Below are 72089 nucleotides of genomic sequence, written 5' to 3' on the forward strand. Positions count from 1 at the left end.
CACATATTCCAAAGCCAGTTTGTTTTCCAGTGACTTCTGTTTATTATATAAAATACTGCAAAGTCTAGCAGAAAGTGAATAGTAGTGGGTAAAATGCTTAATAATGTCTTTTAAAATTGATTTCCCATCTCTTTAGATTGTATGAACTATTTAAAGGCATATTACCCAAACTTCCCATACAGTGAAATTTAGTAGTACACCCCCTCTCCATGTTCATTAGCAAGTTTATTACAAGGCAAATTGAATTCATGTACTGAAAACTTCCCAATGTTATCTTTAATCTTAACATTTTATGACAATTTGACAAAAGGTTAATTGTGCTTAGTGAATGGAAAGAGTTTACAAATTAGTAAACATTAGTCCTTAGACCCACAGATAAGTAGTCTTTCACCCTTCATCAAGGAAACTTCTCATTGCAACAGATGGTGACTGCTATAGAAAACCACAACCAATCAAATGCAGAGTTTTAAAGCCCAGTCCCAATGAATACAACTACAAAACACTCCTGCACCTAAGGATCAGGGGACATTGCAGAAGGAGTAGAAAGACTGTAAGAGCCAGAGGACCAGGAAGTTTACTGGGAGACTATGTCTCCTAGTAATGTCAAAAGCTACAACCCATAAACTCTCATCAACATGACTGACCAAACTTAAGTTGAACAAGGATGACATTATTGAACATGTCAAATTGGACAGGGAAAAGCCCTACAGAAAGAACCAAAAGCAATGGAAGAAATCTGGGACAGCTGTCCTTCCCCAGGGAAGAGCACATCAATTGGTTGTTCAGGTCCACTTGGTCAGCCCTGAAAACATACATATAAGTTACATTATATGGATCAAACAAGTTATATTTAGGAATATATATGTATATAGTACATATTCATGCAATAACAAATAGTGGAAAAAGAGGTCATGGATTTAATGGAGACTGGAGATCTGCATATGGGAGGGTTTGGAGGGAGGAAAGGGAAGGGTAAATGTAATTGCATTATAATCTAAAATAAATGGTCCAGAAAAAACCCATATCAAAAGTTCAAGAGGGAAGAGAATTGTCTCCTACTTATGTCTAATGAGCTGCTTATTGTATCTGTATTTTTGTTAGAGTGCCTTTTGTCTTTATCTCTCTGTGTGTCTCCATACTGTGCTGTCACCCTCCTTCCTTGTGACCTCATAATTGATATATAATATGTCTGTTGAGTTCTGTTTCATCAATAGGGCCATCTTCTCAAAATGGGTTCTCCTTACTTTTCATCTTTACCCAGTTGTTCCAAAATACCTCCTTAATTTGGGTCAAGTCAAGCCATTTTCTTTTTAGTCTCTTATCAAAAGACAAGGGGGACTACTTGGGCTCTGTTAATTTTCTCATCTATTTAAATTGTTAATATTACCAGAAGCTCAACTTGGGTTTCGTAGTAATATATCAAACAGCTCTCTCTCTCTCTCTCTCTCTCTCTCTCTCTCTCTCTCTCTCTCTCTCTCTCTCTCTCAATCTGTGTCTGTCTGTCTGTCTTTCTCTGTGCATGTGTGTGTCCATGATGATGAGACCTGCTGGGTGTTTTATGTGCATATTCTTATGTTCTATACTATATTATTTAGGACATATCAGCTTATTTAGTACATGATCATAAAATGTCATTGAATTTATTGCATAGAAGTAATTTCTAGGGACCTGTTCAATCTGATACTTCATTACCAAAGCTACTAGGTTTCTGGAATTTAAGCTGGCTCCTGTTCTTTCCTAAATCTGATAAACTTGCTAGATCATGTTTTATTTCTTAACTTCATGTTATAGGTATTTGAAAGTAATTTGGCATTATATCTTAAGTAGAGTAGATTTAGATAAAAAGAGAAGATGCAAATTTAAATCAATTTGTACTTACAATAAAAGGAAATACTCTTTTATTACTACTGTTATTTAAAAATTTCTTTTTGAAACTCCAAATAAGCTTATTAAATTAAAAACTAAAAATATGGGAGGGGCTGAAAAGTGAGTAAAGCCACCTGCTTGTCAGGCCTGATGACCTGATGTTGATCTCTAGGACCCATGTGGTAGAAGAAATCAGGTTTCCACAATTTGTCCTCTGACCTCCATATGCTGACCAACATGTGCATGCCTTCATATGTACATATACACACAATAAATGTACTGAAATAGCAGAAACTCTATCACATTTCCAATTCTGCCATCTGGAAACCACCCTTTGCTTGACATTTATGAACAGATCCTGTTCTATGCATTTAATTTTGAAAAAGATTATCCTGCCTCTACATAAGCTCAGTATTAAATAAAGTACAAATAAGAGAGGGAGATCAGATATTGACAGGGACCAAGGGGTTCTTCTTGATCCAAAAGAAGGGCCATATCTAATAGGACTGACTGTGAGCTACCTATCTCAGACATACATGATACACGCCATGGATTGGATTTGAGCCCATCTACATTAACAACATTACTGACCATAATACCAATGCGGCTTTAGATTTCAAATATTTTAAGACTCACGTCTGACCATACATATGAATTCATCCCTAGGTTTGGTAGATATTTTAGTCTGTGCCCCTCTTTTATCAGAACCCCTCTCCCAATTCTATTGTTTATACAACATCAAGGCCTGGTTTTGGCCTGAAAGAGCAGCCTATCTCTGGAGGAGCCTAAGACCCAGAGGTAGTTAGGCTTTTCTGCCCCTTCTCTCCACAGGCTAGTGTTGCTTTCCAGTCACACCCTCCTTGCTCCCACATTCCTTCTTAAACAGTAAAGCACTCATGATATGGGCGTTTCCCTACCATTGGTTTGGCAGGTTGCAGAAGGAAGGCAAAAGCCTGGCTGTTCCTGCTGGTGGCATCGGCAAAGGTATGTGCTTTACTGGAATTCAGAACTCACTTCTCCATAGAAACCGTATTATACTGTTAGGTAGATTCCATAGCTCACTTAGAAGTCCAGATATGGATTTGGGTTAAATGGACTTTTATCAGTTTTGGGCAATCATTAAGCAAAAAGGAAAATTGTTCTGTGTTACAGATAGTTGTCTATTTGATCTTCACACACCAGGAACCTCAGAGACACAGGCTTAAACTGTCTGCTATGGATACCGTTGAGGTGCTACATTTAACTGTACTCCCACTTCTAGCCCCAAACTCATCAGCTGTGAGGGAATCCAAGAAAACCTCAGAGTGAGCACTTCAAAGGAGTATGACAGACCCGAAGGGAACTCTGTGGAAGGCCTTTGGTGGGGTAGAATGTTCAGGATAGGCAGTGATGGAAGTTGCTAGGAGGTCTTTTGGCTCAACTCCTAAATATTGTAGTGTCTCATGTTCAGTGCATTCCAAAGGACTTGTACCAGTTACTGGTGCTCTGAAGAAGGGTTGTAATAAACAGCAAGTGGTTGTATGCTTAGAGTTCACTAGGGAACAGAGGCCAGGAGTAGGGCTGTCTTGTAACTGTTGATAAAGCACATTGGAAGAGAGAGAGAGACAGAGAGAGAGAGGGAGAGGGAGGGAGGGAGGGAGGAAAGGAGGGAGGGAAGGAGACAGAGGGAGAGGGAGAGAGACAAAGAGGGGAAAGGGAGGGGGGAGGGAGAAACTTATTTTTATCTTTATGTGGCATATTAGTCACTTTTTTGTTGTAATAAAACACCATGACTAAGGTAACTTATAGAAGAAAGTTTTTTTTTGGTGGGGGGGAGTTATGGTTCCAGAGAGTTAGGATCTATAATGGTGGTATAATGTGGCAGAAGGTAGCAGAGGAACACTCCTCCACTGCTGGTGGGAATGCCGACTCATACAGCCTCTTTGGAAATCAGTATGGAGATTCCTCAGGAAAATGGGAATTAATCTACCACTAGACCCAGCAATTCCACTCTTAGGCATTTATCCAAATGAGGCAGGTTCATACAACAAGGGCATCTGCTCCACTATGTTCATAGCAGCATTGTTTGTAATAGCCAGAACCTGGAAGCAACCTAGATGCCCCTCAACTGAAGAGTGGATAGAGAAAATGTGGTACATTTACACAATGGAGTATTACTCAGCAGAAAAAAACAATGGAATCTTGAAATTCGCAGGGAAATGGATAGCACTGGAAGAAACCATCCTGAGTGAGGTAACCCAGTCGCAAAAAGACAAACATGGTATGTACTCACTCATATATGGATTTTAAATATGGATCAGGATAGTGCCAGTCTGCACTTCCACAGATAGAGAGTCTGGGAAACAGGAAAGAACCTAAAAGATATGCATATATGCATAGTACCCAAGAGAAGAGGATGGAGACAAGATCCTCTGAATGGATGGGGAACAGGGCGAGGGGGGGTAGTGGGACCTGGGGAGAATAGAGGGGGTAAAGAGGAAGGGAGTTGGTCATGGGGGAACAGGAAGTTGAGGGGGTGGGGGTAAAATAGGGGGAAGAGGGAATCATAGGATTGAAGACAGATCAGGCACCAGAGTGACCTCGAGTGATCTAAAGGTATAACATCAATTGGCAAGCTAAGCAATAGTGGAAGGACCACCTCGAATGCCCATTCCTGATAATGAACTTGATGTCTATAACTATCCGGGAGCCTTCATCCTGGGACTGATGGAAGCAGAGGCAAACACACAACTAAGCACTGAACTGAACCCAAGGAACCCAGTGACAGAGAGAGAGGAATGATGAGCAAATTGGCAAAGAATGGGCTGGCAAAACCAGCAGAGACAGCTGATCTGAACAGGGGAGTGCTCTTGGACCCCAGACCGACAGTGGGGAGGCCAGAATGGGACTGATCTGGACCCCCCCAAATGTGAGTGTCAGTGAGAAGGCCTGGGCAACCTATGGGGCTCTGAGCTGTGGATCAGTGTCTATCCCTGGTATACAATCTGTCTTCATGTGCCTATAGCACAAAGAGAGATGCTTGCTCAGCCTGGACTCTTAGGGGAGTGCCTTGACCCTACCAAGAGTAAAATGATAGACTCTAGACATCCCCTATGTGGAAGGATTTGGCAATAGGGTGGGAGGGAGGGTGGAAGGGGAGTGCGGGAGGAGGGGAGGGAGAGGGAACTGGGATTGACATGTAAAACAAGCTATTTAAAATTAAAATAAAAAATGATTAAAAAAAACAAAACAAAAAAAAAGAAGGTAGCAGACATGGTGCCTCACATCATGAGCATGAACATGAAGCACACATGCATGCAAGCACTCACGCATGCGTGCACACAGACAGACAGACAGACACTGTGAATGGTGCTAGGCTTTCTAACTTCAAAGATCACTACCAGTTATGTGCATCCTTCAAGGGTGCAACACCTCCTCAAACAGCACCTCAAGCAGCACCCCATTCCAACCACCACTTGAGGGTTCTTTCAGGGCAATTGTTCAGCTAGAACAAAAAGTGTTTCTCAGTTATTGCTGAGGTCATACCAACCTGATGAGTTCTCCACATCAGGGAGAGTGGAGCCTTATGAAATGACATCTAGATTATATGTCTCTGATGACGACTGAAAGCAGCACTAATGTATGGATATACATATGAGTACTTAGAAGGCAATTTGGCCACAGGTCTGTTTAGCAAAACAGTAGTAGTAGGTTCTCCATGTTAGATGGAGTACTCTGCCAGTATATGTTAAATCCAACTTAATTCCAAGTTAGGAACTAAGGACAAAGTTATTGGCAAACTTGTAAGCATGTTTGAAATTATTTGGGCATGTGGTAAATTTGCTCTTTTGACTATAAAAAGTATATATATATCAACCATATCTGCTAAAATTTATTTACTTTTAAAATTATGTTTCCTTCCCTTTTACCCCCTTTTGATCATATTTAGTATATGAATTAGTCAGCTTTCAATTTCTGGGACAAAATACTCAAATAATCAACTTAAAAAGAGGAAATGCTTGATTTAGTTTTGAGGTTTCAGTCCATGGTGCTTGACTCCATTGCTTTGGGCCTCTGGTAACACAGTATATGATTGCAGAGCATATAACAGAATGAGGGGTGGGGTCAAGGATCCCAGCTATCAGGAAGGGAGCTGGCCCTGAAAACATGCTCAAAAGAGTATAGGGTTTAGAGAGGAACCTGTGACTGTTGTTTTGCCAAATGTACATATTATCAAACTGCCTTCTAATTATTTATGCCTCTACCCATAGATTAGTTAGTGCTGCACCCAACCTTGGTCAGATAAGCTTCCTGTTGCAGTGCGCATCAGCCATTCCAGAGATTCATACTCAGTCAGAGTGCTGAGAACAAGTGACTGTCGAGTGTTGGTATAGTACTGCAAGGTTCAGTGAGCATCCAGAGAAGGAGGGAGCAATAGCTCAGGAGCTGGGGAGGAGTACTGTGAAATGTCTTGATATGACCTGCCTATTGAACTGCTGAACTTTTAGCAGCTATGATTGCCTACACAGGATCAAGCCAGTCAACATTCCAGTGTTGATGGAGAAGGGACTTACAAAGCTCCATCCCTATCTAAGGAGCTATTGGCAACAGATGGCTAATGGAGGGGAGGGGGTGTCACTTTTCCTCAGGGGTGTGGGTACTGGTAGGTTACCCACATTCTGGTGCATATCTCTACATGATTACATATGAGAACAACACTAATTGGACACAGTGGTTTATGAAAAGGAAAAAGAAGAGGCTATGAAGATGTGAGGGGGCTATGTTGGGAGGTCCTAGGGAAATGGGAGGGATGTTTGGGAGGTGGATATGATCATAATACACTATATACATGCATGGAATTGTCAAAGAATAAAGTATCCTAAAAAGATAAAAATGTTGGCTACAGGTTGAGACAATAATGCTGTTACCAAATCAGGTAAAATACATTTCTAGGGGCACTTTCACCTCTTTTTAAAACATGAGCATGAGGAAACCTGGAACTCCATGTCAGGCCCATACTATGGATCAGTATGTCTTCAGAGTTGGGTATGAGTGGGAAAAAGGCACTTTTCTCACCGTGTCTTTCCCCACAGTGCTCGCTGCTCTCTAGATACCCATAAATGCGTAGCACACAAGGGAATGGATGGTAGCAGCATTCAGTCCAACAGAGCAGGAGCAGCTTCACTTAGAGAACCATATGTCTTGTTGGTGCATTTGTTATCTTTATTTTTTCTTCAGCAGTGGGGATCAACCCAGGGCCTTATGCTTGCTAGGCAATGTACTATCACTGAGCCACATGCTTGGACCAATCTGTCTTTAGAGTAAAAACTCAGGGACAATAACAATAAAGAAGTGAGGTTAATAAGGTTCCAATGCATTTTCATCTCCTGGAAGTTAAAACATTTAAGCTTGGTAGACCTGGTAATGATACCTAAACAATGGCACAGACTATATTCTGTGATTAGATTAGGGATGTACTGGCCACAAAAGAGTAGATCGATCTTTAGTTGGTAAGAAGCAAAATTTTGGGTGTTTTTGAGAGATGAAGACTGATAGTGTCATCATGTAAAAATATACTATGCTGCTACCTGCTAACAATGTTTATTCCCCATGATGTCTATTTTCCTCTTCGTGACTCAACCCTCCTTTCTCCAGCAAGGTTGTTTTTGCCATTTGCACTTCCATTTGCGGTGAGAAATAGACCTTTTCCCCTTACCCCTGACAGAATCATTTTGTACAGCTCAGGCTGGCTCATGATCGCCACTTCAGTCTCCCTAGAGCTGATATTAACTGCTGTGCTACCATGCATGATCTAATTATTTTATTTTTGTTGAAAGTCTGGTATGTTAATAGGAGAGCTGCAATTTCAGGTCACCCTTCTCCTCCTGCTCAGCCTCAAGCACCCCATCAATGTGTCAAATGCCATCCTTCCCTATATGTCCCTTGTTGTCTGCTGAGTTCCTTTCTCCACAGGAAGGAGACACTAGACACACACAGACGTAGACTAACAGTGATTTCACATCTTTAGAGATAAAGTCTTTCTAATGCTCACCCTGCCTGTCTCACTAGTAACTCTGTGAGGTCTGAGTCATTGGAATGATTGTGGGGACTTCCCTAGAACTCCCAGACTGTCCACTCTGCCCTTCTGCATTTTTCACAGATGGAAAACCAGCCAAATCCAGGAGCTTACTTTCATTCATCCTGTCTTTCTGCTATCTTTAGTGCAGTGACCTACTTATGTTAAGGGAAATACAAACCCCCCAAGGAAATGTTCTGGCAGCTGTTTCCCAGGTAGAAATAGGTTGGGTACGTGCTAGAGAGGAACCTGTGAACTCTAAGAATTGTTTTGGCTGCAGTGGAAGTGGGGACAGAATCATTAAGAAAAAGTGGTAGACTTCAGTGTTCTTGGGGGAGGTGATGATGTGGGGAGGCTGGGTCAGAAACAGCTTCTCAAGGGCATTCCACGTGGAGTTTCCATCTTCTGTTTAGTTCCTACTATCAGTTTCCGATTCAGCAGCTCCATGCCCGAGGGCATAGATATGAAGAGTACCAAGGCCCAGTCAGAAGATATTAAAGCCAAAGCATTATCAGAAACCACTGCTGTTAACCAGCACCATAGTAAATTGGTGATATTCTGGTGCATAAATGGCAGCAGAGTTTGCAAAAATCACTTAATCACAAAAGATGACAGGTGGAAATAGCTTCCAACCAGGTGCTGAAACACCTTCATTTTGTCTTCAGTTTGTTGGGATTTGGCTGGTCTACCTTAAAACTTTTCTTCACCTCAGTGACTGGCTTTATCTAGCTGATGGCTAAGATGCCTTAGCCATTTATATATTGGTTAATAATTGTTATTACTTAGTTTGTTCATCATCAAGGGGTCAGTTGACTTGTCTTTCTTCCCTTTCCCTTTTTACTGGAGATATTGGTAGGTGGGGGCATAAAAGAGCTCAAAAAAGAGCTCAAATATCTGAATAGATCCCCAGACAGCAAATGTGCCTTTGATCATGGGCTGCCAATTTATACTGTAGAGTCCCTTTGGCTAGCCCTAACATGAGTCACAGGCCTCTGAGCCTAGGGATCTCATGCTGTGAGTCAATCCTTCTCCTATCTTCTTGTACAATGTGGAGGTTCATTTGTCTCCTTGACTAACAACTCAGAAACTCTTGACTGGGTCTGGAAATGCACTCTGCTGTCTTAATCCCACCCTAACAGTTATATTTCTTAGAATAACCATCAAAACTAGTAACATTTGTAGACCAGTATATAAACTTAAACATATGCTGCTAAAAATTTTTAGCATTCAGAGATCCTAAAATCCATCTAAACCAATACTACTAGCACTTTGGAGATGAAGAAGACAAAATGGGTTGCCCAAGGTTACAGATCAATCACAGCAGTGCAAAGTTGGTAGAACACCCGATTCTCAGGTTTCCACACTTCCCTGTACTCTGTTGCTTGTATAAAGCATCAATACTAAACTATCAAAATTTAAAGGACACAAAAGGTTTACAGTGAAAAATTATTCTATCCATAATCATCTCCAACCACTTAAATGTCTTCCTTTTTTTTTTCAACTTAGAATTAATTGTAGCTTAAGGTGTGAGATAGGGATCCAACATCTAGTGCTTTTGAAAGCCCAAGTGGTGTCTTTCCTTTGTGTATGCTTCTCTCTTGGTATTTTCGTGTTTATTTGTGCTTATTGTTTCTCCTCTGGGAAATTGAGAGTCAGCAGACACATTAAAAATACGTTTCGTTCTTTGTTAAAAATGGGTTTGTATTAAATGTGAACTAATTTGTGAAATGTTAACAGTGTTATGAAGTCCATTATAGAGCTTCAAGGCATTCCCTCTGTCTTGAAAGTTGGGACAAGAGCTTATAATTTCTGCTTTTTGATGTGGCTTTGTGAGAGTTCCCTTGCCCAAACATAAAATGCCATACCTTAAATTCCAGTTGTGCTGGTCTCTTTGCTGCTTATTCAACTCAATGACATGTTCTGTCAGAACACCCATATTTCATTCCCTCACCTCCTCCCTCTACTCTCCCAGTCTCACCTTCCTACCTTCTCCTTGAGCCTACTCTAACCACTCATATTAGCATCGCTCATGAAGCTGTATAGTGTGGCATCTGCCTGTCATTCCAGCATATGGGAGGCTGAAGCAGGGGGCTTGTTTTTAATTCAAGATCAGCTTGGGCTACATAACTAGTTCCAGGCCAGCCTAGGCTGCATAGCAAGACTCTGTCTCAAAAGAAAAACCCAAGCAAATCTCCAAATAAAAATAAACTCAATACCTCACAATTAGCTTTCTCATTTTCCTTCTCTTTAATCTTTCACACTACTTCCTATATTCTCACATAATAAGTTACTTAATTGTGATGCTTGTTATATATTGTCTGTCATCATTGCTAAAGTGCAAATAGGAGAACAGGGATTTCTGTTTTATTTGCTGCCTTTTCCCAGGTGCCTAGAATTCCCTGTGGCATATAACAATGTCCAACAAATAGATATTGTACTGAAAAAAGTCAAGAATTGACTGTCTTTTTAGCACCTATGTAAGTAGTTATATATGAGAATCATTTTCTCTTTTCATTCTAGTCATGGTGAGGTATTTATTAAATTTCCTACAGGGAAAATGCCACTAGGTCTGTGTTTTCCATAAGTTACAAAACTAAATTCATTACTTTTATTATTGTTTGAGAATTTAATATATTTTGATCATATTCACCTCTCTCTCTCAACTCCCCAACTCCTTTCAGATCCATCTCTCTTTCTTTGCTTGTTCATCCCACTTCATGTACCCTTCCATTAAAAAAAAAACTCCATGAGGTACAGTTTTTGCTGCCCATATGGTCCTGGATGTGTGTCTTTCCACTGGAGTGTGGTTGACCTACCAGGAGCCATTGTTATCAGTTAAGAAACATTTGTTATCACTGGAACATTAACTTCAAAAAGTAATTGACAACTCTCCCTGCCTCCACTTAAAAAATGCTCTGGAATAGTTCAAATAGTATTGACTTTTTTTTGGAAGTATAGTAGCTTATGAATTCTTGGGATTATTGCATCTGGGTCTTTAAATTTTATATTTTCATATGCATAGTATTATGAATATAACACATAAGAAAAAACTTTCTACATCATATATTCTTTTAAAGCAAATGTCAGTGAGTTTAAGTCAACATTTATGCTATTTTTCCATGATGTGCCAAAATACTTGAAAAAATCAACTTAAAAGTGGAAACATTTATTTTGCCTCATGGTTTCAGAGGTACATTTGTGGTCAGTTGGCTCCATTGCTTTCAGGCTGTGGGGAGTCAGGAATATCATGGCAAAGGCTATGGAGGAGGAAGGCTACTCACTTTATGGTGGCAAAGAAGGAGAGACGGGCAAGAAGGAGAGAAGGAAGGGAGGGAAGGAAAGAGAGGAGGAGAGAAGCTGGAGACATACTCAGTCTCTAAGGGAACATCCTCAATGAACTATTGTTGTGGAATATTATTTTAACATATGTTACATTTGTTTATGCTGTAGAACATTTGTTTAATGATGCAAAGATGTGTTGCATTCTTTTATGTTGCATTTGTTTAACTCTGAAGCTGTGCTACTATGCTTATCTACAACACCTGATTGATCTAATAAAGAGCTAAATAGTGAGACAGGAGAAAGGATAGGTGGGGCTGGCAGACAGAGGAGAAATCTTGGAAGAAAGATAGAAGAGCAAGAGGAGGAGGAGGACATGGGGGCCAGCCACCCAGCCACAAAGACAGACAGAGTATGAAGGAAAGAAAAGATATGCAGAAATAGACAAAGGGCAACATCCCAGAGGCAAAAGGAAGACAGGCTAGTTTAAGTGAAGAAAAGCTGGCTAAAAACAAGCCAAGCTAAGGCCAGGCATTCATAATGAAGTATGATTATTTGGGAGCTGGGTGGTGGGTCACCAAAAGAGCTATGAGTAAAGATTAAAAAAAACAAAACAAAACAACCTAACTACAAACTATTCCTTCAATAAGGTCATGCCCCTAAGTTTCTTCTGTCTCCCTGTGATGGTTTGAAAGAAAATGGTCCCCAAAGGCAGTGGTACTAGTAAGAGATAGGACCTTGTTGGAGGAAGTGTGTCACTGTGGAGGCTGACTTTGAGGTTTCGTATATGCTCAAGATACCACCTACTGTCACAAATGACTTCCTGTTGCCTGCTAGATGTAGAGCTCTTAGCTACTTCTCTAGCACCATGTCTACCTGATCACCGACACAGCCCACCGTGATGACAATGGATTGAACTTCTAAAACTATAAGTCATCTCAATTAAATGTTTCACTTTATAAGAGTTTCCATGGTCATGGTGTCTCTTCACAGCACTAGAAACCCCAAGACACTACCAATGGTCCATTACATTATAAACCCATCAGTAGATTGATCCATTGTTGAAATTAGAGCCATCATGATCCAGCCAAAAGACTATCTGTTGACAGCCAAACTTTTAACGTGGCCTTTGGGGGGCATTTCAGATTCAAACCATGACAGTGTTGCTGTGGCTCCTCCTCCCTTCCCTCTTTTCTTTCTTTCCTTCTCATTAAGTAATCAATATTTGATCTAGATTTAACTTTTGACAAAAATTAAGGTTTTTTTTTGGTACAGTGCTGGAGGATTGATTCCAGGGCCTTGCACATAGTAGGCAAAACATCTGTTTCTCAACTGGACTCCCAGCCCTCATTTGATTGCACAAGCATGCTTAAACAAGCAAACAAACAGCCTTAAGGCCAGAACTAGGTATTGCTGTTAAAGGTTCATAGAATTGTAAAGCACACATTCATTTTCTTCTGGTGTTGAAATAGATGCTCAACCTGTGCCCACCTCCTGCTTCATCCTCAAATCACTGTAGCTCCATGTAGTGCTGTTTCCCTCACTTGGCTCTCAAGGCTCATGGGTCCTGTTGTTCTTTCTCAAGAGTTTTCCTCTCACAAAGGTTAAATGTTAAGGAAGTACAAGTCACTGTCTAAGACGTTAGGAGCATGGTTCTCAAACTGTGGGATCACAACCCCTTTGACAACTGAGGGTCAAACAACACTTTCACAAGAGTCACATATCAGATATCCTGCATATATTTACATTATGATTCATAATAGCAAAATTACAGTCATGAAGTAGCAATGGAAATAATTTTATGTTTGGGGGTCAGCACAACATGAGGAACTGTATTAAAGGGTCACAGCATTAGGAAGGTTGAGAACCACCATGTTAGGAGATTGGAAGATGAACCAAGTTCATCTAAGGTCTAGAAAGAGACCCAGACAAGTAAGCATAACAGCCACACTGCATGTAGATATAAAGGGACAGGAAAAACCGAAGGAAACAAACAAAACAACAAAAACAGGGAAGAATGGCTCTCAGTGTGAAGATGGGGAGTATTGGATGTGGAGGCTGGGCAAGGAGGGTTCTGTTTGGGTTTGCCCTCCCTTAAATTAAACTCAAATACTGTATGCCACCACACATGCTTAAAAATGAGCCAGTGATGAACTGAGAACTGTGCAGTTAGAGACCTGCATCCTCTCTACTATACAGTTTCTCTCTGCATCAAGTTTCTTATTGTTTGCCATTTTCTGACCTGTAAACTGCCTTGCAGTCCTCTGCTCCATTCAACAATGCTTTTCTCTCAGACCTTCTAGAAGCAGACATGCCTTTGACAGTGTTCAAAGTCCTAATCATAAAAGGAAGTTTACATTCAGGTGGGGGTGAGAAATGATATTTAGTTTAATATACAGAACCTCAGCCAGTTGAACAAACCTTGTTCACTAGCATTATTAAGAAATTTACCCCCAAGAATTTTCCACTTTATTTTGTCATTATTTCTCAGGCTTGTTCTTTAACTCCACACATTGTGACTGCTGAGTGCTTACTACTGAGAAAGGTGAAAAAAATAAATTGTTGTTTTTTTTTTAAATCATGTTCCCTGTCTAATAGAGCTGTTGTTGTAGTGAGGGAGACAAGACACATAGAAATCAAAGGTAAGCAAGAAAGCAGGTCACTGTAACTTGTCTCAGATGGGTGGGGTAATTATTATTATTGAGTGCAGAGGGGAAGTGATTGCAATAGAGTAGTATGCCAGTTCTTAATTGGCCTGGATTTGCCATCTGTGATGGATAGATACCTTTATGTGTCCGCGTGGGTAGACAATTCATTTGTTTGTTCAAACAACAATTTAGATATTATTGTGAAGGTATTTTTAAGATACAGTTCCCATTTAAACCAGTATACTAGGAGTAAAGAAGATTATCCTGTTGGAGGTGAACGGGTCTTATTTAAGCAGTTGAGAGCCTTAGTAGTCAGATCTGGGAAGGAAAAAAGTCTGCATCCAGACTCAAGACATTACTTCCTCCCCAGGCATCCAGTCTGTGTCCATTCTGAAGATTCTGGACTTTCCAGCTTACACAATCATGAGTCAGTTCATTAAGAAGAGTGCTCCCACCTCCTGCTCTAAGTAACCTATTGGGTCTGTTATTTGAAGAATTCTAACTAGGTCAAAGGCAACATATTCTCTTCCTTCAGCATTTCTCCTTGACCTCTAAGGGTACAAGCAGAGTTGATATGTCTTGATATTCTTACTGAGTTGTAATCTCATTGTTTATTTATTGATAATTGTCTTAGGGTCTCTATTGCTGTCATGAAACACCATTTATTGATAATTGTCTTAGGGTCTCTATTGCTGTCATGAAACACCATGACCAAAAAACAAGTTGGGAGGATAGGGTTTATTTGACTTACACTTTCATGCCACTCTTCATTGTTGAAGGAAGTCAGGACAGGAATTCAAGTATGACGGGATCCTGAAAGCAGGAGCTGACACAGAGGCCATGGAGGGATGCTGCTTACTGCCTTGCTCCACATGACTTGCTGAGCTTGCTTTCTTTTAGAACTCAGGACCACCAACCCAGGGATGGCACCACCTACCGTGGGCTGGGAACTTCTTCCATTGATCACTCATTGGGAAAATGCCTTATAGATGAATCTTAAAGAGGCATTTCCTTAACTGAGGCTCCTTTCTCTCTGATGACTTAAACTTATGTGAAGTTGACGTAAAACTCTCTAGCACAGCTGTCTACTAGTGTTGTGGGTTAAGAGAGTATAGCTTTCATTTCTTTGATAAGAAGAATAGTTTATCAAGTATGCTTCAAGGGGCAGCCAGCTGGGCAATAACTAGAGTGCTGTCTACAGCAGAGTGGAGGCTTTGAGAGCAGCCCACATAGGTCTGTTTTCTAGTGTGAACTGTAATTTCCTCATTATAAAATGGTGATAATACAGGAACTTACAATTGTTATGGTTGTTTTGAGGAATAAGTAAGTCAATAAAATATCCTAAGTGCTTTCTGAATACTCAAAACAGTTAGTACTTGATATATATTAGCTGTCTTCATTGTGGCTTTGAAGAGACAAAGTCTTAATATGGAATTTACCCTCAGGTTACACAGAGTCTAGTTGGCGAGTACATTCATTTAAAGTTAACAGTGTGATTCATGCAGAATAGAAGCAGGATAGAAGATCAGATTTAAGTATGGAAGTCAGAATCATGGAAGTGAGAAGCCAAATACTGGTAGTAGAGTAGTGTGACAGATAATATTGTTTGTCTGCAAGACAGAATATAGAATTTCCTAGGAGACATGTCTCTAACTTTGCCTATGAAGGAGTCTCTACGCTGGAGTAACTGAAGTGGGAAGACCCCACTTTATGTGTGGGCAGTGCCATATCATGGGCTCTAATCAAAGACTGAATAAAAAGGAGAAAGTTTATGAAGTGGATGTAGTGTGACCAGCTGTCTTCTTCTCTCACTGCCATGCCTTCCCCCTTAGAGTCAAAACATATGCTTTCTTCCTTGTTTCTCATCAGATACTTGTTTATAGTGATGAGAAAAATAAGTAATATAATTGGTCTCTTGGAGAGAAGTGGTGTCTAGAGAGAAACCGAGGCTTGAGCCCAGTCCAGTGTCCCCCCCCCCATTTTAATTTTTTTCTTTGACATGTCCTCATTTCCTAGCAATGTTGTGAATTAGAGGACCAAGACAAGTGTCATTTCACATATCCTGACTCCATAGCCATGTGAGGGTTGTAGTGACTGCTGATTGAATTGATGATCCAGGTGCTTCCTGGGTACCGTCTCTTACTGGAGGACTAATCAGAGCAAATGAGCTCATCATGATGCTTTTGTTGTTTTGGTCCTCATCTAAGTGAGCCAGTATACTCGTGATAATAAGCAACCCCATTCTTTCAGTGCCAACACCTTGATTGGTGGCATTGCATGTCTGCCTTCCTAAATCCTACTCTATTGAATCTAGCTCTCTTTCTGCCTTTATTTCTTACTTAAGACATGTATATTATAACAATGGAAGAATTAAGTATGTAACTGATAAGACTGAAGATAATAAAATTGAGAGGATTATAATATTCATGAGCTAGTAAACTCATATTCCATATATGATTTCTAGATAGTGAACTTAACCCCATAGAAAATATCAGCTTTTTTCTTTAATTTGAAAAATATAATATTTTAAATTAATTATTTGAGAATTTAAACAATGTATTTTGACCATATTTGTCCCTTTTCTTTCCCCTAAATCCTTCAAGGTCCATCCTCACCTTCTCACTCCCTCTCAACTTCCTGTCCTCTTTTTGCAAAAATAACCCATTAAGTCCAGTATGTGTTCGTAATATACTTATGGGTGTGGGGCCATTCATTGGAGTATGTTTGACCTAGGAGCCACACCCTTAAAGAACACTGACTTCCTCAGAAGCCATAAGCTGCCAATAGCTCCTCAGTTAGAGGTGTAGGCTCATGAGCCCATCCCTCTTCTATGCTACAATGTTGATTCACTTGGTTTTGTGTAGGTCTGGCGTAGGCAGCCATGAGTTCATGCGTGCAATGGTCCTGCCATGTCGAGAAGACACTGTTTTGCTGTGCTCCTCTCTGACTTCTGGCTCTTAAACTCTTTCTGTTCCTTCTTCTGTGATGGTCCCTGAACCTTGGGGAAGATAATATTAATGTAGCATTTATGACTGAGCACTCCACTGACACTTACTCTATGCACTTGGGCTAGTTATGAGTTTCTGCATTACCCACCAGACACTGACAAAGACACTTCCCTGATGAAGAATGAGAGCTGCATAGAGATATGAATTTAGAGGGCAGTTTGAAAGTATGTCTATTTAACAACAGTAGCAACAACAGAATAGCAGTAGATCCATCTCTAGGACCTGTGAACTTCCCTATCATAGGTTCTTGGCCAGAATTTACAGTACCAGGCACACAGCCTGTGGAGTGGGCTTTAAATTCAATTATAAAGTAGTTAATTTTCCCATAATATTCATACATATATTTTGCCTCAGTATTAGTAAGTGTTCTCTAGAGGAACAGAACTGATATAGTAAATCTCTCTATATGTATTTATGTGTGTATATGTATGTGTGCATGTATGTGTGTGTACATATATATGTGGGTGTGTGATATATGTATATAAAGGGGATTTATTAGAATGGCATACAGGCTGTGGCCCAGCTAGTCCAACAATAGTCCAAGAACCCAGTAATTGTTTTCTAGAGAAAGAGATCTTATAGGAACAAGAGTAAATATCATTACTCAAATAATGTCATTACTCAAATTATGCAAGCTTTATTTTCTGTCAAACAGGGTTGTCTTGTCTCCCTAAATCTGGTTTGAGAAAATAGCAGCTAACAGAGAAGACAATGGGGTTTATATAGCCCCCCAAAGCTGCAAACTAGGGAGTGTTCAAGAGTTGGTGAACTTCCAGGGGGTGTTTTGGTTACATAGAAATTTAGCTGAACATTTTAAAATTATTTGGCAGAACATCTTATCAGGGTGGAGGTAGGGTATAGAGTGTGGAACATGTCAAATTCCAGAAAATGGGTCAAATCTAAGTTTTACAGAAAACAGGAATGAACTTACTTTGATTTTGTAGCAAGAGAGCTTTTACCCTTAAGATGGAGTCAGCTGGTCTATCATATATATATACATATATATATACATATATAGTCTAATAAATCACACACATACATGCATGCTTACAAACTATCCAGCTATCCCAACAATGGTTGTCTACCAACAGCCTAAAATCAAGTAGTTGTTCAATCCATGAGGCTGGACATCTCAGCTAGTCGTTAGTATATAAGAAAGTAGACTTTTTTTTTTTTTACGAGACAGGGTTTCTCTGTATTGTTTTGGAGGCTGTCGGTCCAGCGTAGCCTTGAACTCACAGAGATCCGCCTGCCTCTGCCTCCCGAGTGCTGGGATTAAAGGCGTGCACCACCACCGCCCGGCTGGAAGTAGACTTTAATGCAAGTGAAAGAATAGACTTGATAGTGAGAGGGAGAGCAAGCAGGTAAAGAAAGCAATCTTCCTTCTCCCATGTCCTCTATATAGCCTGCAAGAAGATGTGGCCCAGATTAAAGTATATCTTCCTACCTCAAAAGATCTGAATTGAAAGGGGGGGGGGGGGGTCTTTCCACTCAAAAGATCTGGATTAAAAGTTGAATCTTTTCACTTGAAATGATTTAATTAAGAAAAATCCCTCACAGGTGTACCCAGCTGCCTGGGTTTGAGTTAATTCCAGATGTAGTCAAGTTGGCAACCAAAACCAGCCATCATGACTCTACCCCTTGTCAATTTGACACACACAATCACATTTCTTTATGTCATGCTTGATGTTCAAATTAAAACAACCAGGCCATAAGTATGCCTCACATGATATAACCATGCCACGTTTAATCACAAACATGTCATAAATGCATGATAAATGCAAACAAGTTTAGAGTAGGTAGCAATGTCCTTAAGAGACATTGTTTTGGTATCTCAAAACTTAAATATGATAACCATTGATATTCCCTTAATTGATGTTATATTATATTATAAATTGAAGAAAGAAAACACAAATATATGTACAAACATTTTTTAAACAAAATATTGCAGAAACACTCATGTCATTAATAATTCTCATGTCTACATCTGGTCACAAGGCTACAGGTAGTACTTATAACTACTTTCCTCTACCATGCATTCTGTATTTCCTCCATCCTCAGCAAGCACCTCAGCAGGTCTTGGCTCTTTTCCTAGAGGAGTGACCCACACCTTCATTCCTGAAGGGTCTGTGCCCTTTGTCATGCTGCCTGGATTAGGTTGTTGTAGTTTCCCATTGCTTTTAATCCCAGGATATGGCAGCACTCTGAAGGATCTGTACTCCAGACATAATCCTGCTTACCTCCATTATGGAGAAGCAATCCAATTTCCCATTGGTATTCTGGATCAATCACCCCTCTTTCCCCCCCTTTTAAAATTTAAATTGGAAACAAGCTTGTTTTACATGTCAATGCCTGTTCCCTCTTCCCATTCTCCTCCCCTACTGCCATTGACCCCCTATTCCATCCCCTTTCTGCTCCCCAAGGAGGGTGAGGCCTTCCATGGGGGATCTTTAAAGTCTGTCATATCAGTTGGAGCAGGGTTTAGACCCTCCCCCGTGTGTCTAGGCTGAGAGAGTATCCCTCTATGTGGAATGGGCTCCCAAAGTCCATTCGTTTACTAGGGATAAATACTGATCCACTACCAGAGGCCCCATAGATTAACCAGACCTCCAAACTGATATCCTTGTTCAGGAGGTCTGGAACAGTCCTATTCTGGTTTTCCAGCTATCAGTCTGGGGTCCATGAGCAACCCCTTGTTCAGGTCAGCTCTTTCTGTGGGTTTCTCCAGCCTGGTCTTGACCCCTTTTCTCATCACTCCTCCCTCTCTGCAACTGGATTCCAGAGTTTAGCTTAGTGTTTAGCTGTGGGTGTCTGCCTCTGCTTCCATCAACTACTGGATGAATTCTCTAGGATGGCATTTAAGGCATCCTCTTCACTATTGCTTAGATTGTTAGTTGGGGTCAATCTTGTAGATCTCTGGACATTTTCCTAGTGCCAGATTTCTCTTTAAACCTATAATGGCTCACTCTATTATGGTATTTCTTTTCTTGCTCTCTATTCTTTCCCTGACTTGATTTTCCTGCTCTCTCCTGTTCTCCTCTCCCCTCCTCTTCTCTCCTTACCTTTCTTCTAACCCCCTCTCCCCATGCTCCCAATCTGTTCAGGAGATCTGTCCCTTTCCCCTTCTCTGGTGGATGGTGGGGGGCAACCATGTATGTCTGTCTGTCTTAGGGTCTGCCTTGTTTCCTAGCTTCTCTGGTGGTGTGGATTGTAGGCTGGTACTCCTTTGGTCTATGTCTAAAAATCCATGTATGAGTGAGTACATACCATTTTTGTCTTTTTGTGACTGGGTTACCTCACTCAGGATGTTTTATTCTAGTTCCATCCATTTGCCTGAGACTTCCAAGATTCCATTGTTTTTTTTTCCACTGAGTAGTACTCCATTGTGTAAATGCACTATATTTTCTCCATCCATTCTTCAGTTGAGGGGCATCTAGGTTGCTTCCAGTTTCTGGCTATTACAAATACTGCTGCTATGAACATGGTTAAACAGATGTTCTTGCTGTATGAATATGCATCTTTTGGATATATGCCTCAGAGTGGGATTGCTGGATCTTGTGGTAGACTGATTCCCATTTTCCTGAGGAATTGCCATACTGATTTCCAAAATGGTTATATGAATTTGCACTCCAACAAACAGTGGAGGAGTGTTCCCCTTTCTTCACATCCTCTCCAGCATTAACTGTCATTGGTATTTTTGATTTTAGCCATTCTGACAGCAGTAAGATGGTATCTCAGAGTTGTTTTGATTTGCATTTTCCTGGTAGCTAAGGATGTTGAGCACTTTCTTAAATGTCTTTCTGCCATTTTAGATTCCTCTATTGAGAATTCTCTATTTAGTTCTGTGCCCCACTTTTTAATTGGATTATTTGGTGTTTTGGTGACTAGCTTCTTGTGTTCTTTGTATATTTTGGAAATTAGACTTCTGTCAAATGTGGTTGGTGAATATCTTTTCCCATTCTATGGGCTGCTGTTTTGTTTTGTTGACTGTGCCCTTTGCCTTACAAAAGCTTCTCAGTTTAAGGAGGTCCCATTTATTAATTGTCCATCTCAGTGTCTGTGCTACTGGTGTTATGTTCAGGAAGCAGTCTCCTGTACCAATTCATTCAAGGGTACTTCTGACTTTCTCTTCTAAGAGGTTCAGTGTGGCTGGATGTTTGTTGAGATCTTTGATCCATTTGTACTTAAGTTTTGTGCATGGCGATAGACATGGATCTATCTGCACTCTTCTACATACCTGTATCCAGTTATGCCAGCACAATTTGTTGAAAATGCTTTCTTTTTTCCATTGTATAATTTTAGCTTGTGTCAAAAATCAGGTGTTCGTAGGTGTGTGGGTTAATGTCGGGGTGTTCAATTGGATTCCATTGGTCTACCTGTCTATTTTTGTGCCAATACCAAGCTGTTTCCAGGACTATAACTATAATACAGCTTACAGTCAGAGATGGTGATGCCTCTAGACATTCCTTTATTATACAGGGTTGTTTTGGCTATCCTGGGTCTTTTGTTTTTCCATATAAAGTTGATTATTGTTCTTTCAAGGTCTGTGAAGAATTGTACTGAGATTTTGATGCAGATTGCATCGAATCTGCAGATTGTTTTTGGCAAGATTGCCATTTTTACTATGTTGATCCTACCTATCGAAGAGCATGGGAGATCTTTCCATTTTCTAGTATCTTCTTTAATTTCTTTCTTTAAAGACTCAAAGTTCTTGTGATACAGGTCTTTCACTTGTTCAGTTAGCATTACCCCAAGGTATTTTATGTTGTTTGTTCAATTACCCCTCTTAACACTGCTATTCCTTTCTCAGACTGTTGACTTAATGGCATCAGTGGTCAGGAGAAGTCTGAGCTTCTAGTTCAATGGAAGGCCTGTTACATCTCTGGGCTGGCTGGAGTGTTTCAGTCTCTGGAACCAAAACTTCTAGGTCAGCAAACTTAAGGTTGTAGGAAGCAGAAATGTTCTTAGTGAGGGGTAATAATGACTAGAACTATTCCCTTTCCACTCCATGATTCCTGAACCCATGGAACCTGGCTGTACCATATATTGGATGCTGATTTCAAATATATAACACCTTCTGGAGAACCCTGTTCCAGCCCTGCAGACTGCTGCCACTTAATTGGTGCTATAACCGTGTTTTCAAAGGACTATTTCATCCTTATGTTAGGGCAGTTTGCTTCAGGATGGTGGGGAACACAGAAAGAGCAGTGAATTCCATCACCAGGGGCCCACTTTCATGCTTTTCTGACTGTGAAGTGAGTTTCTAGTTCAGAAGTAATACTGTGTGGAATACCAGATGGTAGACAAGGCATTCTGTAAGTTTTGGCAGAAGCATTATGTGTAGGAAAGGCAAATCCATACCCATAATAAGCATCTACTCAAGTAAGGACAAAGTGTTGTCCTTTCCATGCCAATCCCAGCTCCTTCTCCCTCCCCTCCTCTCCTGCCCCCCTTCAACCCTCCCCCAGCCCCTCACCCAATCCCCACTCCACTCTCCAGGGAGGGTGAGGCCCTTCATGGGGGAATCTTGAAAGTCTGTCCTGTCATGTGGGGCAAGGCCTAGGCCCTCCCCCATGTGTCCAGGCAGAGACAGCATCCTTCCACGTGGAATGGGCTCCCAAAGTCCATCTGGATGACTGGGATAAATGCTGATCTATTGCCTGAGGCCCCAAAGAATGCTGAGGCCTCCTCACTGACACCCATGTTCGGGGGTTTGGATCAGTCCCATGCTGACCTTTCAGCTATCAGTCTGGGGTCCATGAGCTCCCCCTTGTTCAGGTCAGCTGTTTCTGTGGGTTTCACCGGCAAGTCTTAATCCCTTTGCTCATCACTCCTCTCTCTGCAACTGGTTTCCAGGATGTTTAGTTGTGGGTGTCTGGACTATGGCAACTCTTATAAAGAAAACATTTAATTGGGGATGGCTTGCTTACCATTTTAGAGGTCCAGTTCATTATGATCATGAAGGGTAGTGTGGCAGCATGCAGGCAGACATACTGGAGCTGAGAGTGCTACATTTTACAGGCAACAGAAAGTTGCTGACTCGCTGGGCAGTATCCTGAGCATAAGAAACCCCCAAACCCACTCTCACAGTGACACATGTCCTCTAACAAGACCACATCTTACTCCAACAAAGTCACACCTCCTAGCAGTGCCACTCCCTATGAGATTATGGGGGCTAAATACATTTAAACTACTACACTTGGGGTCTCTGGAAATCAGTGTCAGTTCAGAACCAGTATCCAATAGACCTCAGAAAGTCTGATTGTTACCCCCCCCCCAGAATACAGTTACCCCTGTAAAAGGTCATGGATCCCTCAGTGGCAGGACTGCAGAAAAGCTAACAGTAAAAGTCTTAGGTATTTTATCAAGGTCCTTCCTCAGGAGAACCTGGCCATCCCTTCATTTAAGGGTTTCTGGATCTGCAATCTGGCTTAATTCTGGAAACTGGTTCACTGGCCAAGATTCTCTTTTGCCATGATCTAATGTAACCTTTCTTTTATTTGAGAAAATATCTGCTTATACAGATCAAACAAAAATGCTTCTTATCTGTTTCATGCTTGAAAACACTGTGGTAGTTTGAATGTAATTGGCCCCCATAATCTCGTAGCAAGTGACGCTATTAGGAGGTGTGACTTTGTTGGAGCAGGTATAGTCTTGTTGGAGGAAGTGTACCATTGTGGGGGTGGGCTTTGAGGTCTTTTCTTTATGCTTCATTGAGTGTCACAGTTGATTTTCTGTTTTCTGCAAGATGTAGGACTCTCAGCTCTAGCACCTGCCTGCATGCCTCCATGTTCCCCATCATGATGGTAATGGACTGAATCTCTGAAATTGAACCGCCCCAATTAAGTGTTTTCTTTGTAAGAATGGCTTTGGTCATGGTGTGTCTTTACAGCAATAAAAACTCTAAGACAAGCAACATGATTGATCTGCCAGTACTAAAGGTCCATATGAGGTATACTGCTATAAAAGTCACTTTCCCTGTGCTGCCCATTATGGGCCAGGCCATTACGGACATTGCTTTGTTAAAACTGCCAATTACAATTATAATAACTACAACCACCTAGCCTTTGATAATTCAGTGCTGCCACATGGCCCCTGCTACTTTGTGGCTCAATTAAACCAATTTCATGTAATTCATCCAACTGAGCAGAACCATTTCTGACCTTAAGGGTTGTCACAAGGAAAAGGGAGACAACAAAAATTTTCAAATGTGCTGGAGTCCCTCTCATCATCTCATAGGATTAGTGAAGGGCATGTCTTCTGGGGCTTCCCATTGTGGAGAATTAGGTTTAACACAGTATACCACCTCTAACGTTGCTATTTCCCTGAGCCCTAAAATCCCTTCTTCAATACTAAGCCAAGGGATAAGAGGTGTCTCCAACTCCTTTTAAGGAACAACTCAAACAAACTTTTGACATGATTTTAAGGAACTGTGTGAGTTTCCATATTAAATCTAGAATCTCTACCCAGTGGGCCTATATCAATAAACTCAGCCTGATTCAGTTTTATGTTCCTTGCACCATTATCCCATTTCCTTAAAATCCATTTCCACACATATTCCCCAGACTTCTACTTGAAAGAATTAGCAAACTTCTTATTGCACCTCCTCGTGCACACGCTTTGTAGCTCCCCTCTAGGAGCCTTCTTAACTTTCAGTGTGGCTATACCTCTAGAAATAACGTTTGGTGGGTCCTGAGGGACATCAGTGGTCTTGCCTGTCATATTACAGCTGGTTTAGCAGGTAATTAAAGGTCAGTCTCCTCAATCAAAGGCTGAAAAGGCAATATTTCAGGGACTGGGCATGCGAGTTCATCTTTTGCTGAGGGTGGGGAGACTACTTCCTCAGGTGAGAACAACACTTGAGAATCTGAGGGCTCAAAGTTTGTAAATTCTATAGGGCCCTCCCACACATTTCCATCCCAAACTATAGGATCCCATTCGTTACCAATTAATATACCCTTTAATTGCTGATACCTCTGAGGCTGAGTCTTGAATTTTCCTTATAATTCAGCCAGTCTTACAATGAGGGCTTTGGTTTGATTTTTCCACAACTTGAGCTCTGTGGCTGCTGGAGAGAAGATTCTTTTCCAGGGTGCACTTAGAAACCTTTAGAGTTTAGGACATTTATGTTCAACTAGTGCCTGTTAATTTTGTCAGTGAGTTCACTGTTGTCCTTTACTATATTCTGAGATGCTAGAAGTTGGTTAGCTTAGGCAGTAGTGTCTCACCATCAAGTTTGGGAAGGTAACTTAGAGCATTGGCAATAGCCTGCATTGTTTAGGGGTTTGTGGAGCCTCAGGGTCAACTCTAAAGTATGTAACCCATTCGTTGTGCTACACTTTTTGTTTGTGAATCTCTGATGTCTAGTGGAGCTTTGCTGCCCTGTCATAGGGTAACTTCATTTTAACTCGTGTACACACACACACACACACACACACACACACATGCACACATATATTTCTCTTTCTCATACACACACACACACACACACACACGCATGCATGCATGCACACACGCACACTTCTATGATAGCAGAATTTCATCTTTTTCAAAGGTCTTTAGTGTTATTTATCTGTTCATTCCCGTATTCCTTCCTCTGCTCTGATATCCCTTCCCCAATCTTAATGTGGACATCATCACATTGAGTGAGGAGATGGCCTACACAATGGAAAAAATATTTACTAGCTGTATAGGTGACAGAAAGTTAGTATCTAGAATATTCCAAGAGCTAAAAAAGTGAAACACTTGTTCACTGCCTGTGGGAGTGTAAACTGGTACAGCCACTATGGAAATCAGTGTGGCAGTTTCTCCCAAAGCCTTACCACACTTGGTCACATACTAAAAGACTTTATATTCTATTAAATATATAATTTCCCCATCCACATTAGTTTAACTGAAAATACATTGAAGAAGATATAAAAATACGGAATGGCCTTCTATTTTCATGGATTGGTAGAATTAATACCATAAAATGGTCATCTCACCAAAAGCAATCTACAGATTCAATGTAATCATCAGAAATTCCAATGGATGTTTTCACAGAAATAAAAACATGTAAGTTTCATGTAGAAAGACTAAAGACCCAGGATAACCAAAACTAGCCCGAATAACAAAAAAAACTGTGGGAGATAGCACTATGCCAGGTTTTAAGTTGTATTGAAGAGCTACAGTAATAAAAACACCATTGCACTGTCATGAAAACAGTCATTGATCAATGGAGTAGAATTGAGGAATCACATATAAGTCCACACTCTTACAGCCACTTCATTTTGACAAAGAAGCCAACAAATATAACAGAGAAAAGACAGCATCTTCAACAAATGTGCTGGTCAAAGTGGATAGCTACTCCTAGAAGAATGAAACTTGATCTTTATCTCTCACCTGGAACAAAACTCAATTCCAAATGGATCAAGGAATTCAACATAAGACTAGATACCTTGAACCTGGTAGAAGGTAATGTAGGAAAGGACTTTCTGAATAGGACCCCAAAAGCACAGGCCAACATGTAATAAATGGAACTTCATGAAGCAAGAATGCTTCTGTCTATCAAAGGACTCTATCACTTGAGTGAAAAGATGGCTTACACAATGGGAAAATACTTTTCATATGTATATATATCTTAGAATGAATATCATCTATCTAGAATATTCTAAGAAATAAAAAGTCCTCAACAACAAGAAAACAACTAAAAATAGGGCACAGAAGTAAATCTCAGAAGGTGAAATACAAATGGCTGAGAAACAGTGAAAAATAGTCAACATCCAGCTGGGCGGTGGTGGTGGCACACACCTTTAATCCCAGCACTCAGGAGACCCAGGCAGGAGGCTCTCAGTGGGTTTGAGACCTACCTGGTCTACAAATCGAGTTCCAGGACAGCCAGGACTGTTACACAAAGAAACCCTGTCTTGAAAAAGCCAAAAGAAAAAAAAAGAAAAGAAAAAAAGAAAAAAGAAAAAATCAACCTCCTTAGCCATCAGGGAAATAAAAATTTACACTTCTGTGAAATTTCATTTTATTCCAGTCAGAAAGGGTAAGAGAAAAATAAACAAACAAACAAACCAATAACAAATGTTGTTAATGTGGGAAAAATGAAACACTTGTTCACTGCCTAAGGGAGAGCAAACTGGTACAGCCACTATGGAAATCAGTGTGGGAGTTCCTCATAAAGCTTAAAATAAATCTACTACATGATCTAGCTATTCCACACTTGGTCATATACCCAAAGCATCTTATATCCTATTATAGAGATACCTGCTATTGTATTCATTGCTGCTCTATTCACAATAGCCAGGAAACACAAACAGCTCAGATATCTGTCCACTGATGAGTGGATAATAAGAATATATTATATTTACATAATGTCATATTATCCAATTGCTAAGAAAAATGAAAGTTTCAGGTAAATGGATGGATCTGGAAATCATCTGAGTAAGGTAATTCAGAACCAGAAAGACAAACCACATATATTCTCACATTTGTGGCTGTTAGCTTTGAATCTTCAGACATGTGTGCTTCATTCAGAATGTTTGGAATACTCATAGAACACAGGAAGTTACTTAGGGACACGAAGAGGTGATTTCAAAGGAGGAAAAACAGAACTTACGATAAAAGGGAATAATGATATAATAATAGAAATAATAATAATTATAACAATTTCTTGATGAATGTTTGTCTCTTAGTTGTATTTTCTTTCCTGCATATCATATTAAACACATAATTCTAACTTTACCATTAAGGTTATGGTTTTCTTAGTCAAGATTTATAGAGCTAATATTTTAGATAGTTATTATGAAGTAGATACTGGTTTTGATATTGATCTATACCAATAATTCAACATGATGAAACCATAAACATACATTTTAAAACTTAAGACAGCTTTCTAAATCATAATTGACTTATTTCACAAACAAGAAAGGTAGGGCTGAAGGCTCAATATTCAAGGCCTTGAGAGAGAATGATAACACTAGGATGTCAGCCAACCATAATTCCTTCTGCTGTAGCTGCTGTGGAATAGATTTTTTTGATAGGATTTGTGGGATGTGTGTGCATTCTCCATTTGGTCCTCTCTCTTTCACAGTTGGTATCTAGTAGGTACAGTTTTCTTATTTTCTGGGGATCATTCTATGTCATAAAACACATAGTGTTTTATTTTTCTTTGTAATTGCTCTATAGTGTTGTATTTTGATGGATGGAGCACTTGTATACTCAACATTTAGGGCCCTCTCCATTTTTTTTGCCATAAAGCAATGATTCAATTAAAATTATGCGTGTATAATTTTATACTTAAGTAGCAAGTACAACTTGAAAAATATTCTTAGACCTAAAATTGTTGGATTCAAGGATATGTAGACTTTTAATTTTGATAGATCTTACAAACCACTCTCCATAAGTAGTGTACTGGTTAGTTGTGTGTGTCCACTTGACACAAGCTAGAGTCATCAGAGAGAAAGGAGCCTCAGCTGAGGAAATGCCTCCTTGAGATCCAGCTGTAAGGCATTTTCTGAATTAGTGATCGTGGGGGAGGGCCCAGCACATGTGGGTGCCATTCTTGGGCTGGATTCTATAAGAAAGCAGGCTAAGCAAGCCTTGGGGAGCAAGTCAGTAAGCAGTACCCCTCCATGGCTTCTGCATCAGCTCCTGCCTCCAGGATTCTGCCCTCTGTGAGTTCCTGTTCTGACTTCCTTCCGTGATGAACAGCAATGGTGAATGTGTATGTCAAATAAACCCTTTCCTCCCCAATTTGCTCTTTGGTCATGGTGTTTTTGATTTTAGCCATTCTGGCTGGTATAAGATGGTATCTCAGAGTTGTTTTGATTTGCATTTCCCTGAGGGCTAAGGATATTGAGCAATTTCTTAACTGTCTCACAGCCATTTTTGACTCCTCTGTTGAGAATTCTCTGTTTAGTTCTGGACCCCACTTTTTTTTATTGGATCCTTTGGTGTTTTGGAGATTGGGGTCTTGAATTCTTTGTAAATTTTGGAGATCAGTCCTCTGTCAGATGTGGGGTTGGTTTGACTTCTTCCTTTCCAATTTGCATCCCCTTGATCTCCTTTTGTTGTAATATTGTCAAGTACAATATTGAAGAGATATGGAGAGAGTGGACAGCCTGGGCTTGTTCCTGATTGTAGAGGAATCTCATTGAGTTTCTCTCTATTTAGTTTGATGTTGGCTGCTGATTTATTGTATATTGCCTTTAGTGTGTTCAGGTATGCCCCTGTTATCCCTGATCTCTTCAGGACCTTTATCATGAAGGGGTGTTGGATTTTGTCAAAGGCTTTTTCAGCATCTAGTGAGATGATCATATGATTTTTGTTTCTCAACTTGTTTATATGGTGGATTACATTGATGGATTTTCCTATGTTGAACCATCCCTGCATCCCTGGGATGACACCTACTTGACCATGGTGGATGATTTTTCTGATGTGTTCTTAGATTCGATTTGCCAGTATTTTATTGAGTATTTTTGCATCAATGTTCATGAGAGATAATTGGTTTTAGTCCTCTTTCTTAGTTGTGTCTTTGTGTGGCTTGGGTACCACGGTAATTGTAGCCTTGTCAAAAGAGTTTGACAATGAACCTTCTGCATCTATTGTGTGGAACAAGTTTAGGATTATTGGTATTAGCTCTTTTTTGAATTTCTGGTAGAATTCTGCACTGAAGCCATCTGGGCCTGGACCTTTTTTTGGTTGGTAGACTTTAGATGACTGCTTCTATTTCATTAGGGGTTATAGGTGTGGGAACACCAGACCTTGAGCAGAGACCCACTTCCCCTTCTGCCTGGGAGTAGGCAGCTGTAGACAATGTTTAGTAAAAACATGTTTACTAGAAACGATACAATAAGTTCCTGGAAAAGGCCTTCCCACGGAAACCGCCCTGACCTCGACCTTGTCCAAAGACTAACCGCACCTTCAAAAACCCACACACATCCACCTCTGGTGTCAGGGCAGAACCAGCCAGGGTAGAGGAGAGAGCAGAAGCTTCTCTGGTGGGAGCTTTTCTTAGGAGGTTTTCTTGAACCTTTTTGGAGCCTGTTTAAAGTTTTCTTTACATCATTGAACAAGTCTCTGTGTTGTCAATCCCCGGCACCCTCCGCACGTTCTCAGACACAGGCTGAGAAGCAGACGTGACAATTGGAGGTCCCACTGAGATCGTGAAAGCAAGGTAAGTGGAGGGGGTTAAGAAACTATGGGTCTGTTTAAATTGCTTATCTGTTCTTGATTTAAATTTCAAATTTTGTGGAGTACAGGTTTTCAAAGTATGACCTGATGATTTTCTGGATTTCCTCAGTGTCGGTTGTTATGACCCCATTTTCATTCCTGATTTTGTTAATTTGCATGTTCTCTCTCTGCCTTTTGGTTAGTTTGTATAAAGGTTTGCCTATCTTGTTGATTTTCTGGAAGAACCAAATCTTTGTTACATTGATTCTTTTTATTGCTTTCTTTGTTTAGACTTTATTTATTTCAGCCCTCAGTTTGATTATTTTCTGGCTGTCTACTCCTCTGGAGTGAGTTTGCTTCTTTTTGTTCTAGAGCTTTCAGTTGTGCTGTTAATTCTCTAGTGTGACTATTCTTCAGTTTCTTCAAGTGAACATTTAGTGCTATGAACTTTCCTCTTAGTACTGCTTTCAAAGTGTCCCATAAGTTTGGGTATGGTGTGTCTTCATTCTCATTGAATTCTAGGAAGTCTTTAATATCTTTCTTTATTTCTTCTTTGACCCAGGAATGGTGCAATTGCACATTATTCAATTTCCATGAGTTTGTAGGGTTTCTGAAATTTCTGTTGTTGTTGAAATCTAACGTTAAAGCATGGTGGTCTGATAAGATACAGGGGGTTATTCCAACTTTTTTGTACCCGTTGAGGTTTGTTGTGTTACCAAGTATGTGATCGATTATAGAGAAGGTTCCATGTGGGACTGAGAACTTATGTTCTTTTGTGTTTGGACGGAATGTTCTATAGATGTCTGTTAAACTCAATTGGGTCATAACTGCTATTAGTGCCTTTGTTTCTTTGTTGAGTTTCTGTCTGGTAGTCTTGTCTAGTGGTGAGTATGGGGTGTTGAAGTCTCCTACTATAATTGGGTGAGGTCTTATGTGTGATTTGGGTTTTAGTAACATTTCTTTTATGAATGTGGGTGCTTTTGTATTTGGGGCATAGATGTTCAGAATTTAGACTTCTTCCTGATGGATTTTTCCTGTGATGATCATGAAATGACCTTCTTTATCTCTTTTGATTGATTTTAGTTTGAAATCTAATTTGTTCGATACTAGGATAGCTACAGCAGCTTGACTTTTTGGGTCCATTTGATTGGAAATCTTATCCCAATCCTTTACTCTGAGGTAATGTCTGCTTTGAAGTTGAGGTATGTTTCTTGTATGCAGAAGGATGGATTCTATCTTTGTATCCATTCTGTTAGCCTGTGTTTTTAGGCAAATTAAGACCATTAATATTGAGGGAAATTGAGGATCATTGAGTGTTAAGTCTTGTTTGTTTTTTATTTGTTGTTGTTGTTATTGTTTGTGGATTTGCCCAGCATTTTCTTTGTCTTTTTTCAAGACAGGGTTTCTCTGTATTGCATTGGAGCCTGTCCTGGCGCTCACTCTATAGATCAGGATGGCCTCAAACTCACAGAAATCCACCTGCCTCTGCCTTCTGAGTGCTGGGATTAAAGGCATGTGCCACCAATGCGTGGCCATCCTGCTTTTTTCTTTTGAGTGTTGGTAAAGTGTGGTTATCTATTGCCTATGTTTTTTTGTGAGTGTAGTTAACTTCCTTAGGTTGGAGTTTTCCTTCCAGAATTTTCAGTAAGGCTGGATTAGTGAATATGTATTGTTTAAATCTGGTTTTGTTGTGGAATATCTTGCTTTCTTCATCTATAGTGATTGAAAGCTTTGTTGGGTATGGTAGTCTGGGCTGGCATCCATGGTCTCTTAGTGTTGGTAGAATATATATCCAGGACCTTTTGGCTTTCAGAGTTTCCATGGAGAAGTCAGGTGTGATTCTGATAGGTTTGCCTTTATATGTTACTTGACCTTTTTCCTTAGCTGGTCTTAATATTCTTTCTTTATTCAGTATGCTTGGTGTTTTAATTATTATGTGCTGAGGGGACTGTTTTTTTGTGGTCCACTCTATTTGGTGTTCTGTAGGCTTCTTGTACTTTCATTGGCATGTCTTCCTTTAGGTTGGGAAAGTTTTCTTCTATGCTTTTGTTGAATATGTTTCCTGCACCGTTGAGTTGGGTTTATTCACCTTCTTATACACCTATTATTCTTAGGTTTGGCCTTTTCACAGTGTCCCATTTTTTCTGCATATTTTGTGTTAGGGATTTGTTGGACTTAGATTTTCTTTGGTAGATGAATCTATTTCTCCTAGTGTATCTTTAATGCCTGAGATTCTCTCTTCTAACTCTTGTATTCTATGGTTATGCTTGCATCTGTAATTCCTGATCATTTACCCACCTTTTCTAATTCGAGCATTCCTTCAGATTGTGGTTTTTTAAAATTGTTTATTTCACCTTTCAAACCTTGTACTATTTGAATTGTTTCTTACAATTTTTGGTTTGTTTGTTCTTCCATTTTTTTAAAAAGAATTTTATCATTTCCTCTTTTAGTGTCTATCATTTTCATGAAGTTTTTTTTTAAGTTTTGGTTTTTTGAGACAGGGTTTCTCTGTATTGTTTTGGAGGCTGTCCTGGAACTCGCTCTGTAGACCAGGTTGGCCTCGAACTGACAGAGATCTGCCTCCCATGCTGGGATTTAAGGTGTGCGAAAGTCGTTCTCTTCTGTGTCATCTGTGTTGGAATGTTCAGGTCTTGCTGGTGTAGACTCCCTAGACTCTGGTGGTGTCATATTGGTTTTCCTGTTGTTGAATGTGTTCTTATATTGTTGTCTTCCCATCCCTTCTTCCAGTGGGTACAGTTAGGGTCTCTTCTTCTCCTGGTGGTTAAGGGTTCAAGGTTCTCTTCTGGGGGGTGCTAGCAGGTACAATACTCTGATGGGTCTCATGGTGGTTGCAGGTGTGTCTGAGGCACTCCCTTTCCCAGTGGGTGGAAGCTAGATTATGAGAGTGTTGTCAGTAGACTTGAGACTGCTTGGTGAGCCAGGAGTGAGTCAGCCTGCCTGGAGTCCCCAGGCCAGGAGATCCCAAAGTGGGCAAGCGGAAGTTGTACCCGAGGGGGGTGCATGGAGCTTGATATTACATCTTCTTACACTTTTAGTTTTTTTCCTCAATATACATTTTTATTTAAATTAGAAACATGAATGATTCACATGTCAATCCCAGCTCCCTCTCCCACCCCTCCTGCCTTGTCCCTCCACCAGCCCCCCAAGCCCCTCACCCAATCCCATCATTCCCCAGGGGGGATCTCCAAAGTCTGTCATTTCATCCAGAGCAGGACCTAGGCCCTTCCCCATGTGTCCAGGCTGAGAGAGCACCCCACTATTTGGAATGGGCTCCCAAAGATCATTCATACACGATGGTAAACATTGATCTACCACCCAAGGCCCCAGTGAATTCCGTGGCCTTCTCATTGACACTACATTCATGGAGTCTGGATCAGTCCTCTGTTGACCTCTCAGCCATCAGTCTGGGATTCAAGAGTTCCCCTTATCTGGTCAGCTGTGTTGGTGGGTTTCATTATCATGGTCTTTACCCCTTTGCTCATCACTCCTTCATCTCTTCACTAGGTTCCAGGAATTCAGTTCAGTGTTTAGCTGTGGGTGACTGTCTCTGCTTCCATCAGTCCCTGGATGAAGGTTCTTGGATGGCATATAGTGTAGTCATCAACCTTATCATCAAGGAAGGGCTATTAATGTAGTCTCTCCACTATTGCTTAGTTTGCCAGTTGGTGTTATCCTTGTAGATCTCTGGAGAACGCACTTGTGTCAGCTCTCTCCTCTAGCCTATAATGACTTGATCTATTATGGTATCTCTCATTCTGCTCTCCTCTATTCTTACCTTGACTCAACCTTCCTACTCCCCCATGCCTTCTTCTTCCCTCCTCTTATCCCCCTCTCTTTTTCCTGATTCCCTCTCCCCTCCCCTGATGTTACCAATCTGCTCAGGAGATCTTGCCTTATTTCACTTCCCTGGGGTATCATGCATCTCTCTTGGGAACCTCTCTGTTTCCCAGACTCACTGGCACTGGGACTGAGACTCACTGGCACTGAGACTCCCCTGATCCATATCTAAATCCATATATGAGTGAGTACATACCATGCTTGTTTTTGTGTCTGGGTTACCTCACTCAGGATGGTTTCCTCTAGTGCCTTCCATTTGCCAGCAAGTTTCAGGATTCCATTGTTTTTTTCTGCTGAGTAGTACTCCATTGTGTAAATGTACCACATTTTCTCTATTCACTTTTCAGTTGTGGGGCGTCTAGGTTACTCCTGGGATCTAGCTATTACATATAATGCTGCTATGAACATAGTGGAACAGACATCCTTGTTGTGTGAATGGGCATCTTTTGGGTATATGCCTAAGAGTGGAATTGCTGGGCCTGTGGTAGACTGAGTCCCATTTTCCTGATGAGTTTCTATACTGATTCGAATAGTGGCTATATGAGTTGGCACTCCCACAAGGAGTGGAGGAGTGTTACCCTTTCTTCACATCCTCTCCAGCATAAACTGTCATTGGCGTTTTTGATTTTAGCCATTCTGACAGAAGATGATATCTCAGAGTTGCTTTGATTTTAATTTCCCTAACGACTAATGATGTTGAACACTTTCTCAAGTGTCTCTCAGACATTTTATACTCCTCTATTTAGAATTCTCTATTTAGTTTAGTCCCCCACTTTTTAATTGGATCCTTTGGTGTTTTGGAGACTTGTTTCTTGAGTTCTTTGTAAATTTTGCAGATCAGCCCTCTGTCAGATGTGTGATTAGTGAATATCTTTTCCCAATCAGTGGGGTAGCTTTTCATCTTGCTAACTCTGTCCTTTGCATTACAGAAGCTTCTCAGTTTCAGGAGGTCCCATTTATTAATTGTCGATCTCAGTGTTTGTGTTACTGGTGTTATGTTCAGGAAGCAGTCTCCTGTGCCCATTTGTTCAAGGGTACCTCCCACTTTCTCTTCTAACAGTTTCAGTGTGGCTGGATTTATGTTGTGGTCTTTGATCCATTTAGACTTAAGTTTTGTGCATGGTGATAGACATGGATCTATCTGCAGTCTTCTACATGCCAATATCCAGTTATGCCAGCACCATTTGTTGAGGATGCTATCTTTTTTCCACTGTATAATTTTAGGTTCTTTGTAGAAAATCATGTGTTCATAGGTTTGTGGATTGATCTCAGGGTTTTCAATTCGATTCCATTAGTCTACCTGTCTATTTTTGTGTCAATACCAAGCTGTTTTCAGTTTTATAGCTTTATAATAGAGCTTGAAGTCAGGGATGGTGATGCCTCCAGATTTTGCTTTGTTGAGCAGGTTGTCTTGGCTATCCTGGGTTTTTTGTTTGTCCATATAAAGTTGAGAATTGTTCTTTTAAGGTCTGTGAAGAATTGTGCTGGGATTTTGATGGGGATTGCATTGAGTGTGTAGATTGCTTTTGGCAGGATTGCCCTTTTTTACTACATTGATCCTACCTATCCAAGAGCATGGGAGGTCTTTCCATTTCCTGGTGTCTTCTTTAATTTCTTTCCTTAAAGACTCAAAGTTCTTTTGATACAGATCTTTCACTTGTTTAGTTAGTGTTACCCCCAGGTATTTTATGTTGTTTGTGGCAATTGTAAAGGGTGATGTTTCTCTGATTTCTTTCTTTCTTGGCCCTTTTATCGTCTGTATATATTTGGGCTACTAATTTTCTTGAGTTGATCTTGTATCCTGCCACATTACTGAAGGTGTTTATCAGCTGTAAGAGTTCCCTGGTAGAGTTTTTTGGGTCACTTATGTAAACTATCATATCATCTGCAAAATAGTGAAAGTTTTACCTCTTCCTTTCCAATTTGTATCCCCTTGATCTCCTTTTGTTGTCTTATTGCTGTAGCTAGAACTTCCAGTACAATATTGAAGAGGTATGGGGAGAGGGTACAGCCTTGCCTTGTTCCTGATCTTAGAGGAATTGCCTTGAGTTTCTCTCCATTAAGTTTGATGTTGGCTGTTGGTTTGCTATATATAGCTTTTATGATGTTTAGGTATGTTCCTGTTATCCCTGATCTCTCCAAGACCTTTATCATGAAGGGGTGTTGGATTTTGTTAAAGGCTTCTTCAGCATCTAGTGAGATGATCATGTGATTTTTGTTTTTCAGCTTGTTTATATGGTGGATTACATTGATGGATTTTCCTATGTTGAACCATCCCTGCATCCCTGGAATGAAGCCTACTTTATCATGGTGGATGATTTTCTGATGTGTTCTTGGATCTGATTTACCAGTATTTTATTGAGTATTTTTGCATCAATGTTCATGAGAGATATTGGTCTGAAGTTCTCTTTCTTAGTTGTGTCTTTGTGTGGCTTGGGTATCAATGTTATTGAAGCCTTGTAAAAAGAGTTTGGCAAAGACCCTTCTGCTTCTATTGCATGGAATACTTTGAGGAGAATTGGTATAACCTGTTCTTTGAATTTCTGGTAAAATTCTGCACTGAAGCCATCTGGGCCTGGGCGTTTTTTGGTTGGGAGACTTTTGATGACTGCTTCTATTTCCTTAGGTGCTATAGGACTATTTAAATTGCTTATCTGTTCTTGATTTAATTTTGGTAAGTGATATTTATCCAGAAAATTGTCCATTTCCTTTAAATTTTTAAATTTTGTGGAGTACAGCTTTTCAAAATATGGCCTGATGATTCTCTGGATTCTCACTGTCTGTTGTCATGTCTCTCTTTTCATTTCTGATTTTGTTAATTTGCATGTTCATACTTTGTCATTTGGCAAATTTGTATAAAGGTTTGTCTATCTTATTGATTTTTTTTAAGAACCAACTGTTTGTTATGTTGATTCTTTATATCATTTTCCTACTTTCTACTTTATTGATTTCAGCCCTCAATTTAATTATTTCTTGGTGTCTGCTCCTCTGGGGTGAGTTTGCTTCCTCTTGTTCTAGAGCTTTCAGTTGTGCTGTTAATTCTCTAGTGTGACTATTCTCCAGTTTCTTCATGTGGGCACTTAGTTCTATGAACTTTTCTCTTAGCACTGCTTTCAAAGTGTCCCATAAGTTTGGGTATGTTGTGTCTTCATTTTCATTAAATTCTAGGAAGCCTTTAATTTCTTTTTTTTATTTCTTCTTTGACCCAGGAGTGGTACAATTGTGTATTATTCAATTTCCATGAGTTTGTAGGGTTTCTGCAATTTGTGTTATTGTTGAATTTTAACTTTAAGGCATGATGGTCTGATAAGATACATGGAGTTATTCCAATTTTTTGTATCTGTTGAGGTTTGCTATGTTGCCAAGTATGTGGATGGTTTTTGAGAAGGTTCCGTGTGGAGCTGAGAAGAAGGTACCTTCTTTGTGTTTGGATGGAGTGTTCTATAGATGTCTGTTAAACCCTATTGGGTCTTATCTTATATTAGGTCCTTTGTATCCTTGTTAAGTTTCTGCCTTATGGTCCTGTCTAGTGGTGAGAGTGAGGTGTTGAAATCTCCAACTACAAGTGTGTGAGGTTTTATATGTGCTTTGAGTTTTAGTAATGTTGCTTTTATGAACGTGGGTGCCGAAACCAGAGGAGCCAGGGAGACCAGGTGGCTGCATCAGGTACAACAGGCCCTGCTTCTGTGCCTGTGTTCCAGTGCCTGGGGATAATCTGGGAACTGCACAGAGCTTCCAATCCCGGCAGGAGCCAAACACCCCAGACTCCAGGACTTCTCTCCCACCAAGGAGACCAGGAAACCAGAGGAGACAGGGAGACCAGGGGAGCTGTTCTGGTGGGATCAGGTACAACAGGATCCAGCAAAGGGTCCAGGGGACCAGGTGGGAGGCTAAGTGCCCCAGATTCCTGTTCTTCTTCTCCACCCACGGGTCCAGAATGAGGACAAGGAATAGAAGAACTAGGAATACCATACAAAGAATCAATGCAACGAAGAGTTGGTTCTTTGAGAAAATCAACAAGATAGACAAACCTTTGTCCAAACTTACCAAACAGCAGAGAGTGAACATGCAAATTAACAAAATCAGAAATGAAAAGGGGGACATAACAACAGACTCTGAGGAAATCCAGAGAATCATCAGGTCATACTTTGAAAACCTGTACTCCACAAAATTAGAAAATTTAAAGGAAATGGATGACTTCCTGGACAGCTATCACTTGCCAAAACTAAATCAAGAACAGATCAGCAATTTAAATAGACTTATAACCCCTACGGATATAGAAGCAGTCATCAAAAGTCTCCCAACCAAAAAAAGTCCAGGTCCAGATGGTCTCAGTGCAGAATTCTACCAGAAATTCAAAGAACAGCTTATATCAATTCTTCTCAAAATATTCCACACAATAGAAACAGAAGGGTCTTTGCCAAACTCTTCCTATGAGGCTTCAATAACCTTGATCCCCCAAGCCACACAAAGACACAACTAAGAAAGAGAACTTCAGACCAGTATCCCTCATGAACTTTGATGCAAAAATACTCAATAAAATACTGGCAAATCGGATCCAAGAACACATCAAAACAATCATTCACCACGATCAAGTAGGTGTCATCCCAGGGATGCAGGGATGGTTCAACATAGGAAAATCCATCAATGTAATCCACCATATAAACAAGCTGAAAAACAAAAATCACATGATCATCTCACTAGATGCTGAAAAAGCCTTTGACAAAATCCAACACCCCTTCATAATAAAGGTCTTGGAGAGATCTGGGATAACAGGGACATATTTAAACATAATAAAACTATATACAGTAAACCAACAGCCAACATCAAACTAAACGGACAGAAACTTAACGCAATTCCTCCAAAATCAGGAACAAAATAAGGCTGTCCACTCTCTCCATACCTTTTCAACATGGTACTTGAAGTTCTAGCCATACGACAACAAAGGGGGATCAAGGGGATACAAATTGGGAAGGAAGAGGTCAAACTTTCACTGTTTGCAGATGATATGATAGTTTACATCAATGACCCAAAGACTCTACCAGGGAACTCTTACAGCTGATTAACAGCTTCAGCAAAGTGGCAGGCTACAAGATCAACTCAAGAAAATCAGTAGCCCTACTATATACAGATGATAAAAGGGCTGAAAAAGAAATCAGAGAAACATCACCCTTTACAATTGCCACAAACAACATAAAATCCCTTGGGGTAACGCTAACCAAACAAGTGAAAGACCTGTATCGCAAGAACTTTGAATCTTTAAAGAAAGAAATTAAAGAAACTCTCAGAAAATGGAAAGATCTCCCATGCTCTTGGATAGGTAGGATCAATGTAGTAAAAATGGCAATCCTGCCAAAAGCAATCTACAGATTCAATGCAATCCCCGTTAAAATCCCAGCACAATTCTTCACAGACCTTGAAAGAACAATAATCAATTTTGTATGGAAAAACAAAAGACCCAGGATAGCCAAAACAACCCTCTTCAACATGGCAACGTCCGGAGGCATCACCATCCCTGACCTCAAGCTCTATTATAGAGCTATAGTCCTGAAAACAGCTTGGTATTTGCACACAAGTAGACAGGTAGACAAATGGAATCGAATTGATAACCCAGATATTAACCCACACATGTATGAACATCTGATCTTTGACAAAGAAGCTAAAAATATACAGTGGAATAAAGAAAGCATCTTCAACAAATGGTGCTGGCATAACTGGAGGCTGGCATGTAGAAGAGTGCAGATCGATCCATGTTTATCGCCATGCATAAAACTTAAGTCCAAATGGATCAAAGACCTCAACATAAATCCAGCCACACTGAACCTCTTAGAAGAGAAAGTGGGTGGTACGCTTGAACGAATTGGTACAGGAGACAGCTTCCTGAACATAACACCACTAGTACAGACAGTGAGATCCACAATTAATAGATAGGACCTCCTGAAACTGAGAAGCTTCTGTAAGGCAAAGGACACAGTCAGCAAGACAAAAAGGCAGCCCACAGTATTGGAAAAAATATTCACTAATCCCACATCTGACAGAGGGTTGATCTCCAAAATTTACAAAGAACTCAAGAAGCAAGTCTCCAAAACACCAAAGGATCCAATTAAAAAGTGGGCTACAGAATTAAATAGAGAATTTTCAATAGAGGAGTCTAAAACGGCTGAGAGTCACTTGAGAAAGTGCTCAACATCCTTAGCCATCTGGGAAATGCAAATCAAAACAACTCTGAGATACCATCTCACTCCTGTCAGAATGGCTAAAATCAAAAACACCAATGACAATTTATGCTGGAGAGGATGTGGTGAAAGGGGAACACTCCTCCATTGCTGGTGGGAGTGCCAACTGGTTCAGCCACTTAGGAAATCATTATGGAGATTCCTCAGAAAAATGGGAATAAACTTACCACAAGACCCAGCAACTCCACTCTGAGGCATATATCCAAAAGATGCCCATTCATACAACAAGGATTCCTGTTCCACTATGTTCATAGCAGCATTATTTGTAATAGCCAGAACTTGGAAGCAACCTAGATGCCCCTCAACCGAAGAGTGGATAGAGAAAATGTGGTACATTTACACAATGGAGTATTATTCAGCAGAAAAAAACAATGGAATCCTGAGATTTGCAGGCAAATGGATGACACTAGAAGAAACCATCCTGAGTGAGGTAACCCAGTCATAAAAAGAGAAACATGACATGTACTCTCTCATATATGGATTTTAGACATAGATCTGGGGAGTGACAGCCTACAATCCCATGGCCAGAGAGTCTGGGGAACAGAACCTTCATTCAGTGGCTGATGGAAGAATAGGCAGACTCCCACGGTTAAGTACTGAGCTGAACTCAAGAAAGCCAGTAACAGAGAGGGAGGACTGATGACCAACGGGATTAAGACTGGGCTGGTTTAACCCCCAGACCTTGTTTCTAATCTAAATTTAAACTGAAAAATAAATAAATTAAAAAAAATCAACGTGGGTGCCTCTGTATTTGGGGCATAGATGTTCATAATTGTGACTTCATCTTGGTTGATTCCTCCTGTGATGAGTATGAAGTGATCTCCTTCATCTCTTTTGATTGATTTGCACTTTAAAGTCTAGTTTGTTAGACATTAGGATTGCTACCCCTGCTTGTTTCTTGGGTCTATTTAATCGGAAAATCTTTTCCCACCCCTTAACTCTGAAATAACGTCTGTCTTTGAAGCTGAGGTGTGTTTCTTGTATGCATCAGAAGGTTGTCTTTGAATTCATTCTGTTAACCTGTGTCTTTTCTTGGGAGGGTTAAAATCATTAATATTGAGGGAAATTAATGACCATTGATAGCTCATTCTTGTTTGTTTCAGAATGGTTTTTGGTGGTGGAATTGTCTGTGGATTACCACCACTTTTCTTTTTGCTTGTTGGTAAAGTGGAATTATCTATTACCTATGTTTTTTCTGGTTGTAGGTAATTTCCTTGCGTTGGAGATTTCCTTCCAGAATTTTCTGTAGGGCTGAGTTAGTGGATATGTATTGTTTAAATATGGTTTTGTTGTGAAATATATTGTTTTCCCCATCTATAGTGATCGAGAGCTTTCCTGGGTGTAGCAGTCTGTGCTGGCTCTTAGTGTTGATAGAATATCTATCCAGGACTTCTGGCTTTCATAGTTTCCATGGAGAAGTCAGGTGTAATTTTGATATGTTTGCCTTTAAATGTCACTTGTCCTTTTTCCCTAGCTGCTCTTAATATTCTTTCTTTATTCTTTATGTTTGGGGTCTTGATTATTATGTGTGGAGGGGATTTTATTTTTTGGGTCCACTCTATTTGGTGTTCTGTAAGTTTCTTGCTCCTTCATTTGCATGTCTTTCTTTAGGTTGGGAAAGTTTTCTCCTATTATTTTGTTGAATATGTTTTCTGGCCCTTTGAGGTTGGTTTCATCACCTTCTATACCTATTATTCTTAAGTTTGGTCTTTTCACAGTGTCCCATAGTTCCTGAATATTTTGTGTTAGGGATTTGTTGGGCTTAAAATTTTCTTTGGTCGATGAATCTATTTCTCCTAGTGTGTCTTCAACACCTGAGGTTCCCTCTTCCATCTCTTGTATTCTGTTGGTTATACTTGCATCTATAGTACCTGACCATTTTCCCAGCTTTTCTATTTCCAGCATTCCTTCAGACTGTGTTTTTGTTTGTTTCTATTTCAGATTTCAGCCTTTGTACTGTTTGAATTGTTTCTTGCAATTTTTGCTTTGTCTTTTACTCCATTTCTTGCATTTTTGGGTTCTTTTTTCTTCCATTTCTTTAAGGGATTCTCTCATATCCTTTTTCAAGGCCTCTGTCATTTCCATGAAGTTGTTTTTTTATGTCATTCTCTTCTAGTTCATTTGTGTTGGGGTGTTCCAGTCTTGTTGGTGTATGGTCTCTGGACTCTGGCGGTGTCATATTAGTTTTTCTTTCGCTCCTTGTTCCCATCTGTTCTTGCAGTGGGTTCTATACGGTGCCTCTTCCTCTCCTGATAGGTGTGCAAGGAGGGTTCCCTTCTGGTGGGTGTAGGCAAGTCCACTGTTGTGGTAGCTCTCCACTTCCTGGTCTTGTGGGTGGAGAAATGGACTAGGATGCTGGGGTGGTTTGGATCCCACTAGGATGGATGGGAGCCCCAGTGATATACCCCAGGCACAGGAGTGTGGCCTGGAGATGGGCCCTGATAGTCTTAGTCACATGGGTAAAGCAGGAGACTAGGATACTGGGGTGAGTTTGCTCCCGCTGCTGGGATGGAAGATGCAGCGGTAGACCCAAGCACAGGCAGCAGGTCTAGTCCTAGTTCCATGGATGGAGCAGGAAACTATGGTAACTTGGCTCCTGCTACCTCCGCTGGGATGGAAGCCTCAGTGGCAGAGCTCAGGCCCAGGCAGGCGGTCCAGAATTGGACCCTGGTTTACCAGGTCCGGTGGGTAGAGCAGGAGACTATGGTGTGCTGGTTCTCGCTGCTGGGATGGAAGACTCAGTAGTAGACCCCAAGCACAGGCACCCAGCCTAGTCCTGTGGGTGGAAGCCTCAGTGCCACTTTTAGTTTTATAGTGTAGCTGAATTAATCTTTTCCTATATTCAAGAGCCATTTGTATTTAATTTATTATTTATATCCTTTTGTTTTGCTTTTCCCTGTGTCTCTTTGCTCAGTAGCTTCCTGTCTGTGACTGGTTGAGAGTTTCTTTTCTTTTCTTTTTTTCTGAGACAGGGTTCCTCTGTATAACAGTCCCAGTTGTCCTTGGTGCTGTAGACCAGGCTGGCCTGCCTCTGCCTCCTGAGTGCTGGGATTAAAGGTAAGTTCCACCACTACCAGGCAAGTTTCTTCCTTTCAATGATATTTATTAGTTGTTGATCAGAAGTTCACCCAAATAGAGGGTATTTCCAACTCTGCAGGCCCCTCTTTCTTCCTCTGCTTGACTTGCTTTCCTTCATTGACTTCATTTGCCTCAGAGTGCTAATGGGTAAACATCATAGCTGAAGCCCCACCCTACACAAACCCCTGTATTGTACTGAGTTTGGCTCCATTTTGGCTTTCTTGGAATCAGTTGCCACACAGCTCCACCTGGAATTTCAGAGTTTCTTTGCCAGACTCTGGTCACTAATCATTCAATGATGTCAACTCTATGTAATTGTCTATACTGGTGAAGTTGGTTCCATCTTTGAGCATGAACACCAAGCATGTTGCTGGAATTATGTAATGAACTGTTAAAATTATCTTGCTTTATAGATGAGGGTACTAGTTTGGAGAGGTAAATCTTGCCAAAGACATTGTTGTGGTTTGGATTAGTGTCACTATGGTACTATTTGGAAATATTGTGGACATTTAGGAGGAGGGTACTTATAGGAGGGCCTTAGGCCATTTTAATGTCCTCAAAGAAGATTTCCTGCTCTCTGGCATTTCCTAAGACTCCTCTCAGCAGCTCAAAAGTTGTAGGTGTTCATGGAGTGGTAATGACAGAGCAGTCTCTTGGCATCAAGCAAATTGATGGGCTCATTACTGCGCCAGCTCATCAAGTCTTCCTGAAAACAACCCTATAAGAAGGCGATACTTTTCTCCATGCACAGAAGGAAAAGCAGAAGGGATTGCAGAAGATTGTGGGCACCTATTTCTTATCCCTTTGTTTCTTGGCTCATGAAATAAGCAATATTCTTCACTACCTGCTCCCACCATGATGAACAGGCCTTGCAAGATGTCCAAAGTAGTGGACTGCTGCCAATCTTAGACTCCATAAACAAGAGCTCAAATAATCAACCTTTCAAGCTTTTTCTCTTGTTAATTGCATAGAATACTTGACTCCCATTTAGTACTCCCTGCCCATTTTGACCTACCTGCCTACCTGATTCCCAACTGCATTCATGTGGGTTTTACATAAATGGCATTTAGATATGATAATTGAAAGCCAACAATAGGCAGATTATGTAATGGTTAATTTTCAGTTGACTTACTTAACAGAAACCCAGATTACTGGTAAAACATTAATTTGAATGCGTCTGTGAAGACTTTTCCAGACAAGGGGGTTAGTGTTTGAATCAGCAGTCTGAGAAAAGATCCACCTTAATTCTATAGCAGGCCTCTTTCAGTCTACCAAGAGCAAGAGTAGATCCAAATGGCAGAGGGAGGGTGAAATCTCTGGTCCTTCTGAAGGTAGAACACCTATTTATTTTCTCATTTCCTCAGACACTGGAACTCCCTGGCACTCAGGCCTTTGGACTCTGAGACTTAATGCCAGTGTTCCCTAGCCTGCCCTTCCCTTCCCCCAATCCCATGTTTTCCAAATTTCTTCATTAGACTGAGATTTGTTTTTCAAGATGAGATTTCTCTGTAGCTTTGGAGCCTGTTCTGGAACTCACTCTGTAGACCAGGCTGGACTTGAGCTCACAGAGATCCACATGTCTCTCCCTCCTGAGTGCTGGGATTAAAGGTGTGTGTGCCACCAATGCCTGGCCTGTACCATCACCATCTGACCATAGAATGAGAATTATACTACTGGCTTCTTTAGTTCTCTAGCTTGGATTGCATATCATGAGCTTCCTTGTCTTCTACAATTGTAAACAAATCCCATAATAGTTTGACTCTCACATCTTCATCTTGGTCTTGTTTCTCTGGCAAGCCTTGAATAAATCACGTCATGCCTGGAGAAGTTAGAACTCTGCCTTGATTTATTCTTGAGTGCATACTATTACTTGCTTCTGTGGTAGAGCTGTCTGACCTTGTCCTCTGGGGTTTATTCTTTGGTACTTTATGGGGTTTGCTACCATCATGATATGATTTAAGTTTATACCACTTTTATTCCTCTGACTAAAATAATACCCTCCTTTGCAAATTGGCCAGGTCTATTTTCTGGGGGCATGGGTGAAAAGTAGAGACTGTTATAAGAATTCTGATAGTACCCAATGACTCAGGACTTGTGTTTCACCATTCACATCTCTTCTCCATAAAGCATACACATCCTGGGGCAGGAGAAATGGGAGGTGGAAGTCCTTGAGAAGGGAGTGAATGACCTCACATTATACAGTATGCCTGACTTCAGCTCAGCACTCACTGCACAGTCTGATCTAATGGATCATTTCAGACGTCTTTGTCACTCTGTGGATTTGTCTCTCAGGATGTTCTTTGATCTCTTGTATTCTGACTTTGGCAACCAAGGTTAGCAGATCCCATATACATATATCTCTCTTATTGCTTAGTTTTAAAAGATTTCTCAAGGGGCAAGAAAGAACTATCCAAAGGGTTCTCGGGGTCTAGGTTTCTCTGTATAATAGCCCTGGCTGTGCTGGAACTTTGTAGACTAAGCTGACCTTGAACTCACAGAGATCTGCCTGCATCTTCCTCCCAAGTGTTGGGATTAAAAGTGTGTGTCATCCTCACCTGGCAAGGTCCCTAAATTTATCCCTAAAGAGCAAGCAAGTGAGTGAGTGAACAAGCAAGTAAACTCATAGCAGAGGAGCAAGGGCTTGAGTTTGATTCTTAACAGTATATATACACACAAGCTCTTTATGAATGGAAGGTGGTAGCAACTGACCCAAAGCTTGAGGATTCAGTGGGAACCTGACTCTAACTCTCATTGAACTAAGTTTTATATATAATGCTTCTTTCAAGCTAGCCATGGTAGAACTTGAGACAAAGCCAGAGTGAGATATACAGACTGTCTAAAACAAATGAAGCAGAATGAAAAGAACAAAAGTGAAATAAATCACTTCCAAAAGAAAGTGTGGCAAACTACTCATATGGATGATTCTGTGCATTTAACCCTGGCCCTGCCAGTCTCCCTTCCTTTCTCAGAGCTATGCTCTGTAGTCATGCCTAGGGGCAGACAATGGAGCCCCAGACTCTTAACCCTGAGCTCACATTCACCTGTGTTCTGTCCACTGGTCCTTCACATGAACTCCTGTCCTAGTGTCACCATTTCCAGTTATTCAGACTGATGTGAGTGCTCCTACCTCAGGCAGCAATTTCATATTTTCATTCCAAATAGCTTGACTCATATCCATTTTCTCACCTACCTTTCTAAACTTTGCTTCTTCATACTCCAACTATTCCATCCTGTCAGCAAGTATCCCTAAATGTGTTCAGTAGCCTTTTACATCTGTAAATTCTGATCCTGGCTACTGCAAGAATGGACAGCTATACCTTGTGGTGATCAACTCACAGGGTTTTACTATAGTCTGTTGTCTACTTGGAGATACAGGGAGGACTACAATCATTTTTCTTGAATTACAGCATGTGTAGCCTCAAGGAACATGATATTAGTGCTACAGTGATGCAATTCATGGCTTTCCCAGGGTGGAAGCATGAAAAGAAATATTCTCATCAAAAACTCTTAGGTCATTTTGTTTTATTAGCTTCTAGTTTTGGTTTTGCACAGCCATTTTGTCTATTGCTTGAAATTGGGAGTCTGACTCTCCCTGGGAGTCCTCTTCCTTCTTCCTCTGAGAGAGAGAGAGAGAGAGAGAGAGAGAGAGAGAGAGAGAGAGAGAGAGAGAGAGAGAATATGTTATGAGTAGGTATCCACAGGCAAACTGGAAAGTTCCAAAGTTTTTGAGAATAGATGACAATCCCTTTCTTATTGCATGCCATTTTGTGACTTGTAGAGTGAATAATTTCTGTAGCTGAAAATCAGTTTTAATTTTAAAGGTCACAGCATGATAGAGAGACACAGGGTGATGCAATGGTTTTGAAGCTGACTGTCCATTGGAGCTGCAGTAAATAACATATTGCAGGTTAAGTGGTTTATAACAAAATGTTATTTCACACGGTTCTTCAAGTCCAAGATCAAGTGCTGGCAGAAAACTGCAGAGGGCTTGCTATTTTATAGAGTAGAGGGCCTTTTTGTAAAATGAACTTCCTTAGACTTTTTCTATAAGGGGACACCTCCAAGCTATGGTTACCTTTAGAATCTAATCAGCTCAAAGTCTCCAACTCCAGACACAATCATAAACTGTGTAATGACAGAGTATCTTGTGAAATGGGTTATTTGGTAATTTCATCATTGTGTGAACCTTCCAGACCTAATTTACATAGGTTAATCACTGTGTGTTTGTGCCCTCCTGGTATAGTCAAGAGGCATGCTGCACAGGAGATGTTTGCTGGCAGCCTTAGGCTATTGTTTTCAGTCAGCGTATATTTTATAAATAGAAGGAGCATATTGTAAAATAATAGCAAAGGCCTGTCAAGATACTCAGCACATAAAGACACTCCCCCCAAATCTGATGACCTAAGTTTAATATTGAAGACTCACATAATGGTAGAAGAGAACTGGCTCCTGCAAATTGTCCTCTGTTTCCACATGTGTGCGCGTGCACCCTCCCCCCCCCGCATTGTAATAAATTGACAGCAGAAAGTTAAGAAACTATATAAACCAGCACAATATATGTATTATGCCTTGTACACAGTTGTAGAAGCTGCATCTTTACACAGCTGGCAGTGCAATGTGTTTGCTTCATCACAAACAAGTGAAGAGTGTGGTAGCATGTTGTATTCTGGAATTATACTGGCTATGATTTCACTGGACAGTAGGAATTTTTTTAGCTCTATTGTAATATCACAGGACTGCAATGGTCCATTGTTCATAGAAACACATATGACTATAGCCACACTGGAGATTAGGTTTCACTATGTGAATCTGAGAGTAGGGTAAAAACATTCAATTAATAGTAGGGCCTCAATAAGCAAGTGTAGTCTGCTAGCCCATGTGACTTCAGAAAAGTCACTGCACTCTCAGAGCCTCAGGTTTTCCCATCAGATGTCAGTGATGGGACTGGGTCTCCACAGTGGCTTCTGCCTCTCATATAAGAAAGGCAACTGTTCCCTTCATCAGTGATGACAATCAGGAGCTCCAGAGCTTTTCTCTGCACAGTCTACCAGATGATTATTTCAGTCTTGCTCTTCTTTTAGTGGACCAGATCATTCTTTGTTCTGTGTGTGGGAAATCCTGTATTGCTACTTTGCATTATTCTTGGTGTTCACTTATGAAATATCACTAGCATCCCATTTTTGACAGCCCAAAATGCCTCCAGTTATCAGCAGTGGTTTCTGGTGTAGAAAAACAAAAGCAAAAACAAAACAAAAGCAAAAAAAAAATCAGTGAGAACCACTGGTCCATCCATATACAACATGCTCAGTTTTCCCTGTCACTGACTTTTCCTTCAAAGGAGTAGATCTGTAAGCTGAGGCATTTGCACTGAACTCCAGTGGGGTCTTCATTGTAGATTTTCCTGAATTTTGTATCTGTAAACCTCCATGGCTACCTTATAAATAGTGCTGCCTAAGGAGTATCCTGAAGCTCTGGGAGAGATTGATGTTAGACTCTAATGAAAATATTTTTCCTGAAATTTTTTTAGGGGGAGAGATTTAAAGAGACTGTAAGGCATGCTGTGGAGCTGACTTTCACCTTAACAATCCCAACCTGTATCTATGAAACGCCATCTAGCTGGTCATCTGGGTCCAGTCCCAAAAGAGGACAACATTGATATAGGATTACAGTACAGGCTCAGAACAGCCTGAGAGCTGTGGGTAAGATGACACAAGGAGGCTTGGGAACAACAGAAGTCACTCTCTCTGACCTTGTAGTGCTTGGTTTCTGAGAAGGGTCCCACATTTTTCTGTTGAAGTTTACATACCACCCTATACCAACAGCCAGTGCTATAATATGTGGTTCTTTGAGCTGACACTATAGGTCAAGGGGCAGGGAGGGCTAAGACAATCTGCAGAACTTGTTATATGGCAGAAAGCATTGTTCCTGTGCAAATTTTATCCTTCCCCTCACTCTTCTTCTGGTCCTGGTCTATGCCTATCTCTGTCTTCCTGTACCTTATTCATGATATCTGTGTTTCTTAACTATAGACATTTACCTGTGCTTTTCATCTTCCTGGTCATATAACTCCTGATTGTTCTGAAACTTGAATTCAAGTGCTGTCCCCTCTGGAAAGGTTCCCTGCCATCTTAGGTAGGGTGCTGGTTAGCTTTTGGTCAGCTTGACACAAGCTAGGGTCATCTGGAAAGGGAGACCCTCATTAGAGTAAATACCTCCATCAGATAGGCCTGTGGAGCATTTTCTTCACCCTTTGTGAGTGGTACCACCCTGGGGAGGTGGTCCTGGGTGACATAAGATTGCAAAGTGAACAAGTCAGTCAGCATTTCTCCATTGCCTCTGCTTCCGTTCCTGCCTCCAGGTTCCTGTCTTGAGATCCTGCCCAGAGTTCCCTTCATAATGGACTGTGATCAGGATGTTTAAGACAATGACCTTTACCCCACCCCAAGTGGTTTTTCGTCAGTGTTTTATTACAGCAATGGGAAACCAAACAGAGCAGGTGGTGTTGTGTAGCAGCCAGTTCTTCTGTATTTGGATGGGTTTAGCCTCTGCAGTGAATGTTTGTTTCCAGGTTTATGTTACATTGCCATTATTAGACATCATAAGGCTACAAAGGAGCATTTCATTTCTATGTATTTTAGTAGGTCTTGAATACATATATAATTGGCCCAAAATAAAGCTAGGTGAGCTTTTGATGTATATATTGCTGACCCTACCCTAGGACATATATATTTCCTAGGCTCAAACAAGAGTTCTTGGATCTACTTTTGAAAAGCCCCACATGATTTTAAGGATAATTCATGGTTTAGAACTACAAATACAACTGAATCTGTTCTTTTGCCCCCCCCACCAGATGTAGACATGGAAAGTGATTTGCCCATCATTACTCCGGATGGCACTAGTATCATGAGAGCCTTACTCTCTGTGTGGTGCCTCCTCACTTGATTTTAAAGATAAATGGATATGTGTTGGGAGGAAGAGATCTGATGAGACATTAAACAAATAATAAGTATGAGACAAATGTTAACAGATTCAAGAACAACAATCATCATTAATGATAATAAAGCCTATTGTGTTTGGAAAGATAGACACTACTAATAATGGTGCAGATGTTTGAGGGAAAAACATAATCACACTCAGCTGGTATCAAAGTGGAGATGACTCATCCTGCCCTTGTCACTTAGAGTGCCTGTAGACAGCATCTGCTTGAGTATATATCCTGGTTTTGTTTGATGGAGGAGGGAGGCATGTGGAGGGGGATGTTCTTTCTCTAGCAATGTTGTTTTATAGGTGAGGAAAATGGAGGTTCAGGGAAGGTGGTGAGTCTGTGTGCTGCAGCCAGTTAGTACTGGTTTATAACCTAACCTTTTTTTTTTGATTCATTGTCAAGTACTAGATGAATACTGGTTACTTTTGATGCTCTCATTATATGTTACTATATTGTGGGTTAGACTAATGATGTCCTTAGAGTCCCCAAAGTATCCCCAACAGCACAATCCATATTCTTAGTCAATCTGCCCAATAATTGTTAAGACTTTTCATACCTTTGCCTTCAGAATTATTTTTTCTAAGACTCTGTCCCCATCAGTGTCTTGCTCAGCCCTGGAACTTACGCTGTTTTCTCAGTCTTATGCAATGAAGCCTCAAACCTCAGCAAGACACTGAAGATTCTCAGTAATCCAAGCAGGCCAGTCTTTTACACTTTCTCCCAGGCTGCCTCTTTCATGGTTGTGAAACCCTCAGCTTCAATAGGTAGAGCCCACCACCAATCTGAGTGTTAGCAGATAAATACTTTCTCCCTCAGCTCAACTGTAGGTCTGATGTCAGCTTGGGAATAAACTATGGCTGGTAGGAAAATGATCTGGAAGTGGGGATAAAAGGTGGTTCTCATAAAGTTTTCTTCTTCCCAGACAGATACAGGCCCTTCCATATTCTTTTTTGTTTTTTGGATGATGTCATGTGATCACATGGTACCTGAAGCAGTTGTAGCCTTATCTCATGTACTTCTAAAGCATAAGGCCAAAGGATCATAAAGAAACTAACCCATCGGGAGTTAACTTCTGTCCACATTCAGGACAGAGGTCAGAGGTGAGCTCTGGTCCCCATCTTAGACCTGAATCCCTCCCGCTCCCCCTCTCTCAGATCCCCTGACTTGGGGACTGCAGCCAGGTTGACTCACTCCCGGACTGCTGACCAAGCGACCAGGAGCCTGCAGAGAGAGCTTGTCCACTCCTGCCCACACTCAGGACAGAGGACAGAGGACAGAGGACAGAGAGCAGAGAACAGAGGACAGAGAGTATTGGATTTGCTTGCACCCACCGAAAGGGAACCCTGGTTGCCTGACCACCAGGAGAGGAAGAGGCTCTTTCTATACCCACTGGAAGAAGTCATGGGAATGAGGCAATATAAGAACAAACTCAGCAACTGAAAAACAAATATGACACCACCCAAGTCTAGAGATTCTACACCAGCAAGACCTGAACACCCCAGTGCAGATGAAGCAGAAGGGAATGACCTTAAAAACGCCTTTATGAAAATGATAGTGGCTCAAAGAGGATATGAGAAAATCCCTTAAAGAAATGGAAGAAAAAACAAACCAAATATTTCAACAAATGCAAGAAAGGGAGGAAAACATGAAGCAAACATTACAAGAAACAATTCAAACAGTGCAAGGGTTGAGACCTGACATGGAGACAATAAAAAAAAAACACAGTCTGAAGGAATGCTGGAAATAGAAAAACTGGAGAAACAGGTACTACAGATGCAAGCATAACCTACTAAGGATGGAAGAGAGAATCTCAGGTGTTGAAGACACACTAGGAGAAATAGACTCATAGACCAAAGAAAATCTTAAGTCCAACAAATCCCTAACACAAAACATCCAGGAAATATGGGAAACTGTGAAAAAACCAAACCTAAGAATAGTAGGTATAGAAGAAGGTAAAGAAACCCAACTTAAAGGGGCAGAAAACATATTCAACAAAATCGCAGAAGAAAACTTTCCCAACCTAAAGAAAGACATGCCAGTGAAGGTACAAGAAGCTTACAGAATGCCAAATAGAGTGGACCACAAAAAAAGTTCCCTTGTCACATAATAATCAAGACCCCAAGCATACAGAATAAAGAAAGAATACTTAGAGCAGCTAGGGAAAAAGGACAAGTTACATATAAAGGCAAACCTATCAGAATCACAACTGACATCTGCATGGAAACTCTGAAAGCCAGAAAGTCCTGGATAGATATTCTATCAACACTAAGAGACCATGGATGCCAGCTCAGACTACTGTACCCAGCAAAGCTTTAAATTAGTATAGATGGAGAAAACAAGATATTCCATGACAAAACCAGATTTAAGCAATTCGTATCCACTAACCTAGCTCTACAGAAAGTTCTATAAGGAAAACTCCAATCCAAGGAAGTTAGCTACAACCAGACAAACATAGATAATAGATAATCCCACTTTAGCAACAGCCAAAAGAGAAAAGGGGTGGAAATTCACACACAGTTCCACCACCATAAACCATTCCAAAACAAACAAGAATGAGCAATCAAAGATCATTAATATCTCTCAATATTAGTGGTCTTAACTCTCGTCCACAAAAAGGCACAGCCTAACAGAATGGATTCGAAGACAGAATCCATCCTTCTGTTGCATACAAGGAACACACCTTAGCTTCAAAGACAGATGTTAACCCAGAGTTAAGGGTTGGGAAAAGATTTTCCAAACAAATGGACCCAAGAAACAAGAAGAGGTAGCAATCCTAATATCTAGCAAACTAGACTTTAAACTGAAATCAATGAAAAGAGATGAAGGAGGTCATTTCATATTCATCACCGGAAAAATCCACCAAGATGAAATCTTGATTCTGAACATCTGTGCCCCAAATACAAAGGCATCCACATTTGTAAAAGAGACATTACTAAATCTCATACCACACATAAACCCTCACACACTTATAGTGGGAGGCTTCAACACCCCACTCTCACCACTAGACAGGACTACCACACAGAAACTTAACAAAGAAACAAAGGAACTAATAGAAGTTAAGACCCAATTGGGTCTAACAGACATCTATAGAACATTCCATCCAAACACAAAAGAATATACCTTTTTCTCAACACCACATGCAACCTTCTCAAAAATCGACCACATAGTTGGCAAAATATCAAACCTCAACAGGTACAAAAAAATTGTAATAACTTCATGTATCTTATCAGACCACCATGCTTTAATGTTAGATTTCAACAACAGAAATTTCAGAAACCCTACAAACTCATGGAAATTGAATAATGTGCAATTGCACCACTCCTTGGTCACAGAAGAAATAAAGAAAGAAATTAAAGTTTTCCTAGAATTCAATGAGAATGAAGACACAACATACCCAAACTTATGGGACACTTTGAAAGTAGTGCTAAGAGGAAAGTTCATAACACTAAGTGCCCACATGAAGAAATTGGAGAATAGTTAGACTAGAGAATTAGCAGCACAACTGAAAGCTCTAGAACAAAAAGAAACAAGCTCGCCCAGGAGAAATAGATGCCAGGAAATAATCAAATTGAGGGCTGAACTCAATAAAGTAGAAACTAGGAAAATGATATAAAGAATCAATGTAACAAAGAGTTGGTTCTTAGAGAAAATAAACAAGATAGACAAACCTTTGTCCAAACTCACCAAACGGTGGAATATGAACATGCAAATTAACTAAATCAGAAATGAAAAGGGGGATATAACAACGGATACTGAGGAAATCCAGAGAATCATCAGGTAATACTTTGAAAACCTGTACACCACACAATTTGAATATTTAAAGGAAATGGACAACTTTCTGGATAGATATCACCCGCTAAAATTAAATCAAGAACAGATAAGCAATTAAAATAGACCTATAACGCCTATGGAAATAGAAACAGTCATCAAAAGTCTCCCAACCAAAAAAATCCCAGGCCCAGATGGCTTCAGTGCAGAATTTTACTAGAAATTCAAAGAACAGGTTATACCAATTCTCCTCAAAGTATTCCTTGCAATAGAAGCAGAAGGGTCTTTGCCAAACTCTTTTTACAAGGCTTCAATAACATTGATACACAAGCCACACAAAGACACAACTAAGAAAGAGAACTTCAGACCAATATTTCTCATGAACATTGATGCAAAAATACTCAATAAAATACTGGCAAATCGGATCCAAGAACACATCAGAAAAATCATCCACCATGATTTCAAGTAGGTTTCATCCCAGGGATGCAGGGATGGTTCAACATAGGAAAATCCATCAATGCAATCCACCATATAAACAAGTTGAGAAACAAAAATCATATGATCATCTCACTAGATGCTGAAAAAGCCTTTGACAAAATCCAACACCCCTTCATGATAAAGGTCTTGGAGAGATCAGGGATAACAGGAACGTACCTGAATATAATGAAAACTATATATAGTAAACCAACAGCTAACATCAAACTGAATGGAGAGAAACTCAAAGCAATTCCTCTAAAATCAGGAACAAGACAAGGCTGCCCACTCTCTCCATATCTCTTCAATATTGTACTTGAAGTTCTAGCCAGAGTAATAAGACAACAAAAGGAGATCAAGGGAATACAAATTGGAAAGGAAGAAGTCAAACTTTCACTATTTGCAGATGATATGGTAGTTTACATAAGTGACCCGAAAAACTCTACCAGGGAACTCCTACAGTTGATATATATCTTCAGCAAAGTGGCAGGATACAAGATCAACTCAAGAAAATCAGTAGCCTTACTACATACAGATAATAAAAGGGATGAGCTAGAAATCAGAGAAATATCACCCTTTACAATTGCCAAAAACAACATAAAATACCTTGGGGTAACCCTAACCAAATGAGTAAAAGACCTCTTTGAGTCTTTAAAGAAAGAAATTAATGAAGACACCAGAAAATGGAGAGATCTCCCATGCTCTTGGATAGGTAGGATCAACATTGTAAAAATGGCAATCTCGCCAAAAGCAATCTACAGATTCAATGCTATCCCCATTAAAATCCCAGCCCAATTCTTCATAGACCTTGTAAGAAAAATTCTCAACTTTATATGAAAAAACAAAAGACCCAGGATAGCCAAAACCACCCTGTTCAACATGGTAACAACACCATCCCTGACTTCAAGCTCTCTTATAGAGCTATAGTCCTGAAAACAGCTTGGTACTGGCACAAAAATAGACAGGTAGACCAATGAAATCAAATAGAAAACCCTGATATTAACCAGTACACATATGAACATTTGGTTTTTGACAAAGAAGCTAAAATTATACAATGGAAAAAAGAAGGCATCTTCAACAAATGGTGCTGGCATAACTGGATGCTGGCATGTAGAAGACTGAAGATAGATCCGTGTCTATCACCATGCGCAAAACTTAAGTCCAAATGGATTAAAGTCCTCAACATAAATCCAGTCACACTGAAACTGTTAGAAGACAAAGTGGGAGGTACCCTTGAATAAATTGGTACAGGAGACAGCTTCCTGAACATAACACCAGTAGCACAGACACTGAGGTTGACAATTAATAAATTGGACCTGCTGAAGCTGAGAAGCTTTTACAAGGCAAAGGACACAGTCAGCAAGAAAAAAGGCAGTCCACAGAATGGGAAAAGATATTCACTAACCCCCCATCTAATAGAGGGCTGATCTCCAAAATCTACAAAGAACTCAAGAAGCAAGTCTCCAAAGTACCAAAGGATCCAATTAAAAAGTGGGGTACAGAACTAAATAGAGAATTATCAATAGAGGAGTATAAAATGACTAAAAGACATTTAAGAAGGTGCTCAACAACCCTAGCAATCAGGGAAATGGAAATCAAAACAACTCTGAGATACCATCTTACTCCTGTCAGAATGACTAAAATCAAAAACACCAATGACAGTTTATGCTGGAGAGGATGTAGAGAAAGGGGAACACTCCTCCACTGCTAGTGGGAGTGACAACTCATATAATCATTATGCAAATCAGTATGGAGATTCCTCAGGAAAATAGGAATCAGTCTACCACAAGATCCAGCAATTCCACTGTTAGGCATATACCCAAAAGATGAACATTCATACAACAAGGACATCTGTTCCATTATGTTATAGCAGCACTATTTGTAATAGCCAGAACCTGGAAGCAACCTAAATGCCCCTCAACTGAAGAGTGGATAGAGAAAATGTGATACATTTACACAATGGAGTACTATTCCACAGCAAAAACAATGGAATCCTGAAGTTTGCAGGCAAATGGATGGCACTAGAAGAAACCATCCTGAGTGAGGTAACCCAGTCACAAAAAGACAAACATGGCATGTACTCACTCATATATGGATTTTAGACATGAATCAGGTGAGTGCCAGTGTACAATCCCACTGCCAGAGATGTAGGGAAACAGGAAAGACCCTAAGGTGGAATGAGGCAAGATCTCCTGAGCAGATTGGGAGCACAGGGTGGAGGAGGGGAAAGGGATCCAGGAAAAAGAGGGAGACAAGAGGAACAGAGAGGACATTGGGTGGAGGAAAGTTGAATTGCAGGAAAAATAGTGGAGAGCAGGGTGAGAGATACCATAATAGAGAGAGCCATTGTAGGCTTGAGGGGAGAACCTCCGTCCAGTGACAGAAGCAGAAGCAGACACCCACAGCTAAACACTGAACTGAACTCCTGGAACCCAGTGACAGAGAGGGAGGAGTGATGAGCAAAGTGGTCAAGACTGGGCTGGTGAATTCCAGAGAAACAGCTGACCTGAACAAGAGGGAGATCTTGGACCCTAGCCTTATGGCTGAGAGGCCAGCATGGGACTGATCCAGACCCCCTGAATGTGGGTGTCAGTGAGGAGATCTAGGCAATCTATGGGGTTTTTGGGTAGTATATCAATATTTATCCCTGGCACATAAATGGACTTTGGGAACCCATCCCACAATGAGGGATGCTTTCTCAATTTATACACTTTGCGGAGGGCATGGGCCCTCCCTGGAATGAAATGAGAGACTCTAGAAATCCCCCAGGGAGGGCCTTACCCTCCCTGGGAAATGGAGTGGGGGATTGGTTAGGGGGATGTGGGGGAGGGAGTGGGTGTGGAGGGGAGAAAGAGGGAGCTGGGATTGACATGGGAAGCAAGCTTGTTTCTAATTTAAATCTATAATAAAAAAGTATAAAAAAAGAAGCTAACCCACAGACCAGGCATCACTGCAAGCAGCCAGCTCTGGAGCTTTGAATGTTTATCTTATTGTTAAAACAAGCCTCAGGGATATTATAAAATAACCCCATAACAAATAATCATAACATAAACTTAGAAATTCACACTTTCTTATGTCTTGCATTGAATGTACTGTGACAGATACTGTACCTATTCTTTGATGAAACCCAACCTTAGAGGAACCAATAGTTCTGTATCTCCCAAAGTCAACCCAGGAAGAACTGACAGTTAAGACTACAGAGAAGCACCATCCTTCCCCTCCTTGCTCCGTGTTCCTGCCTTGGTAAGCAGCCACTCTTCAGCATCTACCATCATTTCATCTGATTCTATACCTCTCCAGGCCATCACTTTGTGGCTTACTGTCCGTTTTTTTCAACCTCACAACACAGATTCAACAGACTCTGGGTCTCTGCAGCAGGGACTTAGCTTCTACTAGGACCTATTCTGCTTCTTCACCCAACACCTTGCACTGCTTGAGTACCCAATCGGGAACTCTCCCAGTTTTCACTGGCTTTTCATGAATGGAACTAGGCTTGCCACCCTTATCACTCTCTATTCCTGGAGGGACAAACTGTTTCCCAACCCATCTAATTTATGTGCATGTGACAGAAAAGTGACTTTATCTTCTGTTCCCACTTTCTAGAATCTTTCCCATCCTTGAGAAACTTTTATGATGATTAATTAATGAATTCACACTCAATCCTGCCTTAGTACCTTCTTTCATTCCATCACTTGTAGAAGTCTGCAAAATCTGTACTATCATTTGTAGGTCACACAACCTTGTTCGGGGCTTGTGAACATGTGTCTCTCTGCTGCTCTACAATTCCCATGGACTACAGTTTATGTATCTTCTTATTCATTTTGAAAAGTAGACACAGGATCCAGAGCAGTCCTGTCTGCTATGATATGGTGAGAAGGACCTTGGTGGGAAGGCCCATGGCAGATGAGATGTCGTGTCAGCTGCGCAGCCTGTGTCCGAGAACGTGCGGAGGGTGTCGGGGATTGACAACACAGAGACTTGTTCAACGATGTAAAGAAAACTTTAAGCAGGCCCCAAAAAGGTTCAAGAAAACTTCCTAAGAAAGGCTCCCTCCAGAGAAGCTTCTGCTCTCTCCTCTACCCTGGCTGGTTCTCTCTGACACCAAAAACTGATCTGGGCATGTCAGAAGAGGCAGTTAGTCTTTGGATAAGGTCAAGGTCAGGGCGGTTTCCATGGGCAGGCCTTTTCCAGGAACTTATTGCCCCGGGCATTGTATTGTTTTTAGTAAACATTGTCTTACAGCTGCCTACTCCCAGGCCGAAGGGGAAGTGGGTCTCTGCTCAAGGTCTGGTGTCCCCACAATGAGAGACAAACACACCATGCAGACAGAGCTTACTTGGGAAGTTTTATTGGGGGAAGAGAAATGAGTGGGTAAAGTGAAGTGGGGAGAGAGAGAGAGAGAGAGAGAGAGGGAGAGAGAGAGACCTGTTTGCTTCTTCAGAAATTTGGGGGGGGAGTGGGATTGGGCAGAGCCTATCTCTTAAAGGGACCTTTTGTACCTATGCACAGAGCAGCCAGGGCACTGCTTGCCATTCTGCCGTGTGTGCAGGGGTGAAACACTTTGCCAGGTCCCCAAGGGGAAGATCCAGGTGTGCCTGGATGATAACACTGTCAGCAACATTTTATTGTTTTGTTTGTGCTTTCTCAGAACTTGGAATAGAAAATAATAAATATAGTGATTATTTAAGGCTACTTGTATGTGGGTTTTCATCATTGCAAATGCATAAACCAATAAAGAAAATAGATGTGAGGCAGAAGGAGGATTTTCTAGTTTATTTTTATCTTGGATGGTGAGTGAAGCTAAATGACTAAAAGAAAAGACGAAAACTAAGAATTGGGGTGTGTTTGTAAAAGGAATTTAGGCATGGATGTATCCATCACACACAGATGGTGAGGGTGACAGGAATCTTATTTAGAAATGATGTAAAAATAATGAACTTCATGTACCCCCAAATAAATCTAGGAAATTCTAGATTGTCTTTTTAATCTTCATTTCCCGAGTGCCCCAGATAGGTTGGCTTTGACCAACATCGCTGTTTCTTAATATTTCAACTGATTTAATCAAAACCATTGCTTCCTAACCTGAAACATGTCAACATATAAAGAAAATAGTTTCTCTTCTCCATCCAGGCCCAAAGCAATTTTGGAAGCCTTCCAAGCACTGCTCATGGCACTAAGAATAGCTAGAAGCTTACCTCTGCAAGTGTCTATTTTGAATGTTTTTCCCCCTCTTTTGACTTTTTCATTTTTCATCCCATCTGTCTTCATTGACACCCATCCTCCATCTCCTTATCTAGGTTTTGTTTGCTTCTCTTTGAGATGACAATGAGTTACAATAATCAATGTGAGCAGGTGGTGAGCTGGGGTCCTTGGGGTGCAGGAAGGCAGTGAAGTTTTGGCCTTGAGTTTAAAAGGCCTGTGTTTTTGTCTCTCAATGACTGGGTGACCTTGGGCAAATCAGAATTTCTTGGCCCTTATCTCTAAGAAGGACTAGGCCAATTTGATCTCCAGGCATTGATGTTCTATGGCTTTTGTGAAACCTAGGTTTTTATAAGAAGTGAGATTTGTATTTTTGCAAATATGGGTCTTTCATGATAATTAATACTGAATGTAGAAGTTATTTATGTATTCAGTAACTTTGTGGTTACCTGAGCTTTATAAATGAGGTCTGGGATTTGGGACCAGTATTTTGCAGGCTGCCATCAATCACACACTGGAAACTTTTCCAGATAGAAGCTGGTGAGAAGGAAATAAAGAGATATCAGAGCAACAGCCCTTGACAATGTGCAGTTTTCCTGTGATTAAAAGAAAACCAGAACATGAAGTCTGCTTTATTAACAAAACTCGAATTGTGCAGTGCAGTCCCATTAACTATAGGTGCATTGTTGTCCAGCTGATCTCTGGACGGTTTTATCCTGCATAACTGAAGCTCAGAGGCTCTCAACCCTTCCTCACAGTTCCTCACAGACACCATCCTACTATTTGCTCCTGTGAGTCTTGACTATTTCCCAGAAAATAATAGAATCACACAGTCAACCTCTCTGTCTTTCTCCCTTTCAGACAAAAGGTAAATTGTTTATTGCTCTTAGCAGGAAGGAGAGACGAGCTCAGATGTGACCCCACGGGAGTTGCATGAGGATAGTCACAGCAACCTAAAGTTGTGTAGGTGGTTTGTGTACAAGTAGATTGGTTTATCTCTTTCCCAGGTCCCCGAGGGCAGGTTATGGTGGTTTGAAAAAGAGAGGTTACACAATATGTTAATGCGCTTGCACATTTATCCCCCAGTTGGTGGCACTGTTTGGGGAGGTTACAGAACTTTTGGGACTTAGAGACATGCTGGAGGAAAAAGGCTACTTTGGGCAGACTTTGAGAATTTTTGTTTTGTTTGTTTGTCTGTTTTTTCGAGACAGGGTTTCTCAGTGTAGCTTTAGAGTCTGTCCTGGAACTCACTCTATAGACCAGGCTGGCCTTGAACTCATGGAGATCAGCCTGCCTCTGCCTCCCGAGTGCTGGGATTAAAGGCATATTCCACTATTGCCCACCAAAAGACTGAGAATTCTTAACTTCATTCCACTTCTTCTTTGTACTTTCTGCTTCCTTTGAAGGATTGACAGGAGATCCCTCAACTTCTTGCCCTGGTCAACCATTGTCTCATCTCTCTGCCATTGTAGATTCTCCCTATGGAACAAAAAGAACAAATAAGCTCATTTTTCCTTAAATTGCTTTTGACTGTGGTATTTTATTTTATTATTTTATTTTTCCGCCATCATAATTTGAAATTTATTTGAGATTACTACAATGAGGACTAGTTGATAAAACTACGTCACTTATAACTTCTATTTTTCCTTTTTTTTAAAATTAAACATGGGTTATTTTCTCATACAATGTAATCTGAATACAGTTTCCCTTCCCTCTACTCCCTACCTTCTCTCCCATATGGATCCATTGTCTGTCTCTCGATATAAAAGATGAAATTGATGAATAGAGGAAGTGTTATTCAGCTTAAATGGGAGGATATTCTGCCATTTGCTACAACTTGGATGAGCCTAGAGGAAGTTATGCTACATGACATAAACCAGACAAGAAGAGAAGGACTGCATGTCCTCACAGAATTTGAAACACTGTCAAGTGTACAGAGATAGAGCATAAAATGTTGGCTATCAGGGGTGACATAGGTTGGAGTAGGGAATGGAGAAGTATGTAGGACAAAGGATTTAAAGTAGCAGATGTGTAGGATTAAGGAGTTTCAAGTGTGAGGAATAATGCAAGATTCATATAAGCATTTTCCTAAATGATTGCTTTTACTCTTGGCACAGGAAGGAAAAAGGGTCTATGTTACCCAGCTCTCCATCATTATAACAGACATTTGAGATAAAATTTATAAAGAGAGAGGGTTATTTTGGCTCCTGGTTTGAGAGACTCCACTGTATGATCAGGTGGGCCCATTGTTTTCAGGGCCCTTGTTGGGCTGGCAGATGGCAATGATGGGGAGCACTTGGTGGAACAAAACTGCTCACTTCCTAGCTGGGAAGGGAAAAGAGAAGAGGACCTTCATGGTCTCCTTTTGGAACACTCTTCCAATATCTAAAGAGCTCTCACTAGTCCCCACCTCTGAAAGTACCCACCACATCTCAATAATAAGCTGGGAAAAGTCTTTAACATGGGCTTTTAGGTTCTGCTGCACATCCATATATAGCATGTGTGAGATGATGCATATATTGATTTGTTTCACAATGATAACTGCTTTAGTACTGGCTGCACACACACACACACACACACCTATGATATCACTGTATACCCTAAATATTCACAGTACAATTTATTGGCAAAAGAAAACAGTGTTTGTTGTCAATTATAAAATTTGAATTCTAAAAAAAAATAAAAAAAATAAAATTTGAATTCTAAGAAACAGTGAGAGAACCTCACAGATACCACAGTGATATTGACAACTTCAGCAGACTTAAAAGACTTTTATGGTTAGAATGGTAATGATCTAAGTTAATGTGTTTGTACACACACATGTGCACATGTGCATGTGTTTGTATGTAATGAAGCATGTCAAGGTTAAACGATTCATACAGATTTGTAAATCAGCATCTTGAATGAACAAAGCACCATTTTACAACATCATGTGTGTATAAAGGGTCTCTTTGAAGCTCATGATAGTTCAGTGGATATGGATGTAGCAGCTGTGAAAGTTTAGTGGTTTGGATTTCAGATTCATCATCAGTACCAATCTTTAAAGATATGTCCCTTCTCTCTCTTTTGGTTCTGGTTTGCTCAGTGGGAAAGCCATGTGATAGAGCAATGAGAAGGTGCCTTTACCTAAAGAAACAGCCTGTACCAGATACCAGCCATCCATGACCTTGGATATTCAGCCTCTATTAGCATGACAGAACAAGGGCATGTAACTCAGTGGCTGTTTAGTCCCTAGTACCACAGAGACGCACAAAAGTTGTCCATGATTTAAGAGTCACATGTCCCAAAGTATATATTTGTTATGAAATTTTAGTGTAATATCAGAGGAGAATATCTACAATTATGTGGCAGGGAACACCTACTAAAATATCCTACTGTATGATGTTGGATTTTCTCTTCCATGCTTTACTAAAACTGAATTTGCTTTGTACTTTCCTAAAGAACTGAAATTGTTTGACACTTAACTTTTGGTTGCATGAATGTATATGTGTGTGGATGTGCATGTGCCATAGTGCATATGTGAACATCAGCGAGTGACTCTCCTAACCACCTTTCTATTTCTACCATGTTTGTTCTGGGGACTGAACTCAAGTCACCAGCTTACAGAAATTTCAATTAGAGCATTCTTAATTGTAATTGAACATAATGGAACATTAGAGATTTTTAAAAATTCAACCAGATTGCTAAAAATATATCTTTATTTTGAGACAGGGTGTGTCTGTGTAACAGTCCTGGCTGTTCTGTAACTCACTTTGTAGACTAGGCTGGTCTTGAACTCACGGAGATCCACCCACCTCTGCCTTCCAAGTGCTGGGATCAAAGGCATGCACCACCCCACCCCCTGGATAAATATATAGCTCTTAAAAATTCAGCGTTGAAGAGGTAGGAAAACAGGCAGGCACAGAAATCTATGCAACATGTATTGTTTTGGTGAGTAAAATATAATTCTGTGCCATCTTTCAGAATTTAAAATTCTTGCTGCTTTTTAACTCCACGTTTAACTGTCAGAAATGTATCCTACAGATACATCCTAAACCATGCTAAAGTGATTACCTATTATTTGCACTGGCAAAAAACTGGAAACATCCTAAATGTGTATCAGTGGTTATTGATGGATTTGATAGGACACATTCCTATAATTGAGGGCTAGGTTCTTAAAATTTGGATTTGAATATGTTATAGATGATCTTAAATTTTTTAATTAAAAACACAAAACTAATACCTACAACTGTGTTAAGAGTATTCAGATTCAGTGATTTCAAATTATGATACTCATTAATTTTTCTCACACAGCGGCAAGATGTAAGAGCTTGGCAGGGACAGCTTCTATCTGCCACACCTGAGTCACCTAGGATTACCTCAGGGCTGAAGGTGACCTGATATCTGGGACTGGACACATCTGAAAACTTTTTTTAAACCACATGTCTGGCAGTTGATGTTGACTTTTGCTTTGAATGTGGCCTCTTTTTATGGTTGTTTGACTTCTGCATGGCATGGTGGCAGGGTTCCAAGAACAAGTATCCAAGATGCAGGAAGTAAAAACTTCCAGTTTCGTAAGTCCCGGGCACATAGCTGGCAGAGCACCATTTCTACCACATTGAATTTGAACTTGAGTCAGTAGTGAAGGAGCCCATATCTAAGGGAAGCTTATTTAGACTTTACATCTTGGTAGGATGAATATCAAAGGATTTAGGGTGGATGTTTAAAAACATTCATGATCTCATTTGTATAAAAATGTAAAAGCATACATATGCAATGTGTAGATATGTGCAAGCTTATTTTATTTTTTTAAAGAAATAACACATACAATCTGTTAACAAGGACTCCATTTGGAGAGAGGAGTCCTGCTAGAGTGAGGGATAAAGATTTTTAACTTTTAGTTTCATATCTTTCTCTTTTATGTATATATGTAGCATGCAGTCACCAGGAATGTATGAAAGACATAATTAAGGAGGACTTAGGCTTGGAATTGGGTCAATCTTCTTGGAGGAGGAGGTTTTGAATGGATGGTTCTTCTAGTTGTCAAGACAAAGTTCAGGCTGGGCTCCTGAAGTGAAACTCAAACCAATACCATAACAGTCACTTTTTCACAGGCTAGAAAATTGTCTACTATTGAAGTCTGCTGAATAAAGGATTATAAAAATCCCCTTGCTAGTCAGGTCTACCTTGTGGCTGCTTCACATCTGATCACAGATTCAGGCAAAGGGAAACTCGGTTTCTTTACTCTTTTGCTCCCTTGTCGCTTTTGTCCTTAGAAAAAGAAGGAATTCTGACATTGATGCCATGTGCCAACACTATATTGTTTGTTTGTATAAAGGAACCTGTGTGATTCTTTCAATAATCCTGTGATGATAAACACCATTTTTGTTTATTATCCCCATCTTACCTGAGGAGAACAAGACACAGGGAATCATAATTTCTCTCAGCTAACAAGAGGGAGACCTTGAACCCAAGGTGGTCTGACACCAGAGACCACACTGTCAACTGCTTTATCATGCTGCCTCCAGACTTGCACTGTCTACAAGAACCTCTGTTAGAATGTTTTTAAATTTTTAAAAATAATTTTCTATTTTAAAACAATCTTTTCTCAGTTTCCATACCAGTTACAGTTCCCATGCCTGCCCCTCCTCCTGCTCTCCCCACCTTTCCCCCACCCATCCTCTATCCACTCCTCAGAGAGGGTAAGCCCCTTTGCTAATGTTATTGTTCCTCCCTCTCTTTGGACTGGACTCTGGGAGCTTGGTCCAGTGCTTAGCTGTGGATGGAAGCATCTGCTTCCATCAGTTGCTGGTTGAAAGTTCATCAATCTGATTATAGGAAAGGACAGTTCAGGTACCCTCTCCATCAATCCTTAGGGTGTTAGCTTGGGTCATCCTTGTGGATTCCTGGGCTCCAGGTTTCCTTAGTGCCAGGTTTCTCACTAGCCCCATATTGACTCCCTCAATCAAGATATGTCTTTCCTTACTCTCTCTTTCCTTGCCCCATCTCTACCATCCTGTTCCCTCATGCTCTCCTTCCCCTTTTCTCTCCCCCCACCATGCTCCCCATTTTTTCAGGAGATATTTTATATTTCCCCTTCCCAGGGGGATCCATGTATGTCTCTCTTACAGTTCTCCTTGTTATCTAGCTTCTCTGGGGTCATGGACTCTAGGCTGGTTATCCTTTGCTTTGTGTCTAATATTCACTTATGAGTGAATACATACCATGTTTGTCTTTCAGAGTCTAGGTTACCTCATTTAGAAGAAGGCTGGAATTTTTTTAGTTAGTCACACACAAATACACAATCTATTGGAAGAGGAAGGTGACTCTAGAAAACAATGGAACAATCCAGATATGTGCTGGGTGGTAGATACAAGAAGTTCTGGAGGGTGTGCTCCTGGAGGGTGTGCTCCTGGAGGGTGTGCTCCTGGAGGGTGTGCTCCTGGAGAGGGCAGAGAGAATTTGATGCATCTCTTCTATTTGGTCTTCCCTGAGTTGTATCCTTTAAAACAAAGTAAGGTAATAACTGACCTTCCAGAGCCACTCTAGCAAATTATTGAACCTAATGAAGGGGGGGAACCTCTAACTTCACAGCTAAATGTGGGTGACCTGGAAACCTATTTGTAACTGACATCTGAGGTAGTGGTGACTTTGTGGGACTGAGCACTTATGTATGTGGTGTCTGATGCTATCTACAGCTAGTAGCACCACAATTGAGTTGAACTGTAGGATACCTTGTTGGCATCACTGAATTTGCTATCAGTGTGGGAATTTCTTTTAACTAATTGCTATCTGTTGAAAGTTTTATTGAATAAAAACCACTTGAGCCATCATTTTGTCTTTTGTTCTGCTATTCCTTTAGTAGTCTTGAGCTCCTACAGAGAACAATGACAACAAAAATGAACACAACAACCTTATTTTTACATGCTCCTGGAATATATTAAACTTTTTCTGGAAGCAGCAACTGTTAACTAGTGTCTTGAATGCATTTGAGCCATTGGAATTGTGTTGACAACTGAAATTTTACAACTTTCTTTCTTAGGAGATAATATCCTAGAAATGTGAGGATTAACAACTTACCCTTGTCTCTAAGGAATATATTGATTCATGTTGTGGTATATATTTGTCTTTCCTGTATACATATCCTAAACAGCTGTTACTTCCCCTTTTTCCATATCCCCAGCAACTGGTTTGGTGTTACTACAGTTTATTTTATTGAATTTGGGTGGAGATCAAGCAGGAACTCTATTCATTCTGTGACTTTTCTTAGAGCAAGCCCCCCTCTCTTTCTCTCTGTCTCTGTCTGTCTGTCTGTCTGTCTGTCTCTCTCTCTCTCTGTGTGTGTGTGTGTGTGAAAACCATTCTCTGTGTGTGTGAGCTCTTGGGTAGCTGTCTGCTTTGCTGGGGTCATGGCAGAGGCCTGAGCTACTATCTCTTTGCTGTAATTCTGGGCTGGAGGCCAGGTCCTAGTTTTTTTCACAATTTGATTAGTGGCTTAGGCAAATTGGGCCTGTTTGATAGTTGTCAGGCTCTTTGAATAAGAGACTTGTAGCCTGTAGCAGCTAGGCTGGGGAACTCTTATGTAACCTGGCTCCTGGTTGTTGTTACAATGAAATTCAATTTTTGACACGTTTTGCCATATTCAGAAACATAAACTAGCCATATGATGTGTCCCATAAGCTTAGAGGATATATTTTTGTCTGTTATAAAAGTGTTACTTCAAGGTGTATCAAGATTTCTGATGACTTAAGTACAACTCCAGAGTCCATACTGGCTGACGCTGCTATTGTAGACATTGTACTCACATGATATTTAAACGTCTATACAAGGTGTATGATGGAGTCACGAAAGTGTAAGGAATCCCTTTCCATAAAGGTATTAGGCTTACCTGATTCTCTCTCTCTTTTAAAAAAAAATAACATTTATTAGTATGTGTAGAGAGCTGCGAAGTGCCGCGCCCTTAAGATGGTGCTGGCTTCTGCCTTCTGCTAGCCCGACAGCAGGTGCTCTCTATGATAAACAACACCTGTATTTGGTTAAGGCTGGATCTCAGGCTTGCTTCCGCGTATGTGGACCTATCTCCATGTTCCACGTGGCATACTGGGGTTGGAAACCCAAGGGCTTTTAAGCTGTGGGTTGGGGCTCCCTGGTGCTCCCCGGGAGAAGAAGATTGTTCAAGGTTCCTGAATAAACTGCTTAAAGAAGAGTCTGGGCGTTGCGTTTTCCTTGCTGGTCGAGGCAGGCAAGACAAGTATGTTGTGTGAGTATCTTGCCTACATATCTGTGCCCTTCATGTATGTTTATGCCCTAGAGGCAGAAGCGAGAAGACTTACCTATGTAGGCATAGATGATCTTGCATTTGTTTGTTTTTTTTTATTCTTTTTTTTAAAATTTAGATAAGAAACAAGGTTGCTTCACAAGTCAGTTCCAGGTCCCTCTCCCTTTCCCTCCCCTCCTCCCGTGCCCTCCCCCCATTCCCCCCCCCCCCGTTATCCCCTCGTTCCCCCAGGGAGGGTGAGGCCCTCCATGGGGGTGTCCATAGTCTGTCATTTCATATAGGGCAGGGCCTAGACCCTTCCCCAAGAGTTCAGGGTGAGAGTGCACCTCACATTGTTCTATGGGAGTCCAAAGTCCATGTGTATACTTGGGATGGGTACTGATCTGCTGCCCAAGGCTCAATAGATTACCTAGGCCTCCTCACTGACACCCTCTTGCATTTGTTTTTAATGGGAGCAAAACATTCCTAACAGAAAATATATCATCCTCACATTTTGATGTATATGTGGCATCAAGCACATTTACATTGCTATGCAACCATCCTCACCATTCACCTCCAGAATTCTCACCTCCCCAAACTGAAACACTAAACTCACTAAACATAAACTCTCAATTCTCATGTCCTGCCCCAGGCAATGCCCATTCTATTAAAACTTTCCTTTTCTATGAATTGATTATTCCAGGTACCCCATAAAAAAGAATGTTACTACATTTTTCTTTTCTATATGGTTTATTTTAAAACCATTGTCTTCAAAGGCATAGACAATTGTTTTTAGCAACCATGTTGACATTTTTTACCATTATTTTGAATTTTTCCCCTTTTTAAAAATTTAAATTAGAAACAAGCTTGTTTTACATGCCAATGCCAGTTCCCTCTCCCTCCCCTCATTCCCTGCCCCCCACCAGTCCCCTATCTCATCCTCTTTCTTCTCCCCAGGGAGGGTGAGGCCTTCCATGGGGGTTCTTCAAAGTATGTCATATCATTTGGAGCAGAGCCTAGATCCTCCCCCGTTGTCTAGGCTGAGAGAGTATCCCTCTATGTGGAATGGACTCCCAAAGCCCATTTGTTTACTAGGAATAAATACTGATCCACTACCAGAGACCCTATAGATTAATCAGACCTCCAAACTAACATCCATGTTCAGGGGGTCTGGGTTGGGTCCTTTGCTGGTTTCCCGGCTATCAGTATGTGGTCAATGAGCTCCCCGTTGTTCAGGTCAGCTGTTTCTGTGGGCTTTTTCCAGCCAGGTCTTGACCTCTTCCCTCTCTGTAACTGGATTCCAGAGTTCAGCTCAGTGTTTAGCTGTGTGTGTCTGCTTCTGCTTCCATCAGCTATTGGATGACGGCTCTAGGATGGCATATCAGGTAGTCATTAATTTCATTATTGGAGAAGGGCATTTAAGGCAGCCTCTCTACTATTGCTTAGCTTGTTAGTTGGAGTCAATCTTGTAGATCTCTGGACATTTTCCTAGTGACAGATTTCTCTTTAAACCTATGATGGCCTCCTCTCCCCTCCTCTTCTTCCCTTCTCTTTTTCCTAATTCCCTCTCCCAATTTGCCAGTATTTTATTGAGTATTTTTGCATCAATGTTCATGAGGGATATTGGTCTGTAGTTCTCTTTCTTAGTTATATCTTTGTGTGTCTTCGGTACCAAGGTTATTGAAGCCTCATAAAAAGAGGTTGCCACTGGACGGTGGTGGTGGTGCATGACTTTAATCCTAGTACTTGGGAGGCAGAGACAGAGGCAGTAGGATCTCTGTGAGTTCAAGCCCACCCTGGTCTACAAGAGCTCCTTCCAGGACAGCCTCCAAAGACATAGAGAAACCCTGTCTCAAAAAAACCAGATAAATAAATAAATGAATAAATAAAAAGAGTTTGATAATGAACCATCTGCTTCTGTTGTGTGGAATACTTTGGTATTAGCTGTTCTTTGAATTTCTGGTAGAATTCTGCACTGAAACCATCTGGCCCTGGCTTTTTTGGTTGGGAAACTTTTGATGACTGCTTCTCTTCCATTAGGGGTTGTAGATCTATTTAAATTGCTTATCTGTTCTTGATTTAATTTTGGTAAGTAAAGGAATTGTTCATTTCCTTTAAAATTTCGATTTTTGTGGAGTACAGGTTTTCAAAGTATGGCCTCAAGATTATCTGGATTTCCTCAGTGTCCTTTGTTATGTCCCCCTTTTCATTTCTGATTTTGTTAATTTGCGTTTTCACTTTCTGCCTTTTGGCTAGTTTGGATAAAGGTTTGTCTATCTTGTTGATTTTCTCAAAGAACCAACTGTTTGTTACATTGATTCTTTGTATGGTATTCCTAGTTTCTACTTTATTGATTTCAGCTCTCAATTTGGTTATTTCTTCGCATCTACTCCTCTGAGGTGAGTTTGCATCTTTTTGTTCTAGAGCTTTCTGTTGTGCTGTTAATTCTCTAGTGTGACTATTCTCCAGTTTTTCATGTGAGCACTTAGTGCTGTGAACTTTCCTCTTAGCCCTGTCTTCAAAGTGTATGTTGTGTCTTCATTCTCATTGAATTCTAGGAAGTCTTTAATTTCTTTTCTATTTGTTCCTTGACCCAGGAAAGGTGCAATTGTGCATTATTTAATTTCCATGAGTTTGTAGGGTTTCTGCAGTTTGTGTTGTTGTTGAATTCTAACTTTAAAGCATGGTGGTCTGATAAGATACATGGAGTTCTTCCAATTTTTTTACCTGTTGAGGTTTTCTATGTTGCCAAGGATATGGTTGATTTTTGAGGAGATTCCATGTGGCGCTGAGAAGAAGGTATATTCTTTTGTGTTTGGATTGAATGTTCTATCGTTGTCTGTTAAACCCAATTGGATCATAACTTCTATTAGTTCCTTTGTTCCTTTGTTAAGTTTCTGTCTGGTAGTCCTGTCTAGTGGTGAGAGTGGGGTGTTGAAGCCTCCTACTATAAGTGTGTGAGGTCTTATGTGTGGTTTGAGTTTTAGTAATGTCTCTTTTATGAATGTGGATGCCTTTGTATTTGGGGCATAGATGTTCAGAATTGAGACTTCATCTTGGTGGATTTCTCCTGTGATGAGTATGTAATGACCTCCTTCATCCCTTTTCATTGATTTCAGTTTAAAGTCTAATTTTTTAGATATTAGGATTGCTACCTTTGCTTATTTCTTGGGTCCATTTGATTGGAAAATCTTTTCCTAACCCTTAACTCTGAGGTAATGTCTGTCTTTGAAGCTGAGATGTGTTTTTTGTATGTAGCAGAAGAATGGATTCTGTCTTCAAATCCATTCTGTTAGCCTGTGTCTTTTTATGGGGGAGTTAAGACCATTAATATTGAGGTATGTTAATGTTCATTGATTGCTCATTCTTGTTTGTTTTGGAATGGTTGTTGTTGTTGGCATTGTATGTGGATTTCAACCCCTTTTTTCTTTTGGCTGTTGGTAAAGTGGGATTATCTATTGCCTATGTTTTTCTGGTTGTAGTTAACTTCCTGGGGTTGGAGTTTTCCTTCCAGTACTTTCTGTAGGACTGGCTAGTAGATATGTATTGTTTGAATCTGGTTTTGTCATGGAATTCTCCATCTATAGTGATTGAAAGCTTTGCTGTGTATAGTAGTCTGGGCTGGCAACAATGGTCTCTTAGTGTCGGTAGAATATCTATCCAGGACCGTCTGGCTTTCAGAGTATCTATGGAGAAGTCAGGTGTAATTCTAATAGGTTTGCTTATTCTTAGTTTGGTCTTTTCACGGTGTCCCATATTTCCTGGATATTTTGTGTTAGGGATTTGTTGAACTAAGATTTTTTTCTTTGGTTGATGAATCTGTTTCTCCTAGTGTATCTTCAACACCTGAGATTCTCCCTTCCATCTCTTGTATTCTGTTGGTTACATTTGCATCTGTAGTTCCTGATCGTTTACCCAACTTTTCTATTTCCAGCAATCCCTCAGTTTGTGTTTTCTTTATTGTCTCCTTCCGTTTTCAGGTCTTGAACTGTTTCCTTCTTCTGTTTGATTGTTTTTTTCTTGATTTTCTTTGCTTTCTTTAAGAGATTTGATTTCTTGTATTTTTTGGTTTGTTTTTTCTTCCATTTCTTTAAGGGATTTTCTCATATCCTCTTTGAGAGCCTGTGTCATTTTTATGCATTTGTTTTTAAGGTCATTCCCCTCTGCTTCATATCCTTTGGGATGTTCAGATTTTGCTGATGTAGAGTCCCTAGACTCTTGTGGTGTCATATTGGTTTTTC

Source organism: Mesocricetus auratus, unplaced genomic scaffold (genome assembly GCF_017639785.1).
Source record: "Mesocricetus auratus isolate SY011 unplaced genomic scaffold, BCM_Maur_2.0 Super-Scaffold_6730, whole genome shotgun sequence".
NCBI classification, from domain to species: Eukaryota; Metazoa; Chordata; class Mammalia; order Rodentia; family Cricetidae; genus Mesocricetus; species Mesocricetus auratus.